At 41.0% G+C, this 52,110-nt stretch overlaps 2 protein-coding genes across 2 annotated transcripts; both read right to left on the bottom strand.

Moving 5' to 3' along the window:
* Positions 1–30,023: 30,023 nt before the first annotated feature.
* On the bottom strand, positions 30,024–33,797 carry LOC142390183 (keratin, type I cytoskeletal 18-like). Its single transcript, XM_075475561.1, has 7 exons — positions 33,317–33,797; positions 32,912–32,994; positions 32,671–32,827; positions 32,331–32,495; positions 32,116–32,241; positions 30,510–30,727; positions 30,024–30,174 (listed from the first exon to the last, which is right to left on the bottom strand). Exons 1-7 carry the CDS (start codon positions 33,737–33,739, stop codon positions 30,042–30,044), a joined length of 1,305 nt encoding a protein of 434 aa, XP_075331676.1. The 5' UTR covers positions 33,740–33,797; the 3' UTR covers positions 30,024–30,041.
* A 2,539-nt stretch (positions 33,798–36,336) lies between these two features.
* On the bottom strand, positions 36,337–42,358 carry krt18a.1 (keratin 18a, tandem duplicate 1). The gene is made up of 7 exons (XM_075476125.1): positions 41,805–42,358; positions 39,669–39,751; positions 39,107–39,263; positions 37,678–37,842; positions 37,455–37,580; positions 37,014–37,234; positions 36,337–36,898 (listed from the first exon to the last, which is right to left on the bottom strand). Exons 1-7 carry the CDS (start codon positions 42,261–42,263, stop codon positions 36,781–36,783), a joined length of 1,329 nt encoding a protein of 442 aa, XP_075332240.1. The 5' UTR covers positions 42,264–42,358; the 3' UTR covers positions 36,337–36,780.
* Between the last annotated feature and the right edge of the window lie 9,752 nt (positions 42,359–52,110).

The raw sequence follows: 52,110 nt of genomic DNA, 5'->3' as shown, positions 1-52,110 counted from the left end.
TCTTACTGTTCTGTATTTCTAATTTTTATTCTTTCATGTTATTGTTGAGTGTTGTACTTTGCGAGTGAAGTTTCACCGGAATCAAATTCCTTGTTTGTTTAGTCAAACCTGGCCAATAAAGCTGATTCTGATAGGGACTGGCTCTTTAATACATTGACCATGATAAGATGCTATGGTAGAATGTGTGTAGTGTTATTTTACACTGCATTGTTAATGCAGTGAATAAAGTTATGACTTTGGCCATTGTAGCTATTTATGATTTTCTTTTGCTAACAGACAATCTATCTGCTCTTCCTTTACCATAGGAACCGAAGAAGAAAAGGCGGAGGGAGATTGATGACAGCTTTGAAAACACACTGGAGCGCTTAGAAGAGTGCCAGCTGACCATTGAAAAAAGGCTGCAGGACACAGGTGACGAGTATTCGAGGTTCGGACAGATTGTGGCAGACCTGCTGCGAAAGGTTCCTCCGGAGAAGAGGGATAGCCTCATGTACGAGGTGTACGGCATGATCCATGCACAGCGGCAGTAAAAGACTGACATTCTTACTTCAGTGAAGTCAGTTTTAAGCTGGATATTCAACAGACACTCCAACATTTCAAGTGCACCCGTATTACAGACTCTATAGTAAATACCCAGAGAGGACGACTCCGTGTTCCTGTCTTCAATACAAAAATGTGAGATATTTATTCAGTTTCACTGTGCTATGCACTCATCTTTGTGGTTATTTCACAGTGAATGTACCTTACGACATGGCTCATGGCACTATCAATATTTTTGTGTTATTAGTTTTTTAGATGATATGCATTTTTAAAGACAAAAATCGGGAGATCAAGATCCACAATTTACAAACCAGCAAGTTCCAGTGATTTATTGTTGACCAGCACAAATGATAGAACAGCTCCAAATTGAATGAAGTTCACCTACAATTGGAATAATTACATATGAATCAAAATAAAAATTCTGAGACAAACCAATATTTCACTGATGACAACGGTATTTCTGTGTACAACACCAGTTTTGGTGTTGTATTTAAGAATTTCTTCATTATTTTTTATGCTCAGGAATGAGTCAATGGTCAAAATAATTCATAGGGTGATTATGCAATAGTGCTAGGTCTTTACTCATGGTAGACACACACCTTTACCATTCGTAGAATTTGTTGAGACAGCTTTTCCCTGTCACCAAACAGAATACATCCTGCTGTATGGTGGCTCATCAAATAAATGGTGTCCATCCTATTGAATGTGTGGGCAAAAACATGAAGCAGGCCCTCAATAACCTGAAAACAACAAATTGATTGTCCAATTAATAATAGTCAACAGTCTCAAATGGGATGACATATGACTTAATTTACTGGCTTTACTGTCTAATTATCAAAATAATGCATGATACTTAAGATCAAAACATCAATGACAGTTTGAATAAAACATTTGCACAATTCATACATACCTCCCCTGTCAACCACTGGTGTGGCCCGAGTGTGCACAGCTCCGAGTGGTGGATAAGGATGTTCTGCCCCTTTATCTGTGAGGGAATCCTCTCGTTGTCCCCTTTTCTCCACAGTACGGTTAACTGCAAATCAGGATTAAGAAAAGTGTAGATGTTCTAAATGTGTTTGGATTGGGCGTCGGACAAAGATTTATTTATAAGCCTACGTTAATTAGGATCTGGCACCTGGCGGTGTGAAGCCTTATGGTGTCTCGTTGGATTATTAGTATGGCCCTATAATAATAATTACTAATTCATTTTCACATTTTTAAAACAATACATTTACAAAACCTCACCTGTTTGTCTTTGTCTCTGTGATCCTGTTTGACTGTTACTGTCTTCACTTTGCTCTTGGGTTTAGTTATATATATATTTTTGTGGTGGATTGAAGTACTTTGATTTTGTCTTGGACCGTCCAGCAGAGCTATCTCGCCTGCTCCAGTTCTCAATGGGGTCATCGTCTGACTTGCCTGAAGTTGTATTGAGTTGCATGATGTGGCTCAATACAACTTCCCTGCATTGAGGCAAACATTTTGGACACAAACTCTGCTGGTCGCAAGTATCTCTTCTTTTGCAGGATGGAATGCTTCATTAAACTAAACCACAGCTCAACGTGGCAGTTTGTACCTCTTGTTTTAGGCTTTCCATCACTTATTTTAATTTCTGTCTTCATGTGCCGAAGAGATCCCCAAGAAGGAAAAGATCACAAAGGAAATATCTCCATGTATTTTTTAAGTAGCACATTGATAACACCAGGACCGTGGTACTGTTTTTTTTTTTTGTGCCAACAGCATTATCAGAAAGGACGTCACATTCTGCTTGGTCCCTTTGGAGTTGAAAAACTTGTGTGAAAGTCGACTTTCCAATAATGGCATTTCCAGTTTAGTCTATGATGACCTTCTCAGCTTCCATCATTTGGTCACTTTCTTCCACCTGAAGGCCCTTGTTTTCCAAAGCACACACATCAAGATACCTTTTGCTCTGGTTCACCACTTCTGTGTCCTTCTCGGAATCAAAAAGCACACACATGATTTAAAAAAAAAAAGAACCTCCACAGCCGTCTTCATGCTAGTGCAGTTTAGAAGGTAAGCAAAGGCGTACAAGGCATATTCCTTTGTGCCTTTGTCTGTGGTTTTCTTCACCAATGCTTGTAATACAGCCTTCAAAATGTGGGCAGAGCAAAGATGAAGCACTGTAAAGGTTGGAATTTCTTTGGTTTGTCCCATTCCGATGTCGTATGCTCTGTCAAGGCAGACAGAAACATGTTCTTTGTTGAATGCAAGAAGTCCACTGTTAATCATAGCCCAGCCCAGTCTCAACCTGTGCTATTTGTTTTTTTTTTAGTTTTGTTTGATATTTGTCTTTTAAATTCCATAAGCCAGTTCGATATGGCTGGAACTGAATGGCTGTTTGACCGGAGCTTCTTCTTCTTGTCCTCCATCACGTGACTGAATCCCAATGTGAAGTTGGAAAATCCCGATTTCTAATTTTGTCTTTGAATATATCTCCATAACTGCCGTTACAAAAAGTAAACGTCCAAAGTTCTTTCAGTTAACCGTTAACAGCTTAAAGAAAACACAAACGAATTGAACAACAGTGAGGTAATGAGGATAGAGCCAATATTTAACGGATTAATTACAGTAACTGGGCTAAACTTTGTTATTGGCCGCCCAGCAGCCGTTAGTGGCGCCTAATTTGAAAACTTGGGCCGTTAAAACTTCTGACTCGGGACGAAATTGCGTCAAAAGAGGGACCAGTTGTCCGTGGTGGACGACGGCAGAAAAGGTAAATTGAAGTATTTGAGAATAAAATGACCAGTTATGTATTTTTCTATCAGTTTGGCTTGTGATCTGATCCAGGTTTTGTATCAATGATTATAGAAAATGTGAACTTGACATCCTGCATTGATTTATTTGGACGCCATTTTGTATTATTACCCAGAGATTTGTTTGTATCTACAGACACTGTAGTGTTTCAACACTAAACTTGTGCAACCAACCTCTAAACTCTTGTTTTATTCCATTTATAATCATCATAAGCAAATGTTAGACATCTGTTGACTGAAACTAAGTTAAATGACCCATCCTGTTTTCCAGCAGTTTGGTGTAAAACAGTTTAAAATATAAATACAGTTCTGTCTGAACCACTCTCGTCAAAACGAGACGAGAACAGAGATGAATTTTTTTAATGAGTTTAAACAATACAACACATCTCTTTGGCGACCCATAAAATCCATTACGCATGACTTCATAAAACAAAAACACAGCTGAGTCTATTTGGTAGTATTATAATTAGTTTACTTTAAGAAATTAGCCCAAAAACTGTGTCGGATTTGGCGAGGGACCAGATTTTGGCACAATATCAGCCTTATTATTTAGTAGATCTTGACGAGCTCTAAAGTCTTTCTACTTGTTTTCGCTCTTCATCTGGACTTTTCTCCACTAGATTTGACCATTTTTAGCTACAATCGTAATCGGTGATGCCGCTAACGTCCCAGCGTTCAACATGGCATGATGTATCTTTGCTTGTCAGCTAAAGGACATAATATATCTTCTTTAAGTTTTATTATTTGGTATATATAATTAAGAACTGCTGTTGTTGCAGCATCATAGCTTGAATATTGAAGTCAAAAAGGTATAAACAGATTAGTGAATTGTCAGTCGATTAAATTATTCTTACTAGTTTTTAGTATTGTTTGGGTAAACCATCATCTGGCTCAATGAGGTTTTAAATAAATTAAGGACTAGAATTAAAGAATCGATACAAGACAAAGTTATGACACGAAACAAGATGAGCATTTGACATAAACAACCTTTAGCGTAAACTGTAACAGCAAAGTTCATTTGTAAAACAGAACGCTGTGGTGTGCTGTGGAAGCAGATTCATCATGGAGATTGACGTCAGATTTGATCCGGGGCACACAGTGAATACAAAAGACGGAAACAGGCTGCCTGAAATGCGCCTTGCTTCGTCATCATGGAAAAAATGAGAGGAAACTGACATAAAAGTCAATCCAGACTGGAACTGTGTCACATCCAAATCTTTTGGACTATCCTGCAGACAGAAGCTTATTTCCAGCCTTGCATCCTCTTGACTCATCGAGCCGAAAGACTACAGGAAGCCAAATAAAAGTTGGCTCCTAGAAAGGGTCAAATGGCTCGCAGTGTAGAAAATTACAGCGCAGTGGTAGCTGGTAGCAGTTTAAACATCAGCAGGTGTCGCAGGGTTACTGACAAAACAGCTTTTAATTGTCAAAAACTGTCAAATTGAACACAATCAAGTCGAAAAGAACTGCTTTTTTAATATTTATTAAACATCTGCTTTAGGGAAACTTACAACTGAAAAATTAATTTTAAGGATTATACACTATGAAGAAATATGTTAGAATATATAAGAATGTTTTTAAAAAAATTCCTTTTATTAAACCTTTACCTAAATTATTACTTCTTAGTTTTGCGAATAAAATCTTGTTTTTAAGTAACCTAAACCAAACTTTTAGCGTGTAACGGCACTGAGCAAAAGCCTTTGGCCACATTTCTTTGTATTTTTCCGGGAAAACAGGAAGTAGGTCCAGGAGTTTATTAAAACATGAGCAAACATAAGTGAATATACAGAATTTAAAGGAAAAAACAGAGTTTGTACAATTCTGACAAGTTTGAAAGTGAATATCTGCTCTGAGCTCCTTTATTCTCCAACACAGTCTGAAGCCTCTCAGACGAGCTTTCTGTCCTTTCTTTAAGGAGTCTGCAGGAATAGTTCTCCAGGTTTCTTGAAGGACATCCCAAAGCTCTTCTTTGGATGTGGGCTGCCTTTTGTTCCGTTCTCTGCCAACATGATCCCACACTGCTTCAGTAATGTTGAGGTCTGGGCTCTGGGGAGGATTCATCCCTCCATCAGACCTGCTGCCACTGATTTTCAGCCCACTTCTTGTGTCCTTTGGCACAGCTCAGCCTTTTCTCCCTGTTTCAGATGCATCTCTCAGCTCTTGTGTCAGGTCTTTGCTGGATTTTTTCCTCTTTCTTAAGGACATCACTTTCAGATCCTGTTCATCTGCTGTAGATAGTTCTTTAGGCCTGAGACTTCTTCTTTTGTCCTCCACTTGTCCAGTTTCCTCAAATGTTTTAAGGACACACTGCACACCATGCTGAGATATGCCAAGTTTTCAGCTAACAGCTCTTTGGGAATCACCATGTTGCTGCAGAAATCCTGTTTTCTGTCTGTCAAACTGTTATCTTTGGTATTTTTTCTTAGATGTAATTAAAGAAATGGGAACAAATGATGTGACAGGCTGCTACTAACAAAGTGCCTAAAGATATAATTTAAAATTGGTTCTTTGCTATGTTGTCTGTTTTGTGTCGACACAACACTGGTTCATCCATTGGTAAACATTAGTTTAAAAGCAGCCAATGTCCTGAAAAACCTGGAGAACTATTGTTCAAGTCTGGCTGCTTGCAGGGAAAATATAAAGAAATGAGAGGAGGATGTACAATGTATGCATAATATGTCTCCTTTTAGAAATATAGACTATGATTTATCAAATGAGTACATGATGAGAATGTGGCTCTGCTTTTTAGAACCAAATTTTAATCATAGTGCATATGTCTTTTTACTAAAGAAAGTTCAGGCAGCTCAGATATAATCTAATAAAAACACATATTACTTTGCCAACTATACACACAGATCCCTCAAATCATTGCCCGACACACATCCCACATAATGTGAAGGAAAGTCTACACACATAAGCTCATAAACCATGTTTCAAAGCTCGTGTAGTTTCTCAGATGTTTGAATGTATTGTTCAAAGGTTTTTGTTCTCCGCTTCTCTTTCAAATTAACTCGAGAAGACATTTAGAAAGAAATGGCCGATTTAGACGGTCATCCTCGATATATCTGAATAAACGAACGTTCACTTTTCAGCTTTAAACGACATATTTTACTCATTAGATCAAGTACATCACATATACTGCAATACGCTGCATGAAACACTGGAGAGATTTATCGCTTTAATCCAAACACAAATCTTCACTTCAAAGAACATCTGGAACCAAATGCCAGAAAGTCCCTGGCCTCGTCAACGGTCCCTGTTCCTCCGAGATGTCAATTATAAGTATGTATGATGCGGCAGTCTACATCAATACACATGACTGATGATTACTCCTTGGAAAACAGAAACAATAACAGTTCAGGCTTTGGAGATGGAGGTCTGATTTGAATTAGACGTAAACTTGCTGACTTGCAGTCTCCAGGGCATTGGTCACATCAGCTTTTGGGAAACATGGAGGCTGAGGTACGTGTAAAAACAGGAAATATCGTGGGTTTAGGAATCTCCCGTCTTTCTGTGTGAATGTTGAGTTCTGTGTGGAGCTGTCACGACCCTGGTTTCACGGAAAAGCCACGCCACACGGGGGTTTTACAGAGTTTTGATGGGTAGTGTTCAGTCGACTTGACTGAAATATGTGGGCAAGCCTTTGCTTCAGAGGATGAGTAAGTGATGAATTCCTCACAACCATTTTGATTTACCTGGGCTGCTCTGAACAACCTCATGCTGATCTGATTAAGATCAATTTTACCGATTTCCCAAGCTGTCGAATGGTACAGGAATGTGGTTTCTGTGAGCAGTTTAAACAGCTGGGGAACACTAAACCAGATGTTGTTGGGTAACATTAACCTCTTAATGAACAAATAATAAAAAACAGGATTATACTGAATTTTACATGCTGCATTTAATTGTTATTTAGATCAAATAGTTTACTATAACTTGAAATTTTAACCTAGTTTGTGTTTTTTCTGAAACTTTGTTGGTAGTCTGCTGCGCCCTCTGGTGGTTGAACTGAGACGTTTTGGAAGCCTTCATTAATTGTGTTGGGCTGGTTTCTCTGATTATTAGTCCAGTTTATTTGTCAGTATTTTAATTTCATTTTTGCTGTTTTTTCTTGTTTGCTTTCTACATGTAAGTGTGCAATGAAGATGTACCACCAAATCAAGCTTAAAAGAGTACAGGAGTGCATCTAAAGTCTAAAGTTTTTCTAGACAAAAAGTCGACGTCTATAGTTTGTTTCCAGTCTTCTTCCATTTTAAATAACGGAAGATTTGGTGTTTTTTGTTTATTGCCACTTTTAGCTCTGTACCTGACATGCAGTACCTTGCAAAAGTATTCATTCCTTTTATACATTCCCAGTTTTAAATATACATTTTGGGATTTTATGTTATGGACCTTCACAAAAAGCCCAAACTGGTGAGGTGGAAAAACAAGTACATCGCCTAAAATGGTCCGAACAAAGTTGGAGCTTCATATCCATTTAAAATTTTCCCACCAATCACATGAACTTATCTTCCATTGGTTCCGTATAACAACAGTTTTGATTAGTTTGAGGAGAGGTTTTAAGTAATATTACCATCAACAATATTTTTGTTTAAAAGAAAATTGTCAGGTTCTTTTTATGAAGAAAGTTTCCCCTCAGAAAAGAAAATTTAACTTAATTAGCGACCTAAGATGGGCCGCAGTTTTAAGCTAACTGAGCCGCACTCTTAAGGCTAATTTATGCTCACTTAACCTTCGTAAATAGGTACGTCCGTTTCAATTGTTGTCAAGCGTCACTGCCCACATGCCCCTCTGTGAGCTTTACGTTGGCATGGTTTTTAGTAGGGATGGGCATTTTAAGTGATTTTTGAAGTCGACTAATCAAGTTAGTTAAAGTCGATTAGTTGTGATGTCAGCATTAAATCAACTCAGATCTATAACAAACAGGTTTACCAAAAGAAAAAGATTTATCTCAGACAACTTGCTAATCTTTTTCAGCTTTCAGCTTGTATTTCCTCTTCATGATGTTGGGAAATCAAAATGTTAGTTTAACTCATTTTTCGTGGTTTAAATGGAGGCTCACACCAGCTCCAGAAGTCACAGAAGTTCTTCAACAAATGGTCCTCTTACTGTCTAAACGTTAAAGACCACAACACGTGGCAAACAAATACAATCCATATAAACTTATTTGGTGTTCAGTCTGTCAGTTTTTCTCAAATCAAATCAAATTTATTTGTATAGCACATTTCATGTTCAAAACAATTCAAAGTGCTTTACATAAAATAAAAGCATTGCAGCAGGGAGTGTAAGAAGCATTAAAATACATAAAAGAATATAAAGAGAAACAAATAAAATCATTTAAATGAATTTAAAAACAAGCAACAGTCCAGATAAATTAAAAGATATCTTGCAGATTTCATGCATAGACACATGAGAACAGAAATGTGTGTTTCACTAAAAATGTATCGATTGTGTTTTTTTTATTTATTTATTTATTTTTTATTTAATGAGTTGAGGAGCACATCAGATTTGAACCACACCTCCAAACTAAGCTGCTGGTTATTGTTGCAACAAATAGTGTTTTGATGGATTATTATTGTTTGTCCTTTGGTGGTTCATTTGTATATTTGCTTAACTGAGACTTGTGGATCCAGTAAGTTGTCATGAAATGGTACGTCTGTGTTTATGGGACTATTTGTTTTTGTTTTTGTTGCTGCTTGTTGTTTATGTGTATCACCCTTGTGTGGGTAATCGGTTTAGTGTTTTGGCTGTTGGGCTCCATCTTGTGTCTGGTCAGAGTTCAGCAACTTTGTGTCTTGAGATCCGTGTAATCATTGCATCTGAAATCTTCATTTCAGATTTGAACTGATGTTTATATGATTGCACCTTTCAACTTGTCACGAAATGGCAACGGATCATAAAGCTGGAATCAAATTGGATGGCTGCTTTGACCTTTGTCTAACAATCATTGTCTATCTAAGAAAATATGAACATCAGCGAAAGGCCAGCAGATCTGAGTAACACATCAGAAAGCTGTTAAGATCAGATTGCACAATCCTAGAAAACAAACTGCTTAAAGGTAACTAATACTATCATTAATGGATCCCCTGCAGATTTTCAGGAATCTGATGCCAGGGTATGAAATTAAGAAAATATTTTGGGGGCAATTTTGGCCCCCACAGTCCAAAAAGTGGGGGCATTTTCAAAATGTTTGGGGGCCATCAAAAAACAAACAAAAAAAAACTTAGATCTTCAAGTTATTTTTAGATTTAAATGCACAACGTCATTATTACTTTGCCGTCTGCCAACCCAAATAAATGTAAAGCTTGCCATTTCTTTTACTGAGAGAAGTGTGGAAGTAGTAGCTACAGACAGAAAACAGGAGAAAGCCTTAAGCAAACTGACATCAGTATTGGTTTGATTTAAACAATTTTAGCCTTCTATGAGAATGAGAACAATACTGGTAGGCTGCCTGGCCCCTCATAAACATAAAAGTAAGCTGAAAACCTAGGGCTGAGCACCCCCTCCGACTCTAAATCGACTCTATAGATTACACGTTCTTTACTTAAATAATGAAGAACTGCTTTTAATTACGACTTGGCCGAGACCTTAACGTGCTATTCATGCGTTTCCCATGAATAGCCTACTACTAAAACCAGAGCTAAAACTCAGGAGTGGAGCAGGATATAATGCGCGTGTATACAAAGCGAGATTACAGGTGTTTTTTTTTTTTTTTTTTTTTTTGCACATTCTGCACGAGGAACACGAGAAGTGACACAGTCCAAACTACACAACTCAACTATGGTGTCGAGCTGATGCTAGCCTAACGCTAAGGTCACCGTCTACATCCTGCAGCAACATACGGCTCTCAGTGTTTGCCTAAGAGCCGTATGTTGCTGCAGGATGTAGACGGTGACCATAGCTATCAACTCGACACCTTAGCTAACGAGCCACACAAATGATGTGATAAAGTCTTAAAAGTTAGCGTCTGTTGTCACTTACCATAAGCGAAACGGTGGTGTTTCGTAGTCTGGTGACACACCGTCACCAGAATGCACACCGCATTGTATTTTTTGACCTTTGCTTTTTGCGCATTTTCACAAAATACGCTCTTAAATTCGATACGACTTGGATGGAAACCCAACTACTCCCGCCGCTCGCTTAATAATCGTTTATTTACATTCCATCAGGAGAATAAAGAGACGCGACGGTAAATTAATGAAAATAAAAATTGTAGTTTAATGTGACATTATAATAATGTACAAATATTTGTTTCAAAAACTTGGGGGCAATTTTGGCCCCTCGAGCATGATTTTTGGGGGCATTTTAGGCTAAATTGGGGGCCAAATGGCCCGTGGCCCTCGCTAATTTCCGACGCTGTCTGATGCTGAACTGCCTGAAAAATAGCTACATTATCTTATGAATAAAGTGGAAAATATCCACAGGATCCTGCCTGATTTGCAAAATTTTTTTTCCTATGATAATTAAGCCTCGTTTACAGAACTTCAGCAGATTTCCCTTTCAGAGTTGGACCATACAGTCACCTGTATGACCTCCTCATCCTGCTTTCTGGATATGGTTTCCACTAAGATGCTTGAAGAAGTATCCCCACAGTATGTGTGACCTCTGGGTAATATTTTGAGCCGCATTTATGACCTATCAAAATATATCGAGGAGCAGCTAAATGACGAGACACGTGTTTAGCACAACAGACAAGACTGTTTATTGATAAACTGTCAGATTAATTGATCCAGATGATTTGAAAGAAGATTTGCTTTTCTGCAAATGTGACTAACTGCAGACCAGTTCACAAAATCGCACAAAATCAATAAAAAAAAAATGTATTTAGTTACAAAAAAACCAAACAAACAACAAATCTCTGTTAATGTTTCCTCTATAAAAGTGACTTATTCCTTCCAAAGTGATTTCACAATTTTTCTGGAAGAGTTCATACATGGACATGTTGAATTTAAGTAAATTTTCAGACTTTCTTTTTTGAGTAAAAACTGCAAGAGTTTGTAATCAAAGGAACGTTCTTGTTCTGGGGCTGGAGAAAAGCTCGATAACCGCTGGGTTAAAGGTTCTGAAAGTCGAGCACTTTAACACAGACACCACTAGATGGCAGCGCAGGCAAATGCAAAAGATAAAGTCAAAGGGTTTCTTTACACATTTGACTCAGAAGTATTTCAGGAGGTTTCTAAACGTCTGATCTTCTTATATCTTTGTATTTCAATGAATTTCCTATGCTGCATATTAACTCTTTGTGAAGACTTGGAATGAAAAGCGAGGCAGTAAGGTGCGCTTTCTGTGGCACAAGGTTGTCACGCACGTACAGGTACATTTATGGATCCATCACAGCTGTATTTAATTGTGTTAGGAAACAGTCACTGCCTCTGGAAACCAGATCAATGAGTCCTCTGTTTTACCTAAAACCTTCCCGTTATCTGTTTGGCAACAGCTTCTGAAAGAAAAAGTTGTTTGTGTGCATGCAAAAGTATCTCAGCATCCAAACTGTGTTGATGGGGGAGTAAATTATCCATCAACATGAGGGTTAATTTTAAAAGGGAGGCCGAAGGAGAAGAGCAGATACCATCTGCATCTTTATTTTTCATTTTTCCCACCGCCAGTCATCAAAACCAAAACCCAAATGTCTTGGTAACTCCCAAATATTTTGTTTGGACAGCACTGACACCCCCTCACATTCCTGCCGTAGCTGCCCCGGCTCAAACCGCTGTAGACTTGTCACTTATGCAGTTTTTTTTATTAATGCACCACCCATTTTTACTTATTTAAGGACATTACAGCTTCTGTTTGGCTAATCTTACGCTGCGCCTGCTGTCAGAAGACAAACTGTTGAGCTGAGATGTTAATAAATCCATTTTTCTGATACTGTCAGGACACTCGCATGTTTAGCACTTCCTGTATAGCTCTGATTGTCATGGCAACGCTCAAAAACACTCACTCATTACTTGTTCCAGACAGACCAGAAGTCTCTAACCCCTGAGTTCTGGCTTTTTGTGTGTAAAATGTTTGATTGATCAAACTTAATTATTCAGTTAGACTATTTGGTGAATTGTTAAACTGGAGCCTGATTTCCACGAGAAGCTCTGAGTTTCTGTTTAGGATCTTGGGGGATCAAGCTGTGTTAATTACAAGCACTCATCCATAATCTGAGGGTAAGTTTCTCGAGCTGTAATTCATAACAGGAACGACTCTTGGAGCTGCTATGAATAGACCGAATGTGTGTGTGGCAATGTTTTCTGTGGAAAGTTTCCCAGAGCCGTCGGACTCTCACTTTTTCCCCGACTGCTCTTTTTGTTTTTTTTTCCTTCCAAAATTGAATTTAAGCAGAGGCCTGTCACAGAGTGACACAGTTTTCAGAGACCTAACTGAGATAAGGATGATGATTTTATAAAAACATTTACAGTCGTACTGTTTTGGCCGATGTTTCAGTCGTCACTTCCTAATAAACAGTTGTCAACAGCAGCTCATATCCAGCCAGTCGGCTTTATCATCAGCTTTCCTTTATTAAGACAAATACAAGCTGCACAGTTTGTTGTTGCCTATGTTATGGATGAGGGCAACAATGATGTGTTAAGGTGTGCGTGAGGTTAGGTCAACTTGTCGAGTGGTGTGAGGTTAAGCAGCTGTCGGCTCCGGCCGCTTTTACTGATGATGAGTTAAGATTGTGTTCAGCTTGTGTTTTTTTTTTTGTCGCTGTATTAGCTCCTTATTTTGGTTTTAGAGTTTGGAACTGCACAGTTTTGTCCACTCTCACACATTAGTCAGCTGTTTTCAGAGGAAAAAAGCACATTTAAAGCTGCAGTCTGCAGGATTTGTTGTTGTCATAGGTAAAGTCCTAATTTTTGGCATTTTAAGAGTTTACATGATCTATCAGAACGCTTGAAGTTGAAAACGGTGACCTCCGTAGTCGCAAAATACAAGAAATGCTTATTTTTTAACCGAAAAATAAAAAGTTATTCAACTTCCTGTCCCGCCCCATCAAAACACATGAGAACTCGTGCACGTCTACGTGCACGCCAGATTCGCCTACACGACTCCTCATTCATCAACTCACCTGTCATTTGCGATCATGGAAGACACAGTAAGTAGACTAGCCCGTAATGAAGTTCAATAGTCTAGATAAATAAGCGTGGGGACGAGCCTACCTTGTATCGCGCGTGCACAATCGGTGATTGACAGGCAGCAGAGCCCAGCTCCTAAACCTGATTGGTTACCTTTTACCGGTCCGGTCTGCAATTTTGTAAACAAACCTGCTGGCTTTGGAGGGACCCAGCGGGACATATAGGGGACCTAGAGAACTCTTTTTTTTTTGTATTGGGGTATTTAATGTACTACTTTCAGAATCCCTGGACAGTTCCAGGCATTATTCTTGAAAAAGAGTTGCAGACTGAGGCTTTAAGTGTTGTTGTCCTGAACTGAAGGGTCGTTCGTTAGAAACTAGACAAACCAGAAGTTGAAGAAGAAACACAAATGTGTACACATTGACTTTGTAAATTTGCCTGCCTGTCGTCTTCACAGGTAAAAGTTGGTAAAGGGTGAGTTCAGGCAGGGTTCATCTCAGTACATCAGCTGATTGATCAGGTGTTCTTCTTCTCCAAGTGAAACAGGTTGATTTAGTATGAGGCAATGTATCTGAACTGTTTTAGCCTGTCTACTGATAAGGTTTTACATATCAGAACATGATGCATTATCTGGTCCTCCCCAGGTGTTGAAATTAGGTAAATACAACCTTGGATGAACAAAAGCACATGACATATTCCACTGTGTCATTGTTTATTTAAGAAAAACTTAAGCAACAAGCAGAACAAAATGTGTGAAAATGGAGTCCACCCTCACTGCTTTCATAGGAATTAAGAGTGTAAATAGCAGGCAGGTGCTGCTAATCAAATCCAGTTAATTAATTGATCTTCAGCAAGTGTGAGCAGCTCTTTAAAAGCAGAAGTTTTGTCATTTTGCTGGTCTGGAGCATTCAGGTGTGTGTCAACACGATGCCAAGGAGGAAAGACATCAGCAATGATGTTAGAGAAACAATTGTTGCTGCCCCTCAAAAACCCAAGAGCGAATAAAATCCCTTTTTTTTATAACCACAGCCTCATCTGACAAAAGTTACCACTTTTACATGATAATCACCACTCGGGTAACTTAAAGACGACGTTAATGCTGTACGGTGAACTCCCACAGATGAAGTTTGACGCAGCAGAATCGTAAAAAGTCCACATGTGTATTGTAGGTTTTCCACTTTGTTCAGCTATTCACAGATACTCACACAGTGCTTTTTACTGTACAAGTGTGTCCACAGTTTATGCAGATTTGTGTACTTTTGGTAAAGATTGTGCACAAATGTCTTCGAAACCACTTTTTTATTTTCTATCGCAGACCAAACAAAGTTCATGCGATGAGGCGTCACATCCAGTTCTTACTGCAGATGGCAGTGGCATTGTGTCTCGCTTAAAAGTAAGATCTCCGTTTTGTTCGTGGCTGAATCACCTCTTGGATTCCTCAGCATGCAGACACTAAGCTTCGAGGGGCTTTCAGGAATTCACGTGACCACATTATCCCCCTTTAGACGAGCCTGGCTGTTCTCCGAGTGGGCAGAGAAAGGGCAGCACTGTGCATCCTTTTACAGTGGGCTCAGGGCAAAATGAATCAGTTAAATTGTTCTAATTATTTTACTGACAATCTTGGTATCGGAGTTATGTTGGAAGCGTACAATATGATCTTTGTATTACTTGATTTACAGGGGTGAAACTGAAATGAACACAATTAATTTTTGTCCCTGGAAGGCTCTGAATGCCCTGCCTATAATCCTCTGACCCGTGGTGGAATTTATGCGTATGTACATAGATTATTACCTTTAAAACTACAGATTCTCACAGGTTATTTACTGTAGCTTCATTGTGAGAGCCCCCCACCTCCCTGTCAACATTACACAAGTTGAGCAGATATGGAGGATTTATTCGTTTGCACGGAAAAAAACAGATCAATCTCACTGATTTATTAGCTCATGAAAATAATAGACGCTCATTGGCTTGGTAGACATGAACAGTAAGCCTGTGAGTGCGGGATGATGAATAACTGCGAGCTCTGACAGGACAAGCATGATAATTAAGATAATGACTTGAACCAGCAACAATGGGAGGAGATGACCTCATATTTGACCTGTCTGGTTACGCAGAAGTTGTTTTGTATCTTGTGTTGATGCTGTAAACACAGCCTCGTGTTCATGGTTTCAAATCTTCTTACAGCCACTATCTTAACGCTTTGCTTCGTTCCGATTTAAAGGATTTTCTTTCTCTAATCTGATCTTTATAAGGCATATAACTTGATGGTGATTGTAGCTTATTGTGTCGTACCAATAAGGACAATAAAAATTGAACAGAAGTTGTAGCATTAGTGGCAACTTCATGCTCACTATGTTGACCAAACGTTTACTAATCAGAGACCAATAAGTATCTACAGGTATGAAACCAGCAGTATTATTTTAAAAACCTAACAATATTTATTTGAGCAGAATTGCCACTTGAAATATGTTTTTTAAACATTTATATGTATGATAAGAACAATTTAGCCAAAACCCTTTGGTTCTGCCAAACAGCTCCGACCGGCTGAGGCCTCTTTGCTCCTTCCAAACAGCCCTGGAGATGCAATCAGAAACTTGTGTCATCGAAACATAATCAAGTAAATCTAATCAAACAGCGAGGGAGGTGAAAAGCCGTCCCAAAGGACCCGAGACTTTGGCTCGTCTTATGATTTAACGAGTGATGGAGAGTTGGCTCACCATTTTGTTTTTTAAGGTATGGAGACAGAACTCGGGGCACAACAGAGATGTTGTGTCCACTCCTTTTTCCCCTCAACAGCACATAAGTCAGCTAGAAACTATGATGAGCAGATAATGAGGAGTTTATCTCTTAAATAGACGGGAAAATGCTTGCTGGCAGGAGAAGCGTCTCCTTAAAACGGCCGTTATCGTTCAGAGTGATCAAAGTTCACTGAGTTGTTAATTGCTTTAGAGATAATGAGCCACAGAGGGTGAGAGGTGGAATTATCAGCCTTTATTTTAGCTTAATGGACAGCTTGAAATAAAACCTTTTCAGCAGAATCAGTTGTTCAATTAATCGGTTTAAGACAACCTTGTTGTCTGGTCTTTAAACAGCCCTGTTGGGTTTGTGATCGACTCTGCGCTGAGTCACAGAGCATCAACATCCATGTAAAGGAGAACAGACCACACTTAACCACTCTGACTCCACACCAGCTCGGCTCGGTCTGTGTCAACAAGTAAAGACGAGCAACTGTGTTCAGGCTCATTAAAGAAATAGATTAGTGTGATTCATTTTCAGATGTATTTGTGAGCAGTTTTTTTTTGTTTTTTATGCAAAGCTGGACAACAGCTCGGTCACGTAATTGGTTTTATTTACGTTGCTCAACATTACAAGTCACAAATTAACTCAAATGAGTAGATTTGACACATTATTTTACTACTTTTATTGTTATTAAATGCTTTTCAAATGATAAATCGCCACTAAAGACCCTACAAATATTGGAATAGCAGCTAACAGATAAAACCAAAATAATCAGCAAAATATTTGGATGTGATGCTATGAGGACAGAGTGAAGACTGGCGGTCTCACAAGATGTTTGAATAACGATGCATGGATCTTTTAGGGATTCATTATTTGAAAAGCATTTGATAACTTAAGAATGAGTAAAATACTGCATCTAATGTAAGTTACTTTGAGTAAATATGTGACTTACATTAGTCACATGTGTGAAAACTGATCACATGACTGAGCTGTTGTCTAGCTTTGCCTAAAAACTCCCAAAAATACAATGATCAGTCATTGAACAATGAAAAACTGGTGGATTTATATCCTCAGGGAGGTGGCAACAAGCAAGGACCAGGTGGGCAATCAGTAACAGAAAACTTGGTGTGAAACAGGAAGTTAACTAACCAATGAATACATTTCAAAATAAAACAGGGTGCAAGGTAACAAAAGCACCCAATTTCAGGTTTATTTTCCTTAATTTTTTATCTGGTAAACAGACGATGGCTATTCAGCTCTATGTACTTCAGTCTTATAGAAATGTATCCAGCTTGGTTTAACCTTCAAATACAGCTTTACCATTTGATATAATTTCATAAGTATTCCTTTAATTATTTAATGAATAAGTTGAACTTTTACATGTTGTGACAACATCGTGGGCTGACAATGCTGACTGTATCATTACAATGGCTCCCTGCAGAGATACACCCTGTTTGCCTTTTTATACGCACCATGTGAAGCAGCTCAAGCGAAAAGCTGAAGATGGAGCTGACTCGTTTTAATTAGCAGCGACCATAATTATACCTTTCCTTATCTCAACATTTTCTTAAACATACTCCCCTCCTCCCTCACCACTTTTTTTTTTTTTTTTTTTTTGTTTCCCTTCCAGAAACTTGGCAAGCAAACAGATGTCATGAGGTTTCCCAGTGGAGCAGATCACGGAGATGTTAGTCCGGCTCATGTTGTGCTTGGAGTGAAGAAAGACATGCTTCAGAGTAAGTAGGATTTAGACATCCCATTTAAACTCCACATGTTTATTCATCCCTGAGTCTGAGACCAAATCCTGGCTGCAATAAAAGACACCCTGGTGGTAAAAAAAAAAAAAAGACTTCTAATACACTCTAATCTCCAAGTTAAAAGAGGTGTGTTTTGAATGTCTTTGCAGCTGATGAGACCATTGTGGTGTTTATGCATTACATCACACACTGTGTGAACCCCTCAGGTTAAGAAAGACTCAGAGGATTACAGTATCGTAAGGTGATGTAATGGTTAGGAGGGCGCTGGCTTGTACAATCATTAGTCATTATCCTCTAAAGATTCCCCAAAGCTTCTTGTTGTTATTTCATGTTTGACAGGAGTGTCACGGAATCCACTTTTATTAACCCAGCAAACAAAAGAACGGCTCTGAATGTAAACCTTTAATTGTTGCCACAACAGACACAAAGCTAATTTGGTGAGTCTCAGTGTTGTTGTTTGACATGCCCAAGCTGGTCAGGCTTTCTGCTTTCTGGAGACAGGAGACGGAACACTCATCTGTATCATCAGGCCGTTGGCTTCCAGATTACGCTCATTAGATATGGTGGATTTTCAGTTTGAGTTTGGGAAGGGCCTCATAAAATTGCACGTCTTATGTCTAAAGTGCCTTTTGTCTCCACACTTCATGGGATGAAAGAAAGCTGTGAGTGGCAGTGCTGGGATTTAAAGGATTTCCAAGAAGGAGAGGCAGGTTTGAAAGACATGTTTTCATGGGAATCTTGTCCTCAAATTAAATAAATGAGAGGGCATAGCCTCCATCTCAGTAGTGTTGGTTACTTTTATTGTTTGTTTTTTGTAAAAAAGAAGTTTGAACATCTCATTTTTCATTGTTGTAGGTTTGAGATTAAATTGTGGCCACAGAAAAACTGCAGATTCCAGAATAAAATGTTTGCTCATGGATTCATTTCTGTTCTTCAGCATAAAATTTAACACAGGATTTTTTGGTTGTTTTTAACACCCAAATGTTGCAACAAAGACCTGTAGTTCTTATCTAAACATGTTAAGTGACTCATATGACAAAAGATGTGTGTTTATATGGACATTAGTATCCCATTTTTGAGTTTTTTTATCCAGGTTTTGATCATAGTTTGGACACTTGGAACATGGTCACACATGGTCATCTCAGTATCCAGGTTTCTCGTTTTAGTTTCTCAGCAACTAAGATTTTTACCAGCAGAATGCCATAATATCCAGATGTACATCTGATTGTCCTCCGATATTCCTGTTGCATCCTCATCAGGTGGTCCAAGCTCATCCATTGTATCTGCCAGCGATCTCACATTTCCCATAATGATCGGGGGAAAAAATGGTTTAAACTTCCTCATCCTTTTTTCTCCCTTTGGTTCCCGCTCTGCATCCTCAGCGTCTCCTCTTCAACTCATGTTGATTTGGGCGTCTCACTCCAGGCATTTAAAGTAAAACGGCATTTAATTTGACGTCATTACATAGATTTTGTCACATCACTCCCAATTCTGAGTGACAGTGCTAACTATTAGCTTGTAAAGCAACTATAATGTTTAGCTGACATGCTAATGTTTGACATTTAGCACAAAACACAATCATTAATAGTTGTCGAACTACAATATTTAGCTAAAAAATAGATGTTTACAGTTTTTTTTTTGTTTGATTGAGAGATTTTTATTTTCGAACTTGTATAAAAAAGAAAATGTATATAACTATTTGTACATACAAAAGAAAGAAAAAGAGAAATAAAAAAAAAATGAAATCACATAAAGTGCTAATACATAACAAAACACCGCACATTGTTTGAAAAAGGAATGGGAAGAAGTACAATACTTTTTTAGTTTCCCACCCCCTTTTAACTACTCTTCAGTTTGTAAATATCCTAACTACAATTCACCTATATAAATATATGCCATATATACACTTCCTAAATATCTAAATAAATATATAATCACAAAAATAAATATATACTACACATATATCCTTGTAAATATGAATATATATATATAACTATCCCCATAAATAAATATATACCATATACTAATTAAATTCCAATATAACAATTAACCCTATTCTATTCATATATTTATCCCTCATCGTCCCCGTTAACATACTTCCTCTTCCATGTACTTGTTTAAAAATATTTTTTGTGCCTTTTTTTAAAATTAAATTATATTTGCACTTTGTTTTATTTCTGTCTCCAGACTGTTCCACAAAGTCACCCCACAGCTTGATACGCACATGCTTTTCATATTTGTTCGGACCTTTGTTTTTTTTTTTTAAATTTAGGTCTCCTCCCACAGTGTTGTTGAACGAAATGTCAGCAGCAAAGGAACCTCTTCTTTTATTGTTTTGTCAGCTCATCCAACAGTTTTTAGTTGAAGTAAGTCAGATGGTCTGTCTCTGTGTGTCAAGCCAGGAATTTAAAATGTCAGAGTTCGACAGCATCTATTGCACAGGACTTATAAGGGCCGCACACTGCTGTTGTGAGGAAGGCTTCCTAACTTCGACTGCCTAAATTGAACACAGAGGAGGATGTGGAGCTGCAGGTATGCTGAGGTGGGCCAACTCACCAGAGGCGCACCATTACAGGCGAAGTCAGGACCAAACATTTGGGGTCATCTTCATGTGTTCACTTTATGAAAAACAAACAAAGAGGAAGAGAAAGCAAGATACCTACAAAATGAGAACACTGCGGGAGTCCAGAAGCAAAGCTGGACCCCAAATCCAGGAAGTCCTCCCCCTCGCCTGACGTAAGAGCCGAAGCTAAATGCTCCTGGGCTGTGATCAGGCTGTCTGCTGTAATTTGAATTAATTTCCCTTTCGCTGTGTTTCTCAGCCTCACATTCTTTTGAAGTTGTTCAGCTTATACGGAGGACTTGTTTGCAGAGTGTGATCACGGCTGTCATTAACCGAGGGGAAAGATTTGCAGCTGGTTTTCAGGCCTCGGCTGAGTGTTCTAATGTTTTACTGCAATATCTACTGTCAAGTCAGGGAGATTTCAGGCTGTTCTTTGTTCCCACAGACCTTCCCTCTCTCGGGTGGATTCGTTAATAATTACAAGAGCTTTTAAGGAAGTTTGAAAGGTCTCGGGATATATTTTTTATGCCTTTACTTAACCACAGTCGGTCTCACCTTCAGTCCTTTCCGGTCCCATCTCTCTGATTTGTCATTTCTCTGCGAGGCTCCCATGAGGACCTTTAGCAGCATTTAGCAACAGTCCAACTCTATGTGGGTGAGAGATAAAGGCTGGGTTCCCAGCAGCACTGAGCAGTGAAAAGCCTTTTTTGGTCATATCACAGTTATTGGAGGCCAAATAAGCCAGCTGCGAGGAACAAGTGTAGACTCAGCACTGAGCTGCATTATTACTGCTTGACCCAGCAACCATCGGCACGCAGTGTTTCAGAGATCTGAATCTCTGAAAGAGTTTACCCAGATCATTAGATTAAGAGTTATAAAACAGAGGAGTTTACCCTCCAAAGGATTGACATTTCAGGAATTTTATTTGCTTTCTTGTGTAATGACTTTGGCAAAGGCCGTGGAATGCATTTGACCAGAGTTTTGTGGTTCTCTGTGTAGCAAATAGTTCATATTTCTAAAAAAAAAATGGACAACTGTGTGAACTTTTTGTCCATCATCTCTCTTAGAAAGTGTGCCCAGTAGCATTTGTTGAAATCCAGAAGCACATCCCGTTTAGCACTTACAGAAAAAAGAAACAGGCCGTGACACTTCCTGACATTTAGTCGGTGCTAAAAGTGGCTCCGTTGGGAAACACATTTCCACATGAGAGGATGTGCTTAAGAATAGGGGAAAGGGTGGACATTTAACACAAGATGCTGATAAATGTTGTCACCCGATATGGCCTCTGTAATCCATCATGAATCACCCCAATCTAAAACACAATACATGCAGGTATTTACCTGTACGCAGAATGTGAAGAAACTCATATCAGATACTAAAGAGCTGCTGAAAATAAAGTTAAGCTGTCCTGCATGACTTGTGTGTAGAGGACTGTAACAGATTTGTCCCACCTCTGCTCCAGTAGAGGTTATACGGAGGTGTTGATGCGATGATAACCACTACAAACTACTGGATACCACACTCACAGAGATGGGAAATGACAGTCAAAAACCTGTCATCATATTCACTTCTTCATGTGCTTTCATTGTTCTTCTCTCTACAAAACATTATAGTCTGTATTTGGGACTGTTAATCACATATAGTCAAACAGTTTCCTCTTATTAACCTCACCCTTGACCCACGATGGTCACAGCCATCAGCCACTAAGATTGAGTACCTCCTTGTTTTCTCAATGAACTTGTTCCCAATTGGAAACCCAAAACTCCACAAAGAATACCGAACGAATGTCTCTCGATCCTCCTGTGGCCTTTTCTCTTATCTGTGGATAAATAAGCAAGTGCAATGGTTTGGGTTAGAGAGTAGCCCTTTAGGAAGGGAAAGCAGCCAGTTTTCTGTTAAAACTAAGGGCTTTCAAAAGAACAACAAACACTGAACTTATCTGAGTGTTTTATTAGAGGAAGAGGCCACACTTGGAGCATTGAATAATGATTCAGAGGAATACATAAAGAAAAAGGAGCTGGTTATTCAGGACAACAGGGTCATTAGAGGCCACAGATCTTATACTGTCCAATAAGGTATTAAATCTGCATATAGATGCTGAATGTTGGGGCTGTCCTCCCAATTGTTCATGGAGGTAATAATGATCTGCATTTATGCTCAAAGAAAATACAACCTCTAGTGGTCGTGAGAGGAACTGACGTGATCGCACAGAGTATTGTAGTCCTAACCATAATGATTTTTTAGCCTTAACAAACTGGTCTGTGTAAAGTTTTGTTTTATTGACTGAACTACAGCTGCAATATATGATTGTTTAGGTACTCGAATACTCTATCGATTACTTGAGAAATCTGGTATTTTCTTTACTAGAGTCCATTTCAACTAACAATCCTGCTGATTTAGCTACATTAAAATGCTCACGTGAAACATCCTGTGGACCGGATGTGGTAATAGGTGCCTTTTTTAAGTGACCACTTCAAGAGCTTCCACTTGAAAATTTCAGAACTTTTCTTCTTTAGCTGGTAACGTTACTCTCACTCTTTTAAAAAAAAAAAAAGAAAAAAAAAAGTACTTATTACCAAATATATGTGCAAAAATCTTCATATTGCATATTTTGTCTGATTAGACCAAAGCGGCATAAGTTGGTCTGGTACCCGAAGCTCTGCTGGTCATGACAAATATCTCCATTGTGAAGCATGGCAGTGCCAGTATCATGCTGTGGGGATGTGTCTCGCCATCACATAAAAGAGAGCCTAATTAGAACTGACTAGCGCTCTGTTGAGAAGGATTCAGTCCTGTACAGAGAGTGTGGTGACGGTAAGCCAGTGTGTCCTGGATCGGCCTCGACTTAAAACCTCCTGGCACATCTGCAGAGTTCTGAAGATGGTAATTAACACATGTTTTCCATCAGACTTGTGAGAAACTACTGGGAACAATGGGATCGAAACCCCCAATTCAGACATATGGAGCTTGTGGAGGCACGCACAAGAAGACCAAAAGCTGTAATCACAGCTCAAAGCGCTTCTACAAAGTCTTGAATTGAAGGTTTGAACACTTTAGTGAAGATGGATAACTGTTTATCTGTTCAGTTCAAGTGTAAACTGTAAAATACCTATTCAGTATCAACTTAAACTGACATTTATAACTCATTAAAGGGTTTCTGAAGCCCCTGTAGCCGATGTAAAGACCCTCACTTTGGCTACAGAGATAGTTTTATGTCTCATTTCAATGTGTCTGGTCTCTGAGTGATGTATGAATACTTTTACCCTGGTAAGGGTAAAAGGGGGGTCAGTGTGAGAGGTGAACCAGTTTCCTAATCCTTTTGTAAACCCTTTTACACAAAAAGTCATAAACTCTTCGAGGAGATGCAATAAAGGAGTGGGACACCACTGGAAATTCACCAATGATCTACTCAAAGTCTAAGCCAGCACTGGCGTGCCCTTAAATCAAGCTGATCTTACGACTCACTCTCTCTCTCTCTGCCTCAACCACTTGGACTAAACAAGCCAAAACTTTGTCAAGATCACGTTACGCAGGCCTGTTGATATAGGGATACAAACAGGAGCGTGAACTATGCAGGTTTGCCTGTGTGACTGTGTTTGTTTGCATGTCACTCCTACTGTGCGTGCTGTTATGAATGTGTCCGTGGAACCTTTGGAGCTCTTAAAACATGGACCCTCCTTTTCCTGTGATGGAATTCCTCTTGCCACAAACTTCTTCCAAACAATCTCTATATTTAGAACTCCCCTCCTCACAAACAGCATCCCCCAGTAAGTGGATTATCTTTTAAAAAGAAAACAAAGAGCTCTCTGTAGAAAGTACTCATCAAACTCTAATTATTTTTGATTTATTTGATCCCTTTAATGGAAACCTTTCGGTATCTCGACACAGCTGGCCTCAAAGTTATTCGGAAATTATTGCAGGAATTCCAAATAAAAGATGTTTTAAAACCAGTTTTCTTCATTTGAGATTGGAGATGAGAGAAAGCGAGTATCGTGTGGTGCATCCAGTTCGAATTAATTCTATTTTCATGCTCTCTGATTGACAACAAAAGCCAGACATGTGTCAGTAATGTTTCAGTAACACGGAGCATGAACTTGATCTTTATTTGGGAGAAGCTTCTCCTCGAACCGAGCGTAAAAGCATGCAGACTTATGATTTCATGTTTGAGGTTTGTCACATATTAAACTACAATGATGGATGATATACTCGCAGCCGGTTTTGTCTTCATCCAGCACTTTGATTGGCTTTTGAACTCAGAAGAGACGGTCTCATTACATCAGGGAGCGCAGACAGATCATCAGCCAGCTTGTTGCTTTTGGTGAGTAATGTGACTAAAGTTCAGTGCCTTTTTAGGGAATCATTAATTAGTCCTGCAGTTCTTGTAGGTCTTAAAAACTTATTCTAAAAAGAAAACCCTAAACTTGACCTCTTAAACAGAGAAAGTTAATTACTTTTATTACAAAAATGGCCTTTTTTGATCAAAATGTGAAGAATAAAGGGCTAAAATGATGCGTCTTTAACAGGGACATCAGATAGACGAGCTCGGGCTTGAAAAAGAGAGCGCAGACATCGCACATTAGCATGTTCGTATCGTCCAAAACAAGTGGATAATTGCTTTTAAGTTGTATATAATTATAGAACATCTCTAAACAATATCGGTGTGGCATCTTAGCATGCCAATTGTCCAGCTGTGTTGTGAAAATATTGGACAATAACTTCTGTCACGAGTCCCGATGAATTCAAGAGGATTTGAGAGAAAAGTTACAGTAAACGTGGATCTGAAGCCTTTACAGCTCAAAAGCTTAACACGGTTTACTTTATATTCTAATACTTACACATAGTTCATTCTTTTAAACATTCTAACTGATATTTTTGTTAATCTTCTTTTGTCCCTTTTCCTTTGATGCAGTTTTGTGAAATTTTAGAACACAAACGCACAGAAAAGACTGGAGATATGTATTGTTTTGTTGTATTATATCAGTTAAACTTCATCATCTTTTAACAGCACGGCCTCACAGGCAGTTTCAATGATTAACCCACAGATCTGGAATGTGAGTGAGCTACTCGTCCAAGGAATGTCAAGGTTAATGAAAGCGCCTCAGATAACTGGATCAAAGTGTGTGAAGGCAGAAGCGACGGACTCTGGGCGCTTTTTCCGTCGATCGGCTCAGCTTTGGGAGTTCGCTTCAGGCTGGATTCGTGCACACCAGAGAGTGTCACCGCTGTATTTTTAGCAGAGCGCAGGCTGCAATCATCGTACTCCTTTGGGTGTACGGCCTGCAGCTTTCTGGTCACAAAGTTCCTTTTTGGTTAGTTTCCACGGAAACCAGACGAATGAGTCACACCGACGAGTTCAGCCAATTCAGCCATTGAGTTTGTGAGGCGAGCCTTGGATTTCCAGCTCTCTCTCTCCCCACGCAGCGGTGCTGGAAAATGAAAGTGGGGAGAGCAAACAGTGGCTGGATGGTGGCTCGCTGCCCAGTTCTGTTCTTACTTAACCTGCCCTCTCCTCCTCCTCTATGGCCTCTTCTTTCTGCTCTCCCACACTCCAGTTTTTCCCCTCTTTTCATCTGTCACTCATTTTCAGTTTTTGTCTTGCCTCCCCGTCCATGAACTTTGTACCTGATTGTTCCCTCACTTCTGCCACACTCAGAACTTTTGAGCACGGGCTGCTTCACGGAGTAAAAGTTTACACATTTTCGTGCTCACAAGTCAACAAAGACAACATTAGATTTACTAATCTGCCACGTTTGTGATGCCGAAAGTCTAATTTGGCCAATCGTCCCCTCTCTGCTGCTGCTTTGATTTTGATTGCAGGCTTTGATTAGAAACACTTCCTGCGTACAGTCTGTTCTTCGGCATATTTCCACCATGGTGTGTTTGTTCTGCCAATTAGAGCAAATCTGCGACGGCTTTGATCACTTCATCGTTTTGTGCTTCTCGCCGCTCACTTACTCCCGTCGTCCGCAAAACATTCCCGAAAGCAAACCCACACCCTCTCTGGGACGAGGCCCAGTAAACTGGGGGCACTGGATGACTGACTCACACTGGACACACCCTGCAGATGTGTGGGGCAGAAGTTACTGTGTGAGGTTGAGGAGACTCACGCTTTTTATTCGTTAAACTGTTTTAATTAGGAAAGATAAAAGGGGCCGTTTTATAGCGCAGGCCACCGACCCGTTAAGAGTGACTCATGCGCAGCTTTGAGAAAGTTAAACAGAAAGTGAAACAGTTTACTTTAACTCCAGATAGCTGCCGATAACTCTTTACTGCTGATAACAACATTCATTTAAAGGAGCTGCGTTCCCGACTGAGAGTTCAACAACACTCGACTCTGGATGATGCAACGTGAGCGCAATAAACGCAGTTCATCTTGGGCGGTTTACAGCTCCCACAACCTGGGCAGCTTATCAGCTTTCCTTATCTCAACTGCAGTGGGAAATACTTTATCTCGGTTCTACGCTCGTTATATATTTACTTTTTATGTTAATTGAAGGGCTGGTTCAGAGTTTTTCCAAGTTCACCAGCACTGATCCTGTAATCGTTTCTGATTTGTCCTTAACGCCTTTTTGCCTGGATCACTTTTGTTTGGATCACTCTGTCACAATCATTACAGATTGAAATACCACAGACATATTTGGGGCAATTATAATTCGAATTTGGTGAATTTTTAATGAGTTTTTCTGAGAAAAGTCTCTTTGTCCCCTTTTTGGCTTCCGTAGTTCAGAGAAGGAATGATCAAAACAAAAGCAAAACTTTTATTTTTTTAGTAATTTCTGTCACGATCGGCTGCACTGCTGTGTTTTTTTTTCTTTTTTATCAGTGAAGTCCTCAAAGAATTCAATCCGTTATTAAAAACCACAAGAGGTGCAACAACAGGAATAACAGTTTTAATCAAAGAGCTGATTTTATGTTCTTTTACAGGTTATCTTTACTTTTGTGGCTTATTAAACCAGGTTTATGTGCTTTAATGCTCACCTGTTGTTCAGTTTTAGCTCCAGCAGCTCGGTCAGCTGATAGACGATAAGACAGGCGCTCCGTTTGTTTGTTTGAGACTCGCCAAAGTGGTTTTTTAGGAAGCTGCGTCTTCTGTGAGATAAAACATGCATTTTTTTTTAAAGGGGGTTTGTTGAGGGTAACGGAGTCTGGGGAACCCCCTCCGAAGGAGAACACACCTACTGGGGCTGACACCTGATAGATGAGTCAGACTGCTGTCTTCTGTTGCCTTATAAACCTCTTTCCTCTCAGTTGGTGCATTATTTTAAAGGCTTGTATTAAACGGTTTGTTTGGGCCATGTTTTACCAACGTTACAATGCAATGTCCATCTTGTCCAGTCACCAAACACTTGGTTCAGAACGGCTCAAAAGGCTTCTGCTCTGGGATGGGAGCTACCTAAAAAAATCCGCTCTTTGAAGTCCGAGCTGCACCCAGTTCCTGTAGCGTAGATACAAAAAGAAGTACTTAGAAGAACTATGTTCCTATAGTTCCTTCTGTCTGAAGGCACCTAATATTCCCCTTTGGTGTGGGCTTTGTAGGTCTTTAACTGTAAATGCATTAAAAGCACTTTAACCCATGTTTTGTGTTTTTCTTTCATTCTGAGATCAAAGTTACAAACCTCAGGTTAATTATTCCTGCTGAATGTGAACACACATCAGTGGTGAATAAGAAAAATACTGGCTTGGACACAGTTTATCTGCGATTATCACTGTAAAGTTTTCAGTTTTGTACATGAGATGATGTAATTATCGACTCAAAGTTCAGGGCATTTCCCTGTTGTTTCCAAGGTGAGCAACATGACAAAGGCGGCTCCTGTTGGGGCCCAGTGATGGGTGACGGGCATGCAGCAGAGGTATGCACATCTGCCCTTTGTTTGCCCCTCCTCCCCTTTTAAATCCCAACTTCTCTTCTTTCATGCCCCTTTTCAGAAATTCCCTTCTCCCGGTTGGCTGTAATATGAAGCATATGGCTGCATGGAACCGCAGACCCCCCCAAACAGACTCTCAGTAGAGGCACAATAAATCCCTCACAGCAGTCATGCTGCCACACACACTCCACACAGCAGCTCCATAGCGCTGGAAACTGGAACAAATGAAGAAACTCTCACTTATTGTCGGCTGCAGTTGGAAAACCAGCCTCGATGAGCTTTCTTATCGAAAATGAGTGACTTTGTGATGATGAATGGTGCTTGTGAACGGGTGCAATCATCCCCCGACTCCAAAAAATATTCCCAAACCACTTAACGCTTAACATGTGAGCATCCTACTAACCCAAACGTTGGGTTGAAAAAATGCAGCGATTCAACTGCGACCCAAAGGGGTCAGTTTGTTTTGAACGGTTCACAGGAATCAGTCTGACTCATGTGAACATTAGTAAACAGAAAGCAGAGAGATGGCGTGTTTGGACATGGCATGGGAATTACAGCCTTCTGCCTATAACAGGACACGGCTGAAGAACTGCAGGTCACAATGTGAATTTCTCAGAGGCTCAAAGAATTTTCTGCAGACTTGGATGTGTGGGAGGGTGATGGCAGCAGGCCAGGCAGCCTTCAGTGTGTCCATAACAGTGAAGAGGTCCTTTAAATGAGTCTGTTGTTAGTGGAAGTTGTGTTTGAATCATCAAACTTTCTTTCGCTTTGATTTTAATCGCTCGTGACGGATTCATTCAGGGATATTCGGCTCTTTGCTGCATGCGTCCACTTTCACAACTTTCAAATGAAGAACACTGAAGCTAAAATGAAGGAATGTGACAAAAGAAGTGAAAGATTAGTACCCTTCCTCTGCCATCAGAGGCTTAGCTTAGCTTAGAATAAAAGCAACAGTGTGCCAGACTCTTAATATATTTCTTATGTACGGTTAAGCTAGTTGTGGGAATTCAGAAAGATTGCTACTCCTGCCAATGAAACAGCATGTTTTTGTACAATTAGTTGCTTTTTTTTTCTTATTTGTGTCCCACAGAGGTGTTTCGATTTGGTTAAATTGACTTAAAGCTCAATTTTTATTGATGTGTGTGTGTGTGTGTATGTATATGTATATATATATATATATAGGGCTGGGCAAGTTAACTCTTTATTATCGCGTTAACTCATTAATTATTTAACGCCGATAAATATTTCATCGCATATTAACGCAGGTTTTATTTATCTAGTTTTTTCTTAACAAATGTTATGGCACTTTCATTTATATGGCAGTACATTTAAAACTAAACTAAAAGCTATACACTACTTTTGAATTATTTTGGATTTTGCGTACAAATGTGATTAATCGTAATTAATCAGGGAAATCATGTGATTAATTAGATTAAAAATTGTAATCGTTGCCCAGCCATTTTATTTATATATATATATATATATATATATATATATATATATATATATATATATATATATATATATATGGAACAGACAAGGGTTTTGAATCAGCTGTCGTATCTAAATCTTGACAAAGTGGGTAATTAAATGCATTTCTCCAGTTTCTCCCCATAGCCATTGATTTTATTAAGCCTGAATATTAGTCTTATAGTCATAGATATATGTAAAAAGCTAACAGTGTGCTGCTTTATATAAGGCGGAAATAACAGTCATAAGCATGATTTCTGCTTTTGCTCTTTTTATTTTATTTCGATTTTATTTTGGCTGGATTTGACGTCCTTGCTCTCCGACACCACTTTGCCGTCCACCAGAGTCTGAGTGACCGTCACAACTTTAGTCTGGACTGTCTGGGTGTCAACAGCGTCCTCCAGCCTGGGAGAGTGAAAAACAAAAGCAAAAACAAATGCAGTCAGGGTTAAAATCTCTGGAATGAGACGATTTGCGTCACTACTAAGGGATCAGAGACATTTTGCAACTTTTTAAGTTGTCAACTTTCCACACGCCTGATATTCAGCCGTTGAAATGTTTTGTATGAGTCACCTTCACTTTCCATATTAATGCTGTTCCACGTTTGCATGGAGCTCATTTAAATTATATGCAAAAGCATCCCTGGGATATATTTGTGAACGTTTGAATCAATGACTTTCAGTCGAAGCTACCGCCTGTACTTTTAAGAAGCCGATTTCACTTTTTTAACCCATACTCACTTCAAATCTCCGTCCAGCAGCCTCCTGTACTCGGTGATCTCAGCCTCCAGTTTCACCTTGATGTTCAGCAGGTTCTCGTACTCTCTTGTGTTTTCATGGATGTTGGTGCGGATCTGAGTTAGCTCATCCTGCAGCCTCAGGATTCTCACGTTATACTTCTCCAGCTCCATGTTGTTAAGCATCTCACGTTCGTGGAGGGCGGCCTCCAGGGCTGCTTTCTGTCAAAGAGAAAGAGAAAACTCACCGTTGCTTTTTTTACAGTCCAGATCATATCAAAAGCTGTTGATAGCAGGGGTTATAAATATGAACTTAATGGTAGCAATCAAGCTTAGATTAGCAATAAAACTCTCAATACAGGGAGACAACTAACGCTTAGTGATTCTTTCATACTCATAGGCAGTTATGTAAGTGATTGTGAATGGGAATAAAGGTACAGGCAGATGTTTATCATCTGTCAATCATAGATGGCTACATGAGTATTTGTGTGTTTCCTTTGGACGTTGTGTTTCCAGTGTTTTAGTTCTGCATGTTGACGCTCTGACAACAAAGGCACTAACCACATTCTTTGCAACAGATGCAAAGCATCACATCGGCCATTTTATCGTACCTGACCCACTTAAATCACCTGGTTAACCAGTCTTTAAGTATTGGCCTTTTTATGGGCCTAAGTCTCATGGCCGGCCAGGGTAACTGCTGCCGCCTTGCCTGGTGAGACCTCTGATCATGTATCGCCCGGAGCTATCAGAGCGGGGATCGTATGTGTGGCGATCAGCATTTTTCTTAGATAAAAACGATCCGTACTTCTCTTCATGTTTGGTTACAGGTGGACAGCATCTCATCAGCATACTAAAAAAATCCCCGCTTTCGTGCCAAAAGTTAGTCACAATCCAAAGACTTTGAGTTGCACTCTGGTGCCCTGGAATTAAACAAAATGTATTTGCCAGGACATGTAAAGACTCACCTATTACATCTGCAACCTCACAACCTGTCATGCACTTTAGTTTCTGATCAGATAAGTTTTTATTGGTGGACTTTTGGAGTGCCGGTGGGTGGAACTTGTTTTGTCAAGTCTTTGAAGATGAGGGGTCTCCAACAATATATTTACATGCTTTTAGATAAAGAATCATTTTCACTGCTGCAGCATATCATAACGCCTTGATTTAGCTCCTGTCTCTTTAAGAATGCCTCGTCCCAAAAGGACGAATATGTCCTGATTGGTCAAAAATGGCAGACTGCAAGACAGCTGCTTATTCTTTTTTCGTGGCGTTCCAAACTAGTCGCTAGGCAGAAATGATGTAAGTGTGTGACCTGGTTGGTGTCGTTGAATGAAGCACAAGAAAACCAGGTGTTTCAGGAAGTTCAGGGGGAGGTTACTGCGTTGGAGAGAATAACTCCCTGTGCTGTGGACTTTGGGCGTCATCAACTTTTACAAGCACAAAAGCCATCAAACCCAGTAAAGAAGGGGAAAAGTGTAATTTGACCCCTTTTAAAAGCCTAACCATTTATAAAGATGCCAGATGTAAATGAGTAAGCTGCAGTTTAAGCAGGCATGCTTTCTGGCTTTCATTTACCGGGACTCATAATACATCAAATGACAGATTCTTACCATACTGAGGAAGGACTGAAGCTCAATGTCCATGGACTGATACTTCTTTCGAGTTTCAGACATCACACTCGTGGCGTCCTTCAGAGCTGTTGAGCTCTCAGTGACCTGGACCTGCACCTCTGTGATCTGAATAAGAGATAAAGTACATGTAATGTTTGAAAACAAACAAGCAATCTTTCATACAGCTGTCTTTTTCCTGCTGAAATTTCCTGTACCTGAGTTTGATGCCATGTTTTGAGTTCCTCCTGGTTCTTCAGAACGATCCTCTCATAGTTAGCCCTCATTTCCTCCATGATCCGGCCCAGGTCTTGCCCTTTAGGAGCATCGATATCCACTTGGACGCCCATTTGGGCAATCTGGGCACGCAATTGAACAACATCCTGTTGAGGAGGAAATAGTCAGGGAGTGATTTCCTGATAAAGGTTAATGAGGCTATCCTGCGCAAAGAGGTTCAGGAACAAAGTGGTTGATTTGTCTTGTACTGGAGAGTGTTGTGGTGATCAAAAAGTTGGTTCCCCAAGAAACATTTTCATGGTCACACTGATAAACTCTCACCTCCATGTGGTTCTTCTTCAGAGTGATCAGCTCTTCCTTCAGAGACTCGATGTCGCTCTCCAGGTGCAGGCGAATAACGTTGGTGTCATCCAGAAGCTTCCTCAGTCGGGCAACATCCGCCTCCACCGCCTGCCTCATGGAGATCTCATACTCCATCCTATTAACACATGATGCACGTCAGATTCATCCGTGTTGGATGGAGGAGCTCCTTTTGATTTTACATTCGATGCTAAATACTCACTTTTGTTTGAAGTCGTCCGAAGCAAGACATGCGTTGTCAAGATTAATGGCGAGATGGGCGTTGCCCCTGATCATGTCCGCGATCTGAGAGAAGTATACAGGTGATTTTTGTGATTTGTTTTGAGCTGTGGTGAAACACCCAACCTTTAATTAGTCAACCATGTTTGGTGCTATCGCAGCTCGACATGTGCATGAAGATAAGGGAAATAAATGTTGGTAAATTAGTCGGTTACATGTGTAAGCACTTTATTGTGCTGGAGGTGCGATAAAGTTCAAGTGACCCAGCTCGTAATGACTTTTGCTGTTATTTTAGCAACTCCCACATGTATAAAAAACAAACCTCTCTTGTAAAATAAAGTCTGTCAATGTAATTCTTTGCCCCACATTTTAAAGTGTGACGGCTCACCTTGCCCCTCAGTTCTGTGATGATGACGTCGAACCTGCTGTGGTCCTTATCCTTCAAGGGTCCCTTCTTCTCGATGATCTCTCTGATCTTTATCTCCAGCGAATAGTTGGCCTTTTCCAGATTCTTCACGGTCTCCAGGTAGCTGGCCAGGCGGTCGTTCAGGTGCTGCATGGCGACCTTCTCGTTCCCGATGCCCAGGCTCCCAGAGGTGGACCCCGAGGATTGGTATTCATAACCGCCACCGAAGCCACTGCCGACCCGGGTGCCATAGGTGGCGGTGGAGATCCTGGTTCCAGAGCCGCCTGCCCCTCCGCTGACACTATAGGCATACTTGCCCTCCCTCTGTAGAGGTCGGCCACCAACTCCAGAGTAACCAGAGAAACCAAGAGTTTGAGAGCTTTGGCGTCTAAACAGGGGCTCCATTGCTGAGTGATGAGTGCTGATCGATCAGAGGAAGGAGGCACGTATTGGAGCAGAGTTTGGCAGCTGAGAGTGAAGGACGAAGGAGGAGTTTGGGGTCTTATATATGACACTGAACACCAATTCTCCTTCCTGCCACTCCTCTCCTATCTATATTACATTTCTACCTTTATCCCCTTCGCTCAGACTTTGGCCCCCACAGATAAAAAAGATGCTGACGTGTTTGATAGTTTGCATTGAATAAATCGTATCTATGGCAACTCGATATGAACAGCAGGTTAAAGGAGAAGGCCGGACGTTCCCTCTGTTCTTCTTTATGCCAACAGAGTTCAACATTCCTTTGTTATCATGGACATGAGCATTGTAGCTTATTTGGTTCAGTCTGTCACACAGACTGAAGCTGAAGCTGACGCTGCAGATGCACTAAATATGCAGCTGAAAATGGTCCTGGACAAATGCACTGTTTGAAGAAAGGCTTGCTGAATCCAGCTGTGCGACAGTGCAGCTGTGTATATATTTTGTGGTGCTTGTTTTCCGTTCGAGCAGATGGGCTTGAATCAGATTATCGTTTTGGGACAAACTGGTTTTGGACTTTTCCTGTAATCAACCGGCATATAAAGTACAGTTTTGTCCTTTAACTGGGAGCTCAAACCGAAACTGTAAGAGCTCATTTTTTTTTTTGGACCATGTTGCCACAAGTGCCAATTAGAAACTAAATCCAGGAAGGTTAAAAGTAGTTTTTTGATAAGGCTGGCTTGTCAGAAATCAAAACACTTCACACAAGCTATGAATACTTCAGGATATTACCTCTTTGGAGGGGTTTCATTACAGCAATAATGCTCTGGTCCAAATCGACAATCATAACAGAAAATAACCTTCCTGGATGTGTTTGCCAACTGTTTTTATTGCACAACCCTGCATACTATTGGTCTATTTTAGTTTTTAACCCTGGTTTGTAAAAGCAAAGCGAGTAGGCAGCTAAATCTGTAACTGACAGAATGATGGTTGAAATGAAGGAAAGAATTCTGGGAGGCCTCATTTGTTTTATGTTTTGACAGCAGCCATGAAATACACTCGATGGCCTATTTATTAGGTACGCCTTGCTGGTACCGAGTTGGACCCCTTTTAGCCTTCAGAACCGCCTTAATTCTTCGTGGCATAGATTCAAAAAGGTGTTGGAAACACTCTTCTGACATTTTGGTCCATATTGACATGATGGCATCACAAAGTTGCTGCAGGATTGTCAGCTGCACATCCCTGATGCAAATTTCCCGTTTCACCACATCCTAAAAGTGCTGTTGGATTGAGATCTGGTGACTGGAGGCCTTTGGAGTCCAGGGAACTCGCGTCATGTTCAAGAAACCAGTTTAAGATGATTTGAGCTTTGTGACATGATGCGTTTTCCTGCTGGAAGTAGCCATCAAAGGGTGAGTACGCTGTGGTCATAAAGGGGTGGACGTGGTCAGCAACAATACTCAGACAGGCTGTGGTGTTTAAGCAATGCTCAGTTGGTACTAAGGGGTCCAAAGTGTGCCAAGAAAACGACCCCCACACCGTTAAACTCCCACCAGCAGCCTGAAGCACTGATACAAGGCAGGATGGATCCATGCTTTCACGTTGTTTACACCAAATTCTGACCCGACCATCTGAATGAAGCAGCTAAAATTGAGACTCATCGGACCAGGCGATGCTTTCCAATCTTCTATCGTCCAGTTTTGGTAATCCTGTGTGAACTGTAGCCTCAGTTTCCTGTTCTCAGCTGACAGGAGTGGCGCCTGATGTGGTCTTCTGCTGCCCATCGGCTTCAAGGTCCCACGTGTTGTGCGTTCAGATGGTATTCTGCTCACCTTGGTTGTAACGAGTGCTTATTTGAGTTACTGTTGCGTTCCTATTATCTCAAACCAGTCTGCACATTCTCCTCTGACATCAACGAGGCATTTTCGTCCACACTGCTGCTCTATGCATATTTTGTCTTTTTTGGACCGTTCTCTGTAAACCTTAAAGATGGATGTGCAGGAAAATCCAGAAGTTTGAACTTCAGCAAGTCGTCTCGGAGCCTAAATGCATTGAGTTGCTGCCATGCGATTGGCTGATTAGCTGTTTGTGTTAGCAAGAAACTGAACATGTGTACTTAAAGCAATACTATGTAACATTTCTACCTTAAAATAACAGCTTGAAAAAAATTGTGCGGCTGGAATGAGTTTTGATATTACGATTGGCCTGTCTCCTATGCCCTTCGGGGGTCTGAGTTGGAAAAACTGCGCTATGTAACTTTGCTGGACCGTCCCGGGAGCTGAGCGGAAGTACTTCGACTTGCTTTCTGGCACACCTACCGCAAAAACAAATAGACCCCTCTCACGCTCCCAGGTACATTTGATTACTTTTACCTTCTCGGTCGACATAGCTTGCACCTTCTGACTCCTCGCCGGTTCGTCAACAAACGTGAAACGTGACAGTGAAAGGGTGTTGTATTTACGACAGTGTAACCGCACATTACCTCCAAGCCTGTAGAGGGAGCTCCAGAGTGGGATTTTTGAGGAGTTACATTGTATCGCTTTAATGAAGTGGCCGATTGAAATGATACACCATGCTCACCAGCAGAATTTCTCAAATGAACTTTATTGAAATGACTGTCACAGCACAACAGGCAGACTCGACTAGACCAAAGGAAAACAAAAGACGATGAACAACATATATAAATGTGGAAAAGTTTCACTTAATTTGACTCTTTTTATTTTTAGGCTTGAAATACTCTTCAATTACTTTGGCTGAAAAAAAAGCTCACAGTTCTCCAAATCTGAAAATATTTGTACTCGTCTGCACGCAATGACATAAATAAACCGTGATAAAATAAATAAAAGACGCTTTTGTTTTCCGTCGATCCAGTTTTTTAACCTGCCTGTGGAACAGCTGAATATCCAGGAAGTCAAACTAGTCACAGAAACATCTCGGGGTCTAATGGTTAGTGTTGTAAGGCTAGAAAGTAACTCAAATTTGGCCATTTGCATGCTAGTGTCGGGGTGGCATCACGGAGAGTCGGTTATTTAAAGTTGCTTGGTCTCTGTGCTGGAGGAGACGACCTTTCCGTCCACCAGCGTCTGTGTGACAGTCATCACTTTGGTCTTCTTCACTGCTTTCTGCATCTCTAGAGCGTCCTGGAGCCTTAAAAAAAAAATAGCATAAAAGTCCAGTTAACCTCCTCTGCAGGCTGATATTTTAAAAACTGCAACACAATGAAGGTCTAATCTGATTTTTACTGAAATATGCTCCCACTCACTGGAAGTCTTCCCCGTCCAGCAGCCGTCTGTATGTCGCAATCTCGGCCTCCAGCTTCATCTTTGTGTTGAGCAGCGCCTCGTAATCCTGCGACTGCAGCTGGATGTTGTTCCGCAGCTGCGTGAGCTCAGCCTCCAGACCCAGGATGATGGAGTTGAGGGACTCGATCTCCATGTTGTACCGCAGCTCCGTGTCCCTCAGTGTTCCATCTAGAGAGGCTTTCTGTGAGCAAGGGGGAAGGGAAAAGGATGGGTTAAATTTCTGCGGTGCACCCAGCTCTGCTGCGACAGCTCCTTAGCGACGGGTCACCCGAGTGTAAAGCTTGTGTCAACAAAGTAAACGCGAGCGACTTGAAGTGAGAGTGCTGAGTCGGGCTTTGCAGGGAGGGTGGATAAGCTTGTGTTGAGCTAAACGAGGTATGTGCTGACTGCACGCTTCTCACCAGGCTCTTCTGCGACTCCAGCTCAATCTCGAGGGTTTGAAGCTGTCGGCGCAGGTCGTTGACCTCTGTCTGTGCACCCTTCAGGGCCTCTGTGTTTTGGTTCACCTGAGTCTGGACTTCTGTTATCTAAAGAGGCAAATCAGATTAAAAGATGATTAAATCCGTCTACAACCACATCTTTTTCTCCCCGTTTGCTGATGATAGTTTTTGGTTAATTGTTTACCTGAGATTCGTGCCATGTTTTGAGTTCTTCCTGGTTCTTCAGTGCCATCTTTTCATACTTGGCCCTAATTTCTGACATGATCTGAGCCAGGTCTTGACCCTTGGGAGCGTCAATGTCCACATGGACTCCCGACTGGGCAATCTGGTTACGAAGCTCCATAACTTCCTGAAGAAACACAAAAAGAATGGATAAAGAAATTAGTTCCAAACACACAAAGATTTATTTTCTCATCGTGTTGACCTCTCTTTCAAATGAATATATATATATATATATATATATATATATATATAGCTTTACTGACTTTTTTTCCCGGATGCATACTAGATTCTCCTAAATGTTGGGTATGCATCATGAGGTTACTACTCATACTCAAACTACCCAAGATGCAACGTAACGTGACGTCGCCAATCGTCATTTCCTGTCAAAACGGCAGTTTAAAGCTAGCTACAACGAGGGTAGGTTCACTTCCTGTTTTCAAAACAAAAGCACCAATTGTATCGTAATGGCTTTCCCTATGATAAAAGGCAACGGGTATTTTATTTTGTGAAAATAACCGGAAGTGCGTTGCTCACTGCGGCTAGCTTTAGTAGTGCCGAATTCGTTGGAACAAAATTGTAAATAGCCGGTATTTTGTCAGGTTTTCAACACGTTGGGGATCTAAACGACTACTTTCTCACCTGAAAATGTTTCAAATGTTGCTAAAGTTTACAGAGTTTATAGCTTAAGCGAAATCAGCTTCAGGCCGGCTGATTTCGGCTCGGGCAGGAGCGAAATGCATTGTGGGTAAACGCTCTGCATACTGTCTGATCGATGAGTATGTAGTATGCGGTTTCGAACACAGCCTATATGTTTTTGGATGATCTTGTTGAACTGTGACCCGCAATGACTCTTCAAACCTCAAACCATAATCACACACTATAGTCAGGTAAATATACAGGGGACGCATCTAAATCCGTGTCCCGAAACGGTTAATTTAATATCTCCCTCAGTAAACAAATGGTTATGTTTTGGCTGATGCCCTCAATCCCAATCATCTCAGCTCTGTGGTGTTTCCTCTGTGACCAAGTATGAACTGTCACCAAATTTACGATGAGGCTTTCCACAGAATTCAAATGCAGATGTTTTAGATTTTTATTTTTATTTTTTTACGGACTTACAAGGAAAGTTTTCTCACGCCTATTTCTCAAATACGCCCTGCCGCCTGCTCAGCTCTGACCGAGTCTGTGTGACTTCAGCACACAATGATGGGCGATTGACTGAGATGAGCCAGTAGGCAAATGTTTATTTGGATCCTTTAAGGGTGTGGAGGTTTGCTTAAATTGTGCCCAGAGGTGCTTGAAAAGTGGGTTTTGTTTTATGTTTGAGTGCAGCCTGATTCTTTTCAGAAGCCGTGGAGGTAAGATTTGGATTTTAGTGCTATTAAACTCACGTTTTCATGGTTCTTCTTGAGGTGGATGAGCTCCTCCTTCAGGGTTTCGATCTCACTCTCCAGGTTCATGCGGCTCAGGTTGGTGTCATCGATGAGTTTCCTCAGACCGACAATGTCGGCCTCCACGGACTGGCGGATGGCCAGCTCGGACTCGAACCTGAACAGCACAAAGCAGGGACGGTGAGGATCATTTTGAAAGTCTGGTGCGTCAGAACTTATGTTAAATGTTTTGTTGTTTTGTTGCCCAACCATGAAATCTTTTGTAACCTACCCTGCCTATGTGTAACCGTACCTATAGGGGTTACTGTTAGGCCACTATACTATACTGCACTATAGCAGCCAGCTGTGTTTGCTCAGAGATTTAATTTATGACACAACTGCGCTGTCTCAACAACTTCTGACGCAAGGGTGATGACTTGTGACTACTAAACAAATGACTGCCTGCCTACATCACTGACACCACGCATTCATCCTACAACCCTTTCAGTAGTAAAAGCGGGTGTGCCTGCAGCTGTCTGGCTCGGTGTTTAATGGTCTCGGAGGTAAAGCAGGCAGGTCTTACTTCACTCTGAAGTCATCGGCCGCCAGGCGAGCGTTGTCAATGTTGAGAATCAGGCGGGCATTGTCGATGGTGGCATCAAACACCTAGAATGGGTTTAGAAAAGGAGAATATTTAGATGACACACGAACTGGGGGCATCAATGAAATTCTACACATGAGAATATTAATATTTGATATTAAAGAAGAAGTCTTTGTGTGTCCATGTGCTGTAGCAATTTGACATTTTGAGTAGTTGGCTTCAAATTTGGAAAGAGGATGAACAGCAAAATTATAACTATATGCTAACGTGAAGCTAGCTAAGTAGCGAGCAGCTATTTATCTTAGCCAAGCCACAGAGCGTGTTAACAGCCGTTTAAAGACAATAAAATCAGCCTGCTTACAACTACCTGAGTGTTACCTTGTTACAAATTAAATTGAATATTTGTTTCTACATAACTTAAAGTGGGAATGGTATCATTTGGCATTGTTATCTTAAAAGAAAGCTAAGCTAGCTGCTTCCCTCCGTTTATGCTAACCTAGCTCAACCAACTGCCAAGATTAACTGTACCCAATACAACTCCAGACGATTTAAACCAAACCTGTTTCCCAAACTGTCAAACAAATGTTTATCTTTTGGGTTGGTGTTCTATTTTTAAGATATTGTGAGAAAATCTATTGAATAGCCAGCTGTTAATTTTAAAAGTGTGTTTTAAGTGAATATGTGCCACTTTCTATGTGTTTAACTGCGGACGGTATGAGCAGGCCACTTCAAAAAACCAGATGGCTGCAGTGTTTGCTTAAGCATGGAAGGTTTTGATAAAGGCTGGGATGGAAGCCAGGTAAGGCATCCAGGTGACAAAGTCCAGGAGCAGGTGGGTGGCTGCCAGGCAGCTGCTGAGCACCAGGATCTATCCTGTCAGCAGGTGATTTGCATGATGAGGCTGGTGATGTGGGTACATACTCTGTGATGTGAGTGATCACACATGCGTGTGTTTGCATGGTTAGCTGATATGCAAGCTGGTCTGTTCTAATGTTTCCGTGAGAGTCTGTGTTTTCTCAGACGGGGCCGAGGCAGAGGGCACCATATGAGTGATTTTCTGTCAGCCAGGCAAAAAAAAAAAAGACTTTATTTGACCCAGGGCTGTTTGGATAGGATAGATCAAAGTCCTCCTCAGCTGTTAGTAGAATAAATAAATCCTAAACTCAGAGTATTTGCCCTTATGTAATGTTTTCAAAAAGATATTTATGGGAAATAGACAGTTTTTGCCTCCAGTTTGGCTGTTTCCGTTGTGTAAAAAATGTTTTTGCTGACCTTGATACTTCTAACTCGCTACAAGGAGAAAGATAATCAGACAACTCCTGATCGTTTAGAGTCGACACATTAGACACAGACGCAGTATTTAGGGGGTTTCTCTGAGAGGAAAATGCAGTTTTGAATGAGACACTTTCACTGACTCCAGTTCATTTTTTCTGAGATCCCCCCCAATGGGACAAAACCCACAGTTAATCATTAGCTTCCTCCATCTTGTGTAATCCAGTTTTTACTTTCAGGTCTTAAATCTTTTTGGCTTGTTATTTAAAAAATGCAGATCAGAAAAAGCTCACTGTTGGCACATGATAGTAAATTAATCGAGTGTTTCTTCTGTCTGTAAGTATCCATAGTTGTAATGATAACATTGGATGTTTGTTTTCCACCTAACACTAAACAACGAGTACAACAGAGGTTAAAACTACGATGTGTGTCTGAAAGTTTATCCTGTTTGGTCTCCGGACTCTTGTTTCTCTCAGGTTTCCTGTCTCTCTGACCCCTGATGCTCCAACATTCCTGCTTCAGACTGTTTCCGGTTCAGCCCTCAACCCCCAGCACATAAAGCAGTAAGTAGTGGGCACTGTGCCGAGGACTGTCTGTAGCCCCCACAGTTAGGAATCCACAGATAATCTGCTCCCCTGAGTGCTGACCGGGGTTACATTTAGGTTAGACATTTATCTTAATCGGTCACTCTTTGGTCAAACTTTCTTCAAATCATCCATCACTTCACAGCGTCTCATTCTGATTTTCATCTTTCAGTTGAATCCATTCACACGACCCCCCCCACACGCTTCTGTTCACATCTTAATAAACCACATGCACATTCCCCTGTCTGCCCTCCATCCTCACCTTCTTCCTCAGGTCATCCACGACAACCTGGTACTTGCTGTAGTCTCTGAAGTCGGGCCCGCTCTTCTCCAGGGCCTCCTTGATCTTGATCTCCAGCTTGTGGTTGGCCTGCTCCAGGGTCCTGACTGTCTCCAGGTAGTTGGCCAGGCGGTCGTTCAGGTTCTGCATGGCGAACTTCTCGTTGCCCATGATGTCTGCGCTGTTCCCGCTCACCTGGACGCTGCTGGAGAAGCCCCCCGCTCCGGAGCCCACTCCCATCCCAGCTCCCATCCCAGCTCCCATCCCAGCTCCCAGTGAGCTCCTGTAGCCAGAGGAGACACTGATGCGGGAGCCACCGGCCCCACCGTGAATGCTGGACGCCCTGTAGACGGGAGCGGAGGTACGGGACATGGAAACGGCGGCAGGCCTGCTACTAGCAGAGGATCGCACAGAGTATGTAGTTTGCCTGGAGGTTTTCATGGTAGCTGGAGAGTGTGAGACTCAGTGAGACGGGCTGTGAGTAAGACAGAGGCACAGGCTGGGCAGGCAGAAATTAGAGCTCACAGACACAAGGCAGAAGGAGAGGGGAAGCTCAGTAAATATATAGACCCTGTGGGCCTAAAGGTCCGCCCCACTCCACTCCCCTGTCGCCTCCCTTTTTCCAGCTCAAACCGCAGCGCTGCTCAAAGCATGCCTTTGTCCTTCTCCACCAAAGTTGGTGAATTCTGTGGACTCAGTGGAATTTAAGAGCTTAAACTTCAACGTTCTTTATTAGACATAAAAGATGATAAAAAAAAGTACTTTAACTTTACAGATGGAACAGAAAACTCCAAGATTGTTTTAGCTTCATATTTATAACAATTCCCTTAAAGCTACTTAATCCTGTTTGGGTGTATGTGCTCTTTTTTTTTCTTTTTGTGTAATGTGATATCACCAGCATTGTACCTGTGATGCCTCACTGTGAGAATAAAAGGCTCACGAGAATTTAATCTATAGATCCATGTCCACGGACGTGATTTAAATAGTCCCAAAATGACTGTTTTAACCTATTTCTGAGGCAAAAAGTCAGCATTGGAAGGTTTCTGGAACTGGGGAGATCGAGCTTTAGATGACTAAGAAACCAGAACTTCGTGGCCTCGCGCTGAAAACTGTGAAAAAGGTGGAGTTGGACCTTCCAACTCACATCCAAGAAGTTTGTTTTAGAAGCTTTAGAAGCCACGGCCCATAAACCCAAACCCGAACCAGTCGCTGTTTTAAAGTGAGGCAGACTTTTTCTGTGCGTTTCTGCCTTTCATACAAATGAAAACTTCCAGGGTGAATATTTCCACTCCTTGGTTCAAATTCAGAACATCAGCCAATCTCCACTTTGTTGACGGTGAAATAAGTTTAAAAACAACCTGGTTTTGCTCAAAAACGGGGACTGGTTGGTTTAACTTACATTCAAGCCTTTCAGTCATACAGCTACTTAAATAATATCATAAATATCGTTTTTTTGTTGTTTAAGTTGCTGTTTTACACATTTCAAACTACTTGGTTATGGTTTGGAATTACAGTATATTTGTTAAGATTCTTGATATGATAACAGAGTTTCTTTAGTGTTGCGCTTTTCTTAACGACGTTAAGTGTTTTACAAGAAGAGATAAGGTGAGTAAGAGTGATTGATGTTCACAAGAACACGATAAAAGACTGTTTGATCAGAGAAGAAAGTTTTAAATGGGGATTCAAAGGTAGTTGCAGACCTGGTGTGCCTCATTTCAGTGGGCAGAGAGTCCCATAGGGGTGGGGGTTTTAATGAAAAAGATCTCCATTTGTAACAAACTGTGGTCTGGGAATATTTAACTGGGTAGAATCTGCAGATATCAATGGTCCAGAGGGGACATTTAAGGTTAACCGCATGGTTAAGGATAGGAATTTATTTATCACAGGTTACTGAGTCCTGCCACCAAGGCCAAACACGGACAATGTGCTGGACACACAAACAAACACGTCATACATTACTGTGAGAGTGAAAATGCAGAATTTGTGCCTTTTAGCAGCTGATTCCGTGACAAGTTCCAGTTATTCCGTGAGATCGGGCTTCATTAATCACATTGATGGTAAGATCTCCACCCTACAAATGTTCATTTCCCAGTAATCTTGCTCAAATTGATTTCACCACTTGTCTAGTCACCGTTGATGAGATCAGCTCGTCACACCTGGAGGAGAGACGCAACACCCCCCCTGGAATGTGAACGTTAGCCTTCGTGTGCGTCCTCACCGTCAGGTTTACGATGGCTGGAACATCTGTTCTGAATGTTGGTAGTTATTATATAAAGAACGAGACAGATGTCAGATAGTTTCTATCCTCTGGTTTCTGCTCATATCTGAAATAATTACGCTTCAAAAAACGTGGTCATAAGTGATGTTTGATATGGTTCCAGATGCTATGTGCCCTACTATTTGTTATCTGTGGCGTGTAGCCGGATGTGCGTCTGATTGCCCCGTCCCATAAAAGGATGTAGTCAAACAAAAGAACAATCCCACAGTCTGCTTTGTAGATATTTGGGAACAATGACTTTCTACACCGGTAAACATATTTCAGAGGCCCCCCTGCTGGTTTTTAACACAGGCACATTCCACGGACACACTTTTAACTACTTGGCTCGTAACAAGGACTGAAATCTTCAGAGTTTTACATTTTCCTTTACTGGGAAGGTTAGAGCAACAAAAAAAGGTTGTTTTAAAAAAAAAACAAAAAAAAAAACGTTAGGCACCAACAACTCCTCTTATTTGGAAACCAGAACGTGTCTTGTCGTGCTTGGTGTGGTGTATTGGCATCAACCTGCGGTCCAGTAGTTGCGCCACATTTGTTTTTCAGGAAGGAACGTGCAACAGGATATTAAAGTATAAAGCGCTCACGGGGAACCGAAACATCTCTTGGCCTGTCACTGCGAGGGCAAACAGAGGGGATTCTTAATGACACAAAAGCTGAACGCTTCAAAGCTTATTTAAGTCATTAATAAGCTGTTAGTTGGTAGAAACGGAGTTGAAAGGATGGACAGAAGACATAATTGTTCATAAAGAATTAGTCAGTTCATAAACAAAGCCATCACCAGTCACACAGGATCTTCTTACGCCAAAGCTGTTTAAATATTTTTCTTTTCGACTGCAGTATCTTGTCTGATCCTCATGCCACGCCTAGCAAAGAAAACAAAGATTGCAGAGCGGAACGGAAATGATTGCTTGTATACAGCAGATCCTCAGAGATGAATGGTGGCCTCAGCCTCTGTGCTTTCCCATGTAAATTATAAGCTGGTTCCCCCGGCTCCCCCCCTTAGATATGAAAACACATGCACACAAACATCTCTGAAAGTCACAAAAGAACATATTTCCCATCCCTTTAAAAAGAATACAAACAGCTAATATCGGTGCTAACTAATTATGGAAATACATGGATTACAGAAATGTTTTCTTTCAAAATAAAATGTGTTGTTTTAGCCATGTTACATAGCTTTTCCCTCAGCTTCCGAGCATATGCGAATCGCTAAGCTAACCACACTGCCCTCTTCATCTCCTTCAGCCACGAACACTAACGTACATTTTTCTAACGCCATCACTATTTTACCCGATGTAATACCCCCCCCCCCCCCCCCCCCCCAAAAAAAAAATACAACTCATCAAAATATATTAAAACACATAATGTGGCAAATTTGAAGTTCTCTTCTTTTATTTCCAGCTATAAATCGCCTTATAAAACTAAAAGAGGCACCATGGGGGGAGCCAATAAGAAGGCTCTGGATGAGTTAAAAAAAAAAAGAAAGAAAATGAATAAATAAATAAATAAAGCAGCCGGGACCGTCGGTTCACCCGTTCCTGGGACGTGTGAAAATCAGCCGACCTTAGCGTTTTAGGGTTTATAATCATGATTTCAGTGTTACCACATTCAAGCTCTCAGTGCTGCAACAATTCCCTGTTTGGTGTCATCGTTTTTGGAAAAGCCACCCACGTTATGACGAAGATGAAATGCAGCCAAGATGACCTTTAAGCTAATGATCATTTCTGTTGCACAACAAATCAGAAGTGACCACATTAGGGTGGTTGCAACTTTCACTTTATAGCTTTCTCCACTTTTTGTTTCCTAATTTGACTTTGCGTTTGCTTTCTGTTACCAGAAACCTCAATTTCAACTCCATATTTATTTATTAATTTATGTCAAAACCGTGTTTAAGTCATTAACCCATCTTTTCTCACAGGTTTTGGCAGGTTTTGACACACCCTAATAGATTCTGGCTTAGTGTCAAAAAAACTTTTCAGTCATCGCTTTGATCGTCATCACCCACCGTGTCTAGTTCCCCTATCTCTGCTCCTTCAGGGGGCAGATCAGTTTGTTCCCATACATATTAAATTACAGATAAATATAAGTTTAAATTAGTCTGAAGCTGTCCTTAAAGACAGTCATGAAATATCAGTGTTTACCGGGGGAATCTTTGGAATTTGTTCTTGAAGTAAAGCAACATCTTTTAGTTTCTCTTCCCAATCAGAACCCTTTATTTACTTTAAAATGTGACGACAACGGTAAAGAAACACTCACTTTCAGGAAAGAGGTGAGGAGATAAAGCCTGAGTGAAAATCTCTCAATCCCGTCAAGACATTGTGTGATAATTGCATCAATTTCTGGGAAGTGACAAGAAAATCCCTCCTTGTTTGATAAATGCTGTCAGCGTGACATTCACCTGGTTCTTTTGAAACCTTTTCCTGTTTGGTTACAAGGGTTGTGTTTGGCGTTAACACAATCATTCACGACACAGTCTGACTCATGAACAGCTGATCATGTGTTGAAGCGACTTTTTCCAGCCTTTTATGGCTCGATCTCTTCAGTGGGACTGTAGGGTTTTTGTTCAGCTGGACAATCCTCTCTCTGGTCCGACCTCGGTGGCCAGAACCCCCACGGAAAGTGCTAAATCAAAGCAAGCCTGACAGAAGGAAAGAACAGGCATTGAACAGTAATTTACAGTCCCAGCTAAGGGATTGTCATGTATCTGATCCCTGGGTCAGAAACTGAATGAAGAGCTCATTCAGTAGGAGTGCAAACCACCAAAGATGATTTCAGTGGAACTTCTGAAACTCCTGCTTCCACACAGACTATCAGTGACGACTTATTGGCATGTTTGCTCACTTACTGTCACTCTGATGTTATCAAATGAGGTTACGGTATCTCTGTGAGGGCCCCCTCTGACTGGATGTGAGAATATGCAGCGCTGTTCATACTAATCACAATGCCCCGGCGAGATTAAAGCGTATCATAGTGACTCATCGGAGGCAGGGGCACAACAGATGGAAAACACTTGTGTGCAGACGGTTTACAGGTGTGTGGAAGATTCCAGCCAGGTGCAGACGCCACTGAATCACTGATCTGATACGAGTGAAATCTGGGATCGGGAAATGGCTGGTTCAGTGTGAGAAAATGACAAAAGCAGATGTGGTGTTGGAGGGGATTTATCAGAGTTTGCCCATGATTAAAGGGAGAGATTGCTGCTACATTCCCAGAAGGCAGTGTGTGTTTGTTCAGGTCTGCAGGGGCAGGATAAGGCTGCTGAACTTTACACGTTTTAATCTGGTTTAGATTATGAAAAGACGTGCGAAGACGGTGCAAAGTTAGACCGATGAATGGTAAAATATGAGTAAAGTCTGCTAGTTGTTTAAAAAAAAAAGTCCAAGTCGTGGGCGCCGCAGATTAAATCAGGGTGTTGTCTTTGCTGAAAGGCTTCACTGGAGAAGAGTGGACAGATTCACAGGCAGCAGGTCGGGTCAGGGGTCGGGTCAGGGGTCGGTGGTCTGCTTTGAATCGAGTCAGGCAGTAGGTATGTGGTCTTCAGGGTGGAGCGCTGGAAAAAATGACAAATATGTGAAAACAGGGAGAACCAATTCCAGCATGTTGTTGGATATTTTCTTAAACGAATAACAAAACAAGCCAAATACAGGACAAACAATGAGATGAAAGGGATTCCAACTTGTTTATCAACGCTGCATTTGTTTGCTGTTAATTTTTTTAATGATTTTATTTCTGGAAAATAAAACAATTTCAGTTAATTTCACTTTTATTGTGTCATCTCAAGATGCCGTCTGCCTCGATCGTCTGGGGTTTGAGAGGACAGGAAAGAGGGGACAACAAGCACCGTCACACCAGGCCAGAGACACCTGCTGAGAAAGAGAAACACAAGTTAATGACAACAACAATCAGTGAGGTTACATGGCACTGAAAGGATCAGATAATTGGCTAAATTACAATAAGAATGAGTTGAGCAAGGGTAATTATCTTTGGATATATGGCGGTGAATGAATCGGATCAGAGGCACAAAGCGTGTCATACTCCGATACGATAGGTGGCGCTGTACCCATTTCAACTATTGCTAATAGAGCCACTTCCTGTTGACCCCTTCAACACCAAACTCAGGCATTCGAGAAAATGGTGAATGAAGAGCAAGATGAAGCTACGTCCCTCTACATTTGGTCTATGATGAGCTGCTTGTTGCACAAACGCGATGCACAACGGAGCATTCTCCATCGCGTTGTTTGTTTCTTTCCAACGGCGACAACAACAGTAATATCGTCTCCTTTGACTTCAGGTTCACGACCCCGGGAAAACATCTGGAGCATGCGCAGAACACAAAGTCTAATTCACCACGAGCTTCACCGTCTACAAACAGGTTTAATTTGACTTTCAACCGATTCGATCCAATTTCTTGTCAGATTAAGGTGTCTACATGCACTTAATAACTCAATCTTATTGTAATTTAGCCAATAATCCGATCCTTTCAGTGCCATGTAACCCCACTGAGTGTCACATGAACATGAAGAGGAAAGAGAGCAGAAGGAGGAGAGGTGCATCATGGGATGTCCCTCAGAAGTCTGGGCCTATAGTAGCATAACTGTGGGATGTTTGAGGCTCACCTGAGCCATCCCTAACTGTAAGCTTTATCAAAAAGTAAAGTTTTCAGCCTGATCTTAAAGAGAGAGATGGTGTCTGCTTCCTGAACCCAAACTGGTTCCACAGAGAGGGTTTGTTTGTGACAAACTGGGGGCTCACCAGGGTTAAATTCAGTCTCTGGGGGAGTTTCATGAGTTTCTCTTGTGCAGTGTGAGGCTGTTATAGGCATTGTGTGCCATGTCCCATGTTTTAAGCATTTAGGTTTAAGGTGTCTGTTCGGTAACTGGAGCTGCCTCCATTAGGTGTGGCAGCACCTAATGGAGGCAGCTAATCTGTCAAGCTTTTGTCCAACATTATCAAACTGTTGACCATGATATTAGCAGTGTTCATTTTCAGCACTCGTGAGCTATGGCTGCTAAACCACAGACTGTTTTCACTTTTTATGCAGCACTCCTAAAATTCAAGCAAAACAACTGATATTGATATTGGTTATACACCTGTGGGGTCATAAAAAGACAATAAATTCAAGTTGGTTTGGGAAAATTAAACACGAAATGTCAGACTGAAACTGGTAATGAGGTGTTTTCTCCTGTGCTGAGGGAGGCTGCAGTTTGGTTGGCTTTGATGGAGCACGTGACTTCTCTGGGCTCAAAGATGCCTCCTGTGGTTCCAGGATTGTGGGTGTTTGCGAGTGGAAAACCTGGAGGAGTCTGAGTTTCATTGTCAGGGATGAATAGGAGGCGTGATGTGTTGAATAAAACGCTGCTCGCTGCTTTATCTACTGGGAAATGTACCCGTAAATAAACATTGCTTTTACAGGTTTGTGGTGGAACCACTTTTATGTGAGGGAGGTGTGACGACCCTCACAGGGCTGGAAAATAATCTGTTCCAGCTCAGCTGGTTTGGCTCCAAATGTGTTGATCGTCCTCTCCATCTGAACTTCGAGCTTGTTTGGTTTTTCTGCATTTAATCCCTAACGGAGACATCATTTCATTTACAATTCTTAACCTCTTAACCTTTGTCCAGTCTTGAGGTAAACTGAGGGTACTGTCCCTTGAAAAGATTAGAAAGGATTACAATCATCAATACATGAATGTTTAAAGTGATGCATATCTTTGTTCTGTTTGTCAGCTGCTGTTAATCCTTTAGAATTTCTACCATCAGTGTACTCTTCCCAGAACCACTGCGGATCATTTGTTCATGCAGTTGATAACAACCTTAAATTATGATGAAACAACACAAAGTTCATTCAAAATAAGATCATTAAAAAAAAATACCTTCAAAGAGATCAAAAAACAAGCATTTAGTATCAGCAGCAAACAAGTGTTTACAAAAAACGGACAAAGATCGACCCCAAATGTCTGAAAGTGGGGCCAAAATAGTTTAACTGCACACAACGTGAATCTTGCATGCTGCCTTCTTCATAATATAATCCTAAAAGAAAATTATATATATATTTTTTTGTGATTGTGAATCATTTTATGTTGCTGCGGCCATGAAGAAGCCTCTGGCTGAACACGCTGTTTTCATCTCCCAGGGCTCGTAGACACGTTAATAATTGGTGAATTTCTTTCACGCAAGATTAACATAGGTTTGTTCTGAGACTGTAACCGTTGGTGCGCGCCGAAGTTCGAGAACTCAAAAAGACATGTAGCCTAATGTTGTGAATAACTAGCTAAAATAGATCAGATGAAATAGACAACGTCCAACAGCGATCGCTGATTGGGACTAAACGCTACAGCTTGCAGGCCGATAAATGTAAGAATTTTCTGGACAGTATCTGTCAGGACGAAGTTGTTTTGAATTGTGGAAAGAATACATGTTATTTGCATTTTAATGAAGCAAACATATTTGTCTGCTTCTATGTTAATTGGAGAATAAAGAAATACCCCTTTAAGGTGCATTTAGAACAGATTAATTTGTGATTAATCACGTGTTAACTATCTGGGTGTCGAACTAACATCCCAAGGTTGAAAGTGCTCTACATCATTGTGCCATCCACCCTCCTTCTTTACTCTTTAAGAGGACTTTGGCTTGATGAAGGAAACACTTGAGAATAAGGTTTCCTCCAAAGTGGACATGCTCATAAATTAGTTTTCCTGCTGCCTAAACAAATTACTTGTTTGGTCGTTTTGATTAGAAGACTTGTTGCTTCAGCTCTCACCTACAGGAGAAAGTAGCATATATCTGTCCATTGAATATGGTGCCAGAACTAGGATAAGCTACGCTAACGGCCTCTAGCTTTACGAATAGCCAGTGAACATTACACTGGTGTGACTCTTCTTTTTCAGTAAATGAGCACTAAACAAATAATAAGAATAAAGTTGCAAAATCTGCCTTTATAAAGATGGAGCATGCATTTTAAATACCACATATTTGAGAGTCGGGCAGATGTTTGGTGGTGATTTAGATGTAGAGGATGGGAGGGGAACAGGAAGGATGAGGGGTTGAGGTTAGTTTCTGTGTCTTTTAAGGAGGAAAAGTTTGAATAAGATCGTGTCTTGTTGCAGGAAAGGCTCACAGAGGGTGTGTCAGCTCTGTGTAAGCTTTCGGGTGGAGTTTAGATTATTATGGATGAGCTTCGTAAGCGCCTTCAGGGTGTAACGGTTTTAAAACGAGGCAAGCCCAGAATGTGACACCTCACTTAGATTATGTAATTGCACATACATGCTAATAACATGACTGTTTGTGACTCCCTCGCTTACTGCCTACAGTAGCACTCAGACACTCTGGGCCACTCTGTCTCCTCCTTTTCCCCATCGTAGCCCACATTCCCGCTCAGTAATTGCTCCCAGAATGCCTCCATGACGCACGGCGCTCCCGGAAGTTCCAAACTGGGTCTTTGCTGTGTTACCATGGAGATGAGAAACAAATTAAAAGTATTCACTTTGGGAAAGTGCAACGCTCAGCCCGTTGATGTGCAGCAAACGCTGGGTATGCACGCTGGACCCGTCTTGAAGTCTCCTGGCAAACACCACATTTCACAAGCGCCTGCAAGAACACACGACAGTAGCCCGGGTCCAATTCTTCAGAGAACACCCCCCCATGTCTGAGCAGCTGGGCTGCATGCTTTCAGACACAATGGGTTCATTTGAGTGGACAGGCACAGTGTGAAAGAGTTTCTCCAAAGAGCTCTCAGTCCCCATCAACGATAAAAAGAAAGAAAAGACGGGGGAGGGAAAGAATGAGCGCTGTCTGGTCTGGAAGAATGCTAAAACCGGCACACTTTGATGGAGAACCGGGCATTGATTGAGTGTGGAGCTTGCAAGTGCTGCCGTCCACAGACTTTTAATGTAAAGATGATTGCAAACCTCGTGTCCACGCAGAGCAACTGAAGTGAGACTTTTACAGAAAGAAATGACACAAACAAACAAAATGTCGGAGAGTTGACGTTGTGATGCCGAGAAATGATGTTCAAGA

The sequence above is a fragment of the Odontesthes bonariensis genome, chromosome 10, assembly GCF_027942865.1.
Source record: "Odontesthes bonariensis isolate fOdoBon6 chromosome 10, fOdoBon6.hap1, whole genome shotgun sequence".
Taxonomy (NCBI): domain Eukaryota; kingdom Metazoa; phylum Chordata; class Actinopteri; order Atheriniformes; family Atherinopsidae; genus Odontesthes; species Odontesthes bonariensis.
The sequence above is the reverse complement of the archived record's forward strand: the minus strand, read 5'-3'. Positions and strand labels throughout refer to the sequence as shown.

Coding starts and splice junctions, on each gene's coding strand:
- krt18a.1 (XM_075476125.1), bottom strand. CDS start 42,263: ATGAAAACCTCCAGGCAAACTACATACTCTGTGCGATCCTCTGCTAGT. Junction 39,264..39,668: donor GCCGATGACTTCAGAGTGAA/GTAAGACCTGCC, acceptor TGTGCTGTTCAG/GTTCGAGTCCGAGCTGGCCA. Junction 37,581..37,677: donor AAACATGGCACGAATCTCAG/GTAAACAATTAA, acceptor TTGCCTCTTTAG/ATAACAGAAGTCCAGACTCA.
- LOC142390183 (XM_075475561.1), bottom strand. CDS start 33,739: ATGGAGCCCCTGTTTAGACGCCAAAGCTCTCAAACTCTTGGTTTCTCT. Junction 32,496..32,670: donor TGAAGAAGAACCACATGGAG/GTGAGAGTTTAT, acceptor CCTCCTCAACAG/GATGTTGTTCAATTGCGTGC. Junction 30,728..32,115: donor TTCAGTCCTTCCTCAGTATG/GTAAGAATCTGT, acceptor TCTCTTTGACAG/AAAGCAGCCCTGGAGGCCGC.